This window comes from Sus scrofa, chromosome 15 (assembly GCF_000003025.6).
Source record: "Sus scrofa isolate TJ Tabasco breed Duroc chromosome 15, Sscrofa11.1, whole genome shotgun sequence".
Classification (NCBI taxonomy): Eukaryota; Metazoa; Chordata; class Mammalia; order Artiodactyla; family Suidae; genus Sus; species Sus scrofa.
The window spans coordinates 120,269,671-120,330,618 of NC_010457.5; the positions used below are offsets into that span (position 1 = coordinate 120,269,671).

A 60,948-nucleotide genomic window follows, 5' to 3' on the forward strand; every position below is an offset into this window, starting at 1 on the left:
TCTAACAAATAATGCTTGCAATATAGCCCACTTAATCATAGGAAAAAGCGAATACAATAAAAGTGAAAATCCTGCCCCCCGGGGCTAAAACAACAGAGGAGTATTTTCTCACAGTTCCGGAGACTGGAAGTCCAAGATCAGGGTGGCAGCAGGGTTGGTTCCTTCCAAGGGCTGTAAGGGAGAAACGGTTCCAGGGCTCTCCCCTAGTTTCTGGTGGTTTGCTGGCAATCTCCTTGGTTGTTCACCTCAGCCTCTGCCTTCGTCTTCACATGGTGTTCTCCTTGTGCGCTTGTGTTTGTGTCCGAATTTCCTCTTTGTATAAGCTATGTTAGATTGGGGCTCCCTGTGATGACCTCATCTTAATTAATTATATCTGCAACAACCCTATTTCCAAATAAGGTCCCGTTTTGATGGACTGGAGGTTGGGGCTTTAACATGGGAATGAGGGAGGCAGGGAGGGACACAATCCAGTCCGTAGCATCCTCTAAGCATCTCTTCCCTTGTCCCTTAGAGCTCTGCTCTGGCCACACTGGCCTCCTGGTGCTGCTCCTGCCTTAGGGCATTGCCTGTGCTCTTTACCCCTGTGGAAATGCTCTCCTGTAGATGCTCCCACAGATAACTCCCTCTCCTTCTCACTGAGGCCCGCCCTGTAACCGAGGTATAGTTGCCCCTCTCCTGGCATTGCTAGCGTTCCTTACCCTCCTTTATTTTAAATATTTTCCTCTCCCCACAGCTCTCATAACGGCCTAATTGTTTACTGTCTCTTTCCTTTCTAGAATACAAATTTCACAGAGGCAGTGATCCTTATATACTTTTTTTTTTTTTTTTTTTTTTTTTTGGTCTTTTTGCGTTTTCTTGAGCTGCTCCTGCGGTATATGGAGGTTCCCAGGCTAGGGGTCGAATTGGAGCTGTAGCCACCGGCCTACGCCAGAGCCACAGCAACGCGGGATCCAAGCCACATCTGCAACCTACACCACAGCTCACGGCAACGCCAGATCCTTGATCTACTGAGCAAGGCCAGGGATCGAACCCACAACCTCATGGTTCCTAGTCGGATTCGTTAACCACTGCACCACGACGGGAACTCCTTTTTTTTTTTTCCTTATATACTTTGATTACTGTATCCCAAGTGCCTAGGAGACAGCTTGGCCATTAGGGTGCCATAAAATACTGTTGACGAAAGAAAAGGAGCGAAAGATGGGTCATATTTCTAGAGACTGGGAGACCCGCAAGTGCCTGGCCTTCTGCTTATCTCGCCTCTGGCCTCTGGGAAATTACACTGGAGGGATGACCCCCACCTTGGCTTCAGAAAACATCAGACCCCTAATGATGCTGACAACAGCTGAGATCAAGCAAGAGCAGGAAAAAAATCATCATCATTGTCATCATCTACTCCTGGTCCAGGAGCTGTAGCTGCAAGATCTAGCCAGGAGAGGGCAGCATTACCTTCACATCAAACCAAACATTGCCAGGAGGGGGTGCCGGAGGGGCTGCCAGGCGAGGCGGCTGGGGGCAGGGGGAGTTAAAAACTCCCCCAAAAAATACCCTCCACCCACTAGAAGTTGAATTAAGCAGCCAACAGCTATAACTAATACCACCCTTTAAGGTCGGTAAACCCCTTAGCACTCATTCATTCTCCCTTTAACATCCTCCCAGGGGAAAGTTTAGAAATTGCCAGAGTGTGATGGTGGTTTCAGAGGAGCAGTTGATATTTATCATCCATGTGGCCACTATCTCAGTCAATTTGTCACAGGCTTCAAGCACTTAATCGCCCTGTCCTTGTGGCCATCCCCCTTCCTTCCGACCCACGGTTTTCCGTCCTTTGTGTGACCCCAACCTTTCAAACACATTTGGATGCACGTGGCAAAGCAATTCAAAGGTATTTTTCAAAGAACTGAAATATCCCATAGTTTTGCCATAGTTCATTTTTTAGTCCTCCAAAACTGTCTTAGCTCGGGCTGCCATCACAAATACTGTGGACTAGGTGGCTTAAACAGGTATTTGTTTCTCACAGTTTGGGAGGCTGGAAGTCTGAGGTCAGCGTGCTGGCCTGGTTGCTTTAGGGTTTTTTGGTTTTGTTTTGCTTTGCTTTCCTGAAAGGGGCAGCATATGGACGTTCCCAGGTTGGGAGTCAAATCGGAGCTGCATCCACTGCCCTACACCACAGCCACAGCAATGCCAGATCCGAGCCACATCTGCAGCCTATACCGCCACTCAAGGCAATGCCAGATCCTTAATCCATGGAGAGAGGCCAGGGATCAAACTTGCATCTTCATGGATACTAGTCAGGTTCTTAACCCACTGAGCAACAACGGGAAATACTGATTGGGCTTTGATTTTGGTTTTTAGTTTTTGGTTGGTGGTGTTGTGTGTGTGTATGCCCACCCCATATGGGGTTCCCAGGACGGGAATCAGATCCGAACCACAGCTGCAACCTAAGCTGTAGCTGCAGCAACTCCAGATCCTTAACCCTCTGTGCCAGGCCAGGGATAGAACTTGCATTCCTCCCAAGACACCTCCGATCCCATTGCACCACAGTGGGAACTCTCTGATTGGGATCTTGATGAGAGTTCTCTTCTTGTCCTTGCAGACCTTCCCTCTGTGCAGCTGTTTCTTCACAAGACAGAGAGAAAGAGCTCTGGCCTCTTCCTCTTCTTATAAGGGCACTAACCCCATCAGAGGGGCCCTCACCCTCATGACTTCATCTAAACCTAACTGCCTCCCAAAGACCCCACCTCCAAACACCATCACCTCTGAGGTTAGGACTTCAGCACATGAACTGTGATGGTCCTGGCAGATCCAGTGTCTGGGGAGGACCTCCTGATTTATACTCCAACTTGTGTTACCTTTTTCTAATTCTACTAAAACATGATGACAGGAAGTGATCGCCATTGCAGTGTTTCATTCTTCCTCTCAAAAAAATGAATTTTGGAGTTCCCATTGTGGCGCAGTGGTTAACGAATCTGACTAGGAACCATGAGGTTGCAGGTTCGATCCCTGGCCTTGCTCAGTGGGTTAAGGATCTGGCCTTGCCGTGAGCTGTGGTGTAGGTCGCAGACTCTGCTCGGATCTCGATTGCTGTGGCTGTGGCCTAGGCTGGTGGCTACAGCTCCGATTCGACCCCTAGCCTGGGAACTTCCATATGCCACAGGAGTGGCCCTAGAAAAGGCAAAAAGAGACAAAAAAAAAATGAATTTTGAGGGGGTGCAAACATTCTGTCCATGACAAGCACCATGTCCCAGGTTGAGAAAAGGATCTTCTTCCCTGGGAGCACTCTCTTGAATATTCATGAGGCAAGGTTCTAGCAAGTGCTAACGAATTTCTGTCTTTCTGCAGCCTTGCTCATTTGCTTTCACATGCAGCTAGCTGCACCCAGCTCTACCCTCTGTGGCTCCATCGGCATAATCAATATTCAGCCTGACAACCACGGCTGCCAAAGCAGTATCCTTGGTTGCGGTACAAATAAAGGGCACAAATGTTTACCTGGGGGTTGGGGGGGGGTGGAGATGGGAACTGGGCAGATGGGAGACAGGTGGGAAGAAGACTTTTCATTAATAGCTTTTAATATTCTTTTATTTTTGTAACATGTGACATGTTTCCTGTTATAAATTTTATTTTGTCTATTATAACTTTTAAATGTGAAACATAATCTTCATATGTTAAAAATGAATAACTTTTTTTTTTTTTTCAGGGCCGCACCTGCCTAGCACTTGTTAACACTTGCTAGAACCTTGCCTCATGAACATGCTCTCAGGGAAGAAGATCATTTTCCTCCCATGGAGGTTCCCAGGCTAGGGGTCAAATCGGAGCAGCACTGCCAGCCTATACCACAGCTCACAGCAGGGCAGGACCCTTAACCCACTAATCAGGGTCAGGAATGGAACCTGAGACCCCATGCATACTAGTCAGGTTCGGTACCACTGAGCCACAAAGGGAACTCCAAAAACGAATAACTTGACCACGGGAGTGGGAAGTTTGCCATGCTGGGGAAAGGCATCCTGGAAGCTCTGGCATCTGCAGTTGCAGGTTTTCTGGCTGCTTCTCACCTTCCACTCACTCTGAGACTCTGAGAGGCCTCAGCCAACTCCAGGAAGCAACTTCCCGGGCCCAGGTCTGTTGCTTTTCTTAGTCCCCGTCACTCCAGACCCCTCACCCTGGACTCTTGGTCCTTGTCTCTTTCCTGCAATGGTCTGTCTAGCTGCTTCCACTCCCCTCCACTGCAATCCGGGGTGTCTGGCCTGTCTTCGTCTCCCACTGGGCCCTCTCGATCTGTATTGCTTCTAGACACAATTCCCTAGAGCAACACCAGGGTCCTCCCCCACTGTCCCAGGCACCAAAGAAACCGCAGGTGTGGGTGTTAATCTCACCCTGGTAGTGACTTCCCACGCACTCACCTGGACTATTGAAACCCACCCCTTTGCCCTGGCAACATTCCCATTTTATTTCACTTAAAATGAGGCCCTTGGGAGTTCCCATTGTGGCTCAGCGCTTGAGAATCCAACTAGCAACCATGAGGATGAGAATTCCATCCCTGGCCTCGCTTAGTGGGTTAAGGATCCCGAATTGCCATGAGCTGTGGTGTAGGTCACAGATGAGGCTCAGATCTGCTGGCGTAGCTGTGGCTGTGGTTAGGCCAGTAGCTGTAGCTCCAATTTGACCCCTAGCCTGGGAACTTCCATATGCCACAGGTGTGGCCCTATAAAGAAAAAAATAATAATAAAATAAAAATAAAATGAAGCTCTTGACTTATATATGAATCAACATAGTATAGCCAGCTTCTCTGAAATTACCTCTCCTAGTCCCCATGCCACAGACCTGATCAGCATGCAGATGAGTTTCCTTTGTCCATTTAAATTAGTCAGGAGTTCCCATCGTGGCTCAGTGGAAACGAATCTGACTAGCATCCATGAGGACACAGGTTCTATACCTGGCCTCGCTCAGTGGGTTAAGGATCTGGTGGTGTTGCTGTGGCTATGGTATAGGCCAGCGGCTACAGCTCTGATTCGACCCCTAGCCTGGGAACCTCCATATGCTGCAGATGCAGTCCTAAAAAGAAAAAAAAAAAAAAAAAGAATGGATTTTCAGCTTACTAAAATTTAAACTTTTCCACATTAAAAAAAAAATCTGGGTTTCTATATTCTTTTCTAAAATTTGGAAGATAGGGCATTACTGAGCCCATGGCAAAAATCAGCTGAAGTTAGTATATAAAAGAGATCCTAGGAGTTCCCTGGTGGCCTAGTAGTTAGAGGATCTGGTATTGTCACTGCTGGGTCTTGAGTCACTGCAGTGGCATGGGTTTGATCCCTGGTCCCGGAACTTCCACATGCCACAGGCACAGCCAAAAAAAAAAAAAAAGAGATCCTAAAAATAGAACCACTCTCACACCCTCATTTAATCTTCAACAAAAGTGCCAAAGCAATCATATAGGGAAAGGAAAATTTCATCCACGCAATGGTGGTGGAATAACTAGATATGAAAAGTACGAACTTTGACCCCTACTTCATACACAAACATTATTTTGAGATGAATCATAGGCCTAAATGTAAAAACTAAAACAGCAAAGCTTTTAGAGGAAAACGTGGATGAATAGCATGACGTGGAGGCAAGCAAAATATTTTTTTACAAATCAAAGAATGCAATAACTTTTACAACGGTTTTTTGGTAAATTAGACTTTGCCAAAAATTAAAATATATGTTCCTCGAAAGGACACCAGGAGTTCCCAATGTGGTTCAACAAGATTGGCTGTGTCTCTGCAGATCCAGGACCAAGGTTCAATTTCTGGCCCAGCGCAGTGGGTTCAAGGATCTGGTGTTGCTGCAGCATAGGTTGCAACTGTGACCGGGATCTGATTCCTAGGAACTCTGTATCCTGCAGGGTGGCCAAAAAGAAAAAAAAAAAAAGACACCATTATAGCATCCCTGGCCTCACCCAGCAGGTGAAGTATCTGGCAATGCCGTGAGCTGTGGTGTTGGTCGCAGACATGGCTTGGATCCTGCATTGCTGTGGCTGTGGCATAGGCCGGCAGCTGCAGCTCAGGTTCCACCCCTAGCCTGGGAACCTCCAGAACCACAGGTGCTGCCCTAAAAAAAAAAAAAAAAAAAAAACTTAATGCTGAGTGAAAGAAATCATCTTATACAAGGAGTACATTCCATATGATTCTGTTTTTATAAAGTTCTAGAACAGGCAAAACTAATCTACAGTGGAAAATAATCAGAACAGTTGTTACCTCAGGGGGAGTGGAAGCAGAGACAAACTTAGGAGGAACATGAGGGGGTTTTTAGGGATCCTGGTGATGTTTTCTAGATTGGGGCTATTTCTCTATGGAATTGAGATAACAGGAGCACGTATTTGTCAAAACTTAGGGAATATACACTGAAGATCTGTGCATTTCATTGTATATAAATTTTACATCAGAAGAAAAACTATAAACAAATATCTCTAGTTAATGCTGTACATACTGATGTATTTAGGGAGATGTGTCCTGCTGTCTACAATATACTTTGAAATACATTTAAAAATAAAATAGAAGTACCGTTGTGGCTCAGTGGTAATGAACCTGACCAGTATCCATGAGGATGCAGTTTTGATCCCTGACCTCACTCAGTGGGCTAAGTATCTGGTGTTGCCATAAGCTGTGGTGTAGATCACAGATGCAGCTCAGATCCTGCGTTGCTGTGGCTGTAGTGTAGGCCGGCAACTACAGCTCCAATTCGATCCCTAGCTTGGGAACTTCTATATGCCACAGGTGCAGCCCTAAAAAACAAAAAATAAAAATAAAAAATAAAATGGATTGATGAGTATAAGGATGGCCAAAAGGATGGATATGAGATAAAGCAAGTAAAATATTCATTGCAGAATCTAGGTATTAGGTAGACAGGCATACACTGTAAAATTCTTTCAACTTTGCTCCGTGCTTGAAATTTTTCACAGTTAAATGCTGGGGAGGCAGATCAGCTGACACTCAGTCTTAGCTAACTCCCTTAAGCAGGGTATACACCCTCTATTTTGCCATACTCCTCACCCCTCCTTATTGCCTCATGCCCACACTGCTTCACCTACATACATTACCTGCGCCCCTCGGTACAGGGATGTCTTACTCTAGACAGGTATGGCATATCCTAGTGGTTACTACGTAAGTCTCAGAAAAAGCAAAGTAGTATTGTACCAATCCCGCCACTTACCAGTTTTGTGACCTTGGGCACATTAATTCACCTCTGAGCCTCAGTTTTTTCCTCCCATGGGATAAGTGAGGCGGTGAATGCCAAGTTTCTAGGACACTGCAGGTACCAGGTAAATGTTGACTATTATTACACCGTTTAATGTATTGACTTTGTAAATGTAAACAGATAGAATAATGATTGTTTCTTACAGCAAGAAACTCTGCAGAGTTTAGACTCACAGGGTAAAGAGTGGGAACACTAGTTTCTTAGAAATTGGCCTACTTTGCTTTCACTAAATATCTTCTCACAGAGGAAAATCTGTCTTTATTCAACAAATGTTTAACAAGCAACTACAACTACCACAAATATGACCTGTACCTGTGGGCTAATCATAGACTCTGCCATAGAGATTTCAGTGAGGGAACTGCAAAGGGGACAAGAAAAGCTTCAGAGAAGAGGAACATTTGAGTTGGGTCTTGCAGGATGGATAGGAGTTTTCCAGGTAAAACTGTGGAAGGTGGGAGTCTGGACAGAGTGAACAACATATGCCAGGGCACTGGACCATTTCAAAGCAATGGGATCCTCCAATGTGACAAATACTTTGTATTACTAGAGCCCATGGAAGGCACAAAATGAGACAGGGGGGCGGAGGGTAGTGACCAACTCACATCCAGTTTGTCATGTTACAGAGTTTGAGTTTTGTGCTGCAGATAAAAAGCCTCTGGTACATGTTAGGAAGATACTTGTACAGCAGAGCAGGGCTAGGTTGACAAGAGAGAGACCTGAGGCGGGGAGACCCACCAGGTACCAGTGCGGCATATTGCTTGGGAGAATTGCCTGGGACACTTGCCAAGCATACAGATTCCAGGGCCCCACCCCAGGCTTATTGACTCAGAATATAAGGGGAGGGCCTGGGAATCTGGATGATTAACAAGCACCCAGGTTTTCCAATGAGCTTGGAAAACACCACATGCAGGAGCTGGCAGCCACCATCCTCTGAAAGGGAACGAAGCTCTGAACTGATGCATTCAAGGAAGGAAAAGGGGGGCATATCACAGATGATTTCAAGGAAAGAATCCACATAACGTGGCAAGGGTTTGCATGTGGGGGTGATGACTTCCTGGCACGGCTGTGTAGATGGCTCTGCCATTTACCAAGACAGGGAAGGCAGGAAACAAGTCAAGGTTAGGGAGAGGAGATAACGAGCTCTGCTTGACCAGGATGAATCAGGATCTTGGGAACCAGCCCTGTCTTGGTGGTGGTTAAAGCCACGGCTGGTTGAGGTCACCCAGGGAGCGACTCCGTCCGGCGTGAGAAGGGAAGAGGGCGTAGCTCCCAAGCACACTTGCCTTCTCTTGTGCTTCTCACACAGATCCGTAATTTGAGTGTCTCGCATCCTCCAACCACGTTAAACTGTAGTCGGGACAACAAATTCCGTGCGTGAAGTTTGTAAATAGACAAGCCGAAAGCTAAACATTCCCTAGGTCTCCGAATCCCAGATGCGTGACAGTCAGGCTGCCTCCTGCCTTTTGACTTAAGCCAGGGACAGAACTGATGGGTGACACTGACCAGCCAAAAAGGAAACTCCATCTCTCATGTATTTACTCCTTTGTCCTCTTGATGCTATTTGGGAATAAACACTTCCCCTTTAAAGTGGTCCTCCTAAAAATAAAGAGATGAATACATTAGAATACAAAATACATTAGTTTTCAGAAAAGCTACGTTAAAGTCACATGAAGTTGAATAACTTAACCTCAGAGCTTCTTTTTCCTCTTCTGTAAAATAAGGACTATAATTGCTGCCAAGAACAAATGAGAGGAGTTCCCATCGTGGCTCAGTGGTAACCACCCCGACTAGTATCCACAAGGCCACAGGTTCAATCCCGGCCTCGCTCAGTGATTAAGGATTCCACGTTGCTCTGGTGTAGGCTGGCAGTTGCTGCTCCAATTCGACCCCTAGCCTGTTAACTTCCATGTTTTGCATGTGTGGCCCTAAAAAGACAAAAAAAAAAAAAAAAAAAAAAAAAAAAAAAAAAAAAAAAAAAAAAAAAGAACAAGAAAACACACTTTAACATACATCGAAATCTCTGCTTGGGGCACAGGTTACTTTATATCCTGTAATAACCTATAATGGAAAAGAATCTGAGAAAGAATGCATGTGTGTGTGTGTGTGTGTGTGTGTGTGTGTAAAAGAGAGACTGAATTACTTTCTGTACACTTGAAACTAACACAAAATTGTAAATTCCTTCTGTGAAAATACAAAAACTCAGGCAAGTTCCCGAGTAGTGCAGCAGGTTAAGGATCCAGTGTTGCTGCAGCTGTGGTGCAGGTTGCAACTGTGAGGCAAGTTCAGTCCCTGGCCCAGGAACTTCCACAGGCTGCAGGTGCAGCCAAAAAACAAAGCAAAACAAACAAAGAAAAAAACCTCTTCTTGGGGCTATAATGAATAGAAACCCATTCTCACTAGCTCAAGTCGAAGGAGGATTTATGGAAATAAAATAACAGGCAATCTCACCAACTCGCAAGAACAGGAAATGAAGTACAATTTGTTACTTAAGGATCGGAGCTGAGAGCTTAACATGACTGTCACTGCAGCATCTCCTGAGGCCAGATGGTGTCCCATCTCTGCTTTCTCTGCACATCCACGCGTTCCCACATGGCAGACACTGCTGCTGTCTACCCACTACCCATTCCGCTTTTCCTTCCTCACTAAGAGGACCACAGTTTGATGAGGACGGTCTAAGCCAATAACAATCTATGGTCCACTTTCCCAGCCTGCTTTATACCTACAGTGACCATATATGTGGATCTGGCAAATGAGGCTTAAGGAGAAGACTGCTGGGAACTCTGGAAAAGCTCCTCCTTTTCCTGACAAACGGCAAAGACACCACTTGGTGGCTCCTCTTCCTTTGCCTTTGTTTAGTTGTGATAGCCAGAGCATCAGCAGCCATCATGAGACCATGAGGAAAAGGCTAAAAAAATGACAAGAGGTCTTTCATATGTGGACATCACTGAGCTCCTGGACTCTTAGTGGAAAATAATAAAACCCAAAAAACAACACACACACACACAGCCCCTACCCCCATGTTTTAAGCCACCACTATGATTTAGGTTTTTGTTACTTACATCTGAGGGCTCTCTTATAATACCATCATCTAATTTAGGATTTTCCAAATTTCAATCGTCCTCAAACTATCAGTAGTATTCTTGCCATGTCTACTCAAATACAATGCTCATTAATTGATTTTCTTTTATTTTTGTCAACACCTGAGGCATAGGGAAGTGCCTGGGCCAGGGATAAACCTGTGCCACAACAGTGACCCTAGCCATAGCCGTGACAATGCTTAACCCGCTAGGCCACTAGAGAAATCCTTGATTCACTTTTGTTTCCTTAAATATCTACTTTAGCCTTGTGGTTCTCATATGTGAGTCTTATTTTTTTTTTCTAATATCCATTAAAACAAATAAATAAGTGATGAAAATTAAAGCAGGTTTCCAGGGAGTTCCCGTCGTGGCTCAGTGACTAGGAACCATGACTAAGAACCATGAGGTTCCTGGTTCCATCCCTGGCCTTGCTCAGTGGGTTAAGGATCCGCGTTGCCGTGAGCTGTGGTGTAGGTTGCAGACGTGGCTCGGATGCCAAGTTGCTGTGGCTGTGGTATAGGCTGGTGGCCACAGCTCCGATTAGACCCCTAGCCTGGGAACCTCCATATGCCACGGGTGCGGCCCTAGAAAAGACTAAATAAATAAATAAAACAGGTTTCCAGATTGCTGAATACATTCACCTGCTGTGAGGGTGGGGCACCCCAACTCCACAGGGATGATCCTGCTCTCAGGACCCTTCTAGACCTTACCTGTTCATCTCTCTGTTCATTTGTATCCTTTACAATGTAAATTAAAAACTAAAATAATTTTTAGGAGTTCCTGTTGTGGCTCAGTGGGTTAAGGACCCAACTTATAGTACCCATGAGGATGCAGATTCAATCCCTTGCTTCACTCAGTGGGTTAAGGATCAGTGTTGCCACAAGCTGTGGCATAGGCTGAAGATGTGGCTTGGATCCCAAGTTGCTGTGGCCGTGGGGTAGGCCGGCAGCTGCCAACTCAGATTCAACCCCTAGCCCAGGAACTTCCATATGCCACAGGTGGGGCTATAAAAGGGAGAAAAAAAAGAAAAAATTTTATACTAATTTTTAATTTTTAATTAATTTAATTCAAACAGACTCACCATATATCACCCCAAATCATCTCATTTTTGCCAGTGGAGCACTTTGCAAAAGCAAAAGTGCTCTCTGTCTATGATAGTCCTGTTCTAGTTTTCCAGAAGGGAATGTTATATAGATCGGGGTCTTCCCCAGAGCCACATGGTACCTACAGCCATATGTACCTCAAGTAACTCAGGGGAGATGGAAATACTGTGCAGGTCTACCACACCCTTACAGAGGAGGAGAAGGATGATGGTGATGATGATGGAGGAAGAGGAAGAGCAGGAAAAGGACGAGGAGAATGGATCTCATTTCAAAGCTGAGATTTCTGTATACATGGGGATAAAACAATTAGGGAACATTGGTCAGCCCTGTATGTCTGTGCAAAGCAAGCTACAGGCCCAGAGAAGAAATAGGAATACCAGGCCAGCTGGTACAGCTGGTACAGCAGACGCAGGAAGACCTTCACATGCTCCTAAGCACTTTACTAAGCCCATCTCCCAACATTATCAATCTAGTGTCCATTCAATTATAAAGTAACATTTCAAGTCAGTAGAGGAGAGATGGGTTATTGAACATGTGGTGTAGAGATAATTGGAAAATAATTGGGAAAAATTTAGTTATATCCCTAACTCACTCTACACACAAATTCAGATGAACTAAAGAATCCTTTTTGTTTGTTTGTTTTAAATGGCCACACCCACAGCATATGAAAGTTTCCTAGGCCAGGGATTGAACTCAAGCAGCAGCTGCAACCTATGCCACAGCTGCAGCAAGACTGAATCCTTTAACCCACCTCACCTCTGCAGCGACTCAAGCTGCTGCAATCAGATTATTAATCCATTGCACCACAGCAGGAACTCCTAAAGATTTACATATTTTAAAAATATCAGCGTTCCCATTGTGGTTGCAGGTTAAAGACCCGATATTGTCTCTGTGAGGATGTGGGTTCAATCCCTGGCCTCACCCAGTGGGTCAAGAATCTAGCACTGCTGCAATCTATAGCATAGGTCGCAGATGCGACTCGGATCTGGTATTGCTGTGCCGGGATTGTAGAACAGAGCTGCAGCTCCGATTTGACCCGTAGCCTGGGAACTTCCATATGCCACAGGTACAGCCATAAAAGGAAAAACAAAAAACAAAAAAAACAAACCACAGCTTGTGGTACATTCATACAAAAAAATATCATTCTGTTGGAAAAGAAAGAGGTCAATCAATAGGTACTGACAAGGAAATATTTAACCACTGTTAACTGAAAAAAATAAGTTATAAAAAACATATACACAATGATACATTTTATGTTGAATATGTGTGTGCACCTTCATATGAACATATGAGAGTCTGAGAGGACAGGCCTTAATCAAATAACAGTGATAACTTCTAAGAAAGTGACTAGGATGTAATCACACACGGCCCTTCTAATTAGAAATAAGCAGAAATGGATAAAATTTTAACTAAAAAGCTGTAAACTATGGAGTAATAGATAAAATAAGAATTTTTCAATAATTTTGAGATGACCATTTTCTTAGTACTATACCAATGACAGAAATCATTTTGGAAAAAAAAATATTGAGAAAATTGACATGAAAGTGTAAGCTCTCTATATAGCAAAGCTGATCAACAGCACAGCTAAAAGACAAGTAACAAAATGGAGAAGAAATATTTGTAACATGCTGGAGAAAGAGCAATATTATTTAAACCATGGATTATTTAGAAATAAATAAAAACTACAAGCCAAATGGAAAAGGAGAAAAGGCACGAAGCAGCACCCCATAAAAGAGGACTTTGCAAATGCCCCAAATTCATATTCAAGATGTCCAACCTCACTAATAATTATGGACAAGCAAATTAAAATGAGATTCCTTTTTTCACATAGAAAAACAGGATTAAAAAGATTTCTAATGGCCGGTTGTCGGCAAGAGCGTGTGGAATCAGGCACCCTGACATCCTGTTGATGGAAGTTTAAATTGGCAAAGCCCTTTGGAGGGCAATTTGCAGATGGGTATCAAATTTGAAATGTGCATAATGTGCTGCCCTCATCTAAATTTATTTTAAGAAAATAATGGTGCAGGTGCACGAAGCTGTATGGAAAAATTAGCAAAGACCTAAATGCTCATCAAAGGGTTTTTGTTAAATAAATGTGTGAGACTCAGGGGTGTTATGGATACCAAGCAGGTGTTATGAAAGATAAGGACAGTCTTTACATATTGACACAAAGGATACAATGTTAAAGTGAGAAAAACAGCTCACACAATTCCCTGTATGCAATGATCCTCTTTTGTTTAATGTGTAACCCACTGGCTGAGAAGTAGCGGCTCACCATTTATAGCTGTTATCTCCGTGAGGCAGAATTTCAAGGGAAATTTTCCACATTATTTACATCTTTTATAAGGAACAGGTCAGAGTTCCCCTTTTGGCTCAGAGGGTTAAGGATTAGATATTGTTTCTGTGAGGATGCGGGTTCAATCCCTGGCAGTGCTCAGTGGGTTAAGGATCCCGAATAGCTGCAAGCTACAGTGTAGGTTGTAGATGTGGCTCTGATCTGGTGTTGCCACGGCTGTGGCGGAGTCCTGAGCTATAGCTCCGATTAGACCCCTAGCCTGGGAACTTCCGCACACCACAGGCTTAGCCGTAAAAAAGCAAAGAAAAAAAAAGGAGCACATGTTATGATAACTAAAGTCAGTATTTTTTTTTCTTTTCTTTTCTTTTCTTTTTATTTAATTTTATTTATTTATTTATTTATTTGCTTTTTAGGGCCACACCCACAGTATTTGGAAGTTCCCAGGCTAGGGGTTGAATCAAAGCTAAAGCTGCCACCCTACACCACAGTCAAGGCAACACCAGATCCAAGCCGTGCCTGTGACCCTACACCACAGCTCACGGCAATGCCAGATCCTTAACCCACTGAGCCAGGCCAGGGATTGAACTCACATCTTCATGGATACTAGTCGGGTTCGTTCCTGCTGAGCCCACAATGGGAATTCCAATAAGTATTTCATTTTGAAAAATAAAGTCTATTTATGCTGTCCTTTAAAGGATTTTATTCACAAATATTGTTTGTTACGTAGAAAGTGATGTCTCAGGAAGGAGGGTGGAAGCAAAAGAGACTTGGACCACCTGAACCCTGGAAACTTCCCTCTACTTCCTGGCACCAAACCAGTATCATCACTGTGCCCACCCCACACCTGCCTTCTTGCTCCTGCCACAGAGGAGCTGGGCCCCTTGGCCATCTCCCTACCATTTTCTCAGTAGCCTCACACCTTTTTTTTTTTTTTTTTGGCTTTTTAAGGCTGCACCCGAGGCATATGGAGTTCCCCAAGCTAGGGGTCCAATTGGAGCTGTAGCCGCCAGCCTACACCACGGCTCATGGCAACACCGGAGCGAAGCCAGGGATCAAACCCACAACCTCATCGTTCTTAGTCGGATTCATTTCTGCTGCACCATGACAGAACTCCAGAAGCTTCACACTGTTGATGACCATTTTTGCTTTATCTTCAAGTTCTCCTTCTCGCTTGCAGCTTACTTACTTGCAAAGAAAAGTGCTCAAGTCCTTTCCATACTAATGGAAGGAAGGAAGGAGAGAGGGAGGGAAGGAAGGAAGGAAGGAAGGAAGGAGGAAGAAGGAAAGAAGGGATGGCGGAGATTTGGGAGGAGAGAGGAGGAGAGGAAAGGGGAAGAAGGAGACCTCTTGAGTGCATTCTCCACCCTTAACATTCTTAAAGAAATCTGTGAGTGTGTCTATAATAAAGGAGAAAGCCTTACAAAAGCAAGACCATGAGACTGGGAGAGAAGGCGTGGTCTTCCCCTCTGCCCTAGAGAGCTGGACCAGCCCCAGCACCTGCCTTGAGTGCTGCCCTCTCTCAACATCCGAAATTGATCTCTATGCTGGATGACTTACCTCTCTCCAGTTATCACTCAATCTCTCCTACCCTATAGCCAGACTTCTAGAAAGAACTGTAGGCCTGCCCTCCCCTTCCTTACCTCCTGTCAACTCCTAAGCCCCACCACTCCACCAAAACCAGCTCTTCCCAGGGACACCTCTCACTTCTGTCTCAGCTTCTCAGGAGCCTTTGGCACCACACTCTTGTGCCCATCCTTTCTTGGTTTTCTTTGGCAATGTTTCCTCTCCAGCCTGACCTCTCGATGTCGGGGCTCCCAGCAACCAAAGATCCTTGCCCTCCTCCCTTTACCCTCTTTCCTAGTAATCTCATCCATGGCAGTGTGTTACTCACAGTACAAACAACAGTGACCTCCAGGAGATATTGGTTCATCACTATCTCCACTTGGATGTCTCACAAACCCATTCGTCCAGCCATTCATTCATTCTGTTGAACACCTACTATGTGTCAGGAACTATACCAGGTACTGGATAAAGAGAGAAGAACAAAATAGGTATCCTTCATGCCCTTGAGCCATTTAACTTCACAGGACAACAACTGAGCTCAAGACCTGCCCTCAACCAACATGCTCCTCCATGCTCTCATCTCAAGAAATGGCACAATTTCTGTTTACCTGCTTAAAGGCAGAAATCTGAATGTTAGGGCTGGCACTTTGCTTTCCCTTATCCTACCTGGGTGACGCACTCTAAAGTGATAACCCCCCCTCCACTGAATTATGCCCTTGTACCATCCCTTCTCCTTGAGGCAGAACCTTGCTTCTAATCAGTAGAATATAGCCAAGGTGAGGGATGTCAGCCTCTTGTTTCAGTTGTGTTATGTTGCAAGGATGACAGGATGTCACTCCTATGATTACATTATAAGACTCCATCCTGCAGGCTGAAGGGAGAGAGACAGCCTCATTGGCTTTAAAGACTTAAGCTGTCACATTTGTCAAGGAACTGGGTGGGAGGAGGACTCTGACAACCAGAAAGAAGATGGGGAACTCAGTGCTACATTTGCAAAAAGGGGAATTCTGTCAACAATCTCCGGTAGCTTGGATGTGGGTCTTTCCTCAGTTGAATCTCTGCTGAGCCCACACCCCCAGTCAACACCTGGATTGAAGTCTGGTGAGACCCTGAGCAGAGGACTCAGCCAAGTTATGCCTGGATCTCTGACCCATAGAAATTGTGAGTTATCACCCATAACATGAGAATGATAGCTAGCCCACCAGAATTGCTGTAAATATTAAATAGTATATAGCAGGAGTTCCTGTTGTGGTGCAGTGGAAACGACCTGACTAGTATCCATGAGAATTCGGGTTTGACCTCTGGTCTTGCTCAGTGGATCAAGGGTCTGGCATTGCCGTGACCTGTGGTTTACGTCAGCAGCTGTAACTCCAATTTTATCCCTGGCCTGGAAATTTCCATTTGCCATGGGTGCAGCCCTACAAAGCAGATAATGAGAGAGAGAGAGAGCAATCACAGAGTGAACATAAGGTGCTCCACACTTTTTTGGTTTCTTACCCAAAACACTAGAAAACCAACCAATGTTCTGAGCTATCTATCATGACAGATCACAAATTATTTTGCAGCATCCTTACTGAATATAAGAATTTTTAAATACCTCTCTCTTCTCATTCAAAAAATCCAGTGGCTAAGGGAAGGACGGCTTAATAGATGAAACCAGGTAACGGATTAACCATTTGGAAACTAATAAATAAAATAAATGTGCGCTTTATGACGTATAACACATCAAAATAATTTTTATGGGAACCATCCATGAAGAAAATATCTACCCATGGAAAAAACCTTGTACAAATTAATGAAATAGAAGAAATTCTTACTGATAGATCTAATTATATAGCAAAAGGATTAAAAATAATTAAAATTAAATAAAGAAAAATAATTAAGCATTAAAAAAAGAAACTGTGAGCTAATAAATGGATGTTATTTGACGTTGCTAAGTTAGGTCGTCATTTTAGGTTGGTAACTCGTTACTCAGCATGGAAAACTTATGTAGCACCCATTCTATCCATCACCGGAACTTTTTGATTCCTTCCCTGAAATCACTGCCCCAAACATGCAATTCTTTCCATCTCTTCTACTCCACCCAGAGCAAGCTGTCATCATCTCCTACCCAGACAAACAGAATATTCTCCTGATCTCCCCTGTCATATTCACCCCTCCTATCAGAACTGAGCCAAGACATGAGAACATCCCCGACAAGTGAATAATTTGGCATTCCTTCAATGCAACATTTATTCAGCAGAGAGGAGACATCGTCTATTAATAAAAGTAATATGTCTCTCGTTTTATGCAAAAATAAGAGGCTTAATACATGTGATTTTCTAAAGCAGATAACTTCTTGGGAGGCACATGAAACCACTTAAAAGTTAAATAAACCACTAATTTCCCATAAATAGCACGATCAATGGCATTATTCATATTTAGACCTTCAGCTGACTATACCTAATGACAGTTCTTGGCTGACTCATCTCAGGTTTGGGAGTAAAGTTTTCATGTGTCTATCATAAGTTTTTCATCCTGATGAAGAATTTATTTTTCTTTGTGTTTTAGTGTCAAGTCTAAGAATCCATTGCCAAATCTGAGGTCATAAATATTCCACCCCTATGTTTTCTTCTAATAGTTTTACAGCTTTGGTATTTGTACTTAGATTGTTGATCCAGTTTGAATTTATTTCTGTATGTGGAGTGAGGAAGGGTTACAACTTCATTCTTTTGCATGGTTATCCTGTTGTCTCAGCACAATTTGTTAGAGACTCTTCTTGGGGAGTTCCAGTTGTGGGGCAGCAGAAACGAATCCAACTAAGAACCATAAGGTTGCAGGTTCAATCCCTGGTCTCACTCAGTGGATTAAGGATCCAGTGTTACGGTGAGTTGTGGTGTGGGTAGCAGATGCAACTTGGATCCCGTGTTGCTGTGGCTGTGGCATAGGCTGGTGGCTACAGCTCCAATTCGACCCCTAGCCTGGGATCCTCCATATGCCATGGGTGCGGCCGTAAAAAGCAAAAAAAAAAGAGAGAGAGAGAGAGAGAGAGAGAGACTCTTCTTTTCCCTTCTGAACCGTTTTGGCACACTTGTCAAAAGTCGATTGGCCATAGATATGTTTATTGCTAAACTCTCAATTCTATTCCATTGGTCTATATATGTCTGTCTTTATGTCAGTACCATACTGTTTTAGGGGTTTTTGTGGCCATGCCTACAGGATGGAGAAATTCCCAGGCCAGCCATCACACCTGTGCCGTAGCAGCGACCAGAGTCGCTGCAGTGGTGCCAGATCCTTAACCCACTTCACCACAAGAAAACTCCAGTACCACACTGTTTGCTTGAGCTAGTTTTGAAACCAGAAAGTGCAAGTCCTCCAATTTTGTTTTGTTTTTAAATGTTGTTTTGGGAGTTCCTGGCTTAACAATATTCTTTTAATTTATGAATATAGGCAGTCTTTCAATTGATTTGGGTCTTCTTTAATTTCTTTTTTAGCAATGTTTCATAGTTTTTAGTGCACAAATATTTCACACCCTTAGTTATTCTTATTCCTAGGTAGTTTATTCTTTCAGACGTTATTGGAAATAAAGTTGTTTCCTTAATTTCCTTTTCAGATTGCTTATTGCTGGTATACAGAAATGCAACTGATTTTTGTGTGTTGACACTGTATCCTAAAATTTTGATCAATTCATTTATTAGCTTTTGCAGGTGTGTGTGTGTGTGTGTGTGTGTGTGTGTGTGTGTGATCTATGAGATTTTCTTTGTCCATTTTTTTCTTCTATCTTTTTTTTTAGGGAGACACCAAGTCACATGGAAGTTCCCAGGCTACGGATCAAATCAGAGCTACAACTGCCGGCCTACCCCACAGCCATAGCAATGCAGGATCCAAGCCACATCTGCAACCCACAGCACAGCTCATGGCAATGCTGGATCCTTAACCCACTGATCAAGGCCAGGGATCGAACCTGCAACCTCACTGATACTAGTCGGGTTCATTACCACTGAGCTGTGTCAGGAACTCCCAGAGATTTTCATTTTTTTTCTTTTTTTTTCTTTTTTTAGGGCATATGAAGTTTCCTGGGCTAGGCAGTCTAATTGGAGCTACAGCTGCTGGCCTATGCCACAGCCATAGCAATAAGGGATCCGAGCCATGTCTATGACCTACACCACAGTTGATGGCAACTCCAGATCCTTAACCCACTGAGTAAAGCCAGGGATGGAACACACAACCTCATGGTTCCTAGTTGTATTTGTTTCCACTGCACCATGACGGGAACGCCCCAGAGATTTTCTTTATATAGAATCTTGCCAGAGTTCCCATCATGGATCAGTGGTTAACGAATCTGACTAGCATCCATGAGGATGCAGGTTCGATCCCTGGCTTCACTTAGTGGGTTAAGGATCTGGTGTTGCCGTGAGCTGTGGTGTAGGTTGCAGACAAGTCTTGGATCCTGTGTTGTTGTGGCTGTGGTGTAGGCCAGCAGCTACAGCTCCAATATGACCCCCAGCCTGAGAACCTCCATAGGTCACATGTGTGGTCCTAAAAAACAAAAACAAAAAAACAAACAAAGAATCATGCTGTTCACAAATAGAGATAGTTTAATTTTTGTGTTCCAGTTTGGAGATCTTTATTTTTGTTGCCTAATCACTCTGCTAGGACTTCCAGTACAACGTCAAATAGCAATCGTGAAAGCAGACATCTTTGTCTTGTCCCTGATCTTAGGGGAAAACCTTTCAGTCTTTCATAATTGTTGGGTTAGTTGTGGGTTAGTTCATGATGTTCGTTGTGGGTTTTTTTTTATAAATGCCCACTATCATGCTAAAGAAATTCCCTTCTGTTCCTAGTTTTCTGTGTATTTTTATCATTAAAAGGTGCTGTATTTTGTCAAATGCCTTTCCTGCATCTATTGAGATATTCTATATTCTTTTCCTTCATTCTCTTAATGCAATGTATCACATTGATTTTCTTTCACACACATGGCAAGTGAAAGCATAAACTGGTACAACTACTTGGAGAGAAATTGGACAACATCTGGCAAAGTTGAGGCTGTCCATAATAGACATCTCAACAGTTAAACTCCTAGGAATACACTCGAAAGAAATCTTCACACCTGTATACAGGAAATATGTAAAAGAATGTTCCAAACAGCACTGTTTGTCGTAGAAAAAATACTGGAAAGAACTCTAGGGTTCTTCAAAAGGAGAATGGATAAATACCTTGGTAACCATAACCTATAATTATACATTAGAATGCTACATTATGATTTAATTAGCTACATGTAGCAGCATGGGTAAATCTCAAAAACACATTGCTGACTAAAAAAGAAACAATTTTCAAAAGAAGACATATACTATCAACAAAAAAATTCCTTTTGTGTGTTTTAGGACCACACCCACAGCATATGGAAGTTTCTGGGCTAGGGATCAAATCTGAGCTGTGGCTGATGGCCTATGCCACAGCACAGCAAGACCAGATCTGAGGCGCATCTTCAACCTACACCACAGCTGATGGCAATGCCGGATCCTTAATCCACTGAGCAAGGCCAGGGATCGAACCCGAATCCTCATAGATACTATTTGGGTTTGTAACTGCTGAGCCATGACAGGAATTCCCACAAAATCTTAAAATCACGCAAAATATGCGACATCTCATTTATGAATACGTGCATATGTAGTGAAAGTGTCCAACTATGCATGGGGTGGATAAACACCAAAGTGATGGTTGCCTTTAGGGGAAGTGGGAGGAAGAAGAAAAAGAATAGAATTGGGTGGGAAACTTAGAAGTTTTCAATGCATTTCTTTTTTTTTTTTTTTTTTTTTTTTAGGGGTGCACCTGCAGCATATGGAAGTTCCCAGGCTAGGGGCTGAATCAAAGCTACAGCTTCCAGCCTACACCACAGCCACAGCAACATGGGATCAGAGCCATGTCTGCCACCTACACCACAGCTCACAGCAACACCAGATCCTTAACCCACTGAGTGAGGCCAGGGTTCAAACCTACATCCTCATGGATATTCGTCATATTCATTACCACTGAGCCATGACGGGAACTCCCTGCATTTCTCCTTTTTAAAGTTCAAAGCAACTGTAATTATAAAACGTTAAGATTCAAGGAAGCTGAGTAGTGAGACAAAGATATTTGTTCAATCAGACATAAGTTTAAATGAACCAAAAGCAAGATGAAGAATATAGGAAGATTGATTGGAAATCTGGTTTAAAAGCCTTTAGCATCCCAACTCCCTAAGCAGTTAAGTGATTACCTCCTTTCTCTCCTGACCTATCCCATGTCCACCCCTTCCTCCATCTCCACACCAGGGATTCCTTTTCCATAGACTTTAGCCTAGTAGAAGGCAGTGGAGGAGACATAGGGCTTATAACAGGACAGTAGAAATTGGCTGGAACTTAAAGAAGCATTCTTAAGACTCTGGGAACACTCATAACCAAGTTTATAATCCCCAAGCAACTGGAGGATTCTTCTCTGGGGATAAGACCTTCCAGTATTGACATTTGTGGGCTGTCTGTGAAATCTGGCACATCATTGGTGCACCTTATAGTGAAGCCCATTAATCCAGGGATTCTCACATCATCATGTGCATTTAAAGCACTAGTGATCTTGTTACAGTGTAGGTTATAAATCTGTAGCTTATGGTGGGGACCTGAGACTCTGTCTTGCTTGCAGATGGAGCCAATGCGGCTAGTCCCTTTTGAGTAGCGAGATACTCAACAACTCATCTTGCCCATACACTCAGTATCCACTCAGCTCTTTGGAATATCATCCCTAACTATGAACAGGCTGCTAAAATAGCCAGAGCTTTTTTAAATTAAATTTTATTAGAGTATACCTGATTTACAATATTGTGTACATATTTTAGGCATACAGCAATGTGAATCAGTTATATATATATATATATATATATATATATATATATATACACACACACACACATAGAGCCATTCTTTTCCAGATTCTTTTCTTGTACAGGTCACTACAGTGCGTTGATTTCCCTGTACTACACAGTAGATCCTTGTTACTCATCCATTCCATATATAGTAGTGTGCATATGTCAATCCTGACTTCCCATTTTATCCCTCCCTCCACTGTTTTCCCTTTGGAAACATAAATTTGGTTTCAAAATCTTTGACTCTGATTCTGTTTCGTTAACAAGTTCCCTGTAACATTCTGTTCAATTCCACATATTAGCGATTTCATAGATATTTGTCTATCTCTGTCTGACTTTATAAAGTGGCCAGACTTTTGAAGATAGCCATTAACATAAACAAGAGAGACCAAAATAAAGTAGCATTAAAACAAAACCCCAAAGAAATTGATCAAAGCAAAGAGCTGAAGAAAAACTAAAACAAGCACATTATATCTTCTCCTCAGAGAGAACATATTCCTGTCCATAAAATACAGACAGAATAACACTGGAAAGGGAGTTGGGGTGTGTGTGGGAAAGGTCTTGGGAAGGGAGTTTCCACTGTGGCTCAGTGGGTTAAGAACCTGACACAGTGTCCATGAGGATGCGGGTTCAATCCCTGGCCTCACTCATTGGATTAAGGATCCAGCGTTGCTGCAAGCTGTAGTGTAGATTGTAGATGAAGCTCAGATCCCAAGTTGCTGTGGCTATGGAGTAGACCAGCAGCTACAGCTCCAATATGACCCTTTGCCTGGGAACTTCCATATGACGCAAGTGCAGCCTTAACCCCACCCCCCCAAAAAAAAAGTCTTGGAAATTAAAAATAAGAAAGTTGAAACTTAAAATGGTGATGATAATGACAAGGCAATATCTCAGAAAAATAGAACACATACACACACACAAAAGCAAACAAACAATGAGTATAGGTTCAGTTTTGCAAAATGAAAAGAGTTTTTGGTTGCATTACAATATGAATAAACTTAACACTACTAAACTGTACTTTTAAAAATATGAGATGGGAGTTCCCGTCATGGCACAGCGGAAGTGCATCCGACTAGGAACCACGAGGTTTCTGGTTCGATCCCTGGCCTCACTCAGTGAGATAAGGATCCGGCGCTGCTGTGAGCTGTGGTGTAGGTTGCAAACACAGCTCAGATCCCGAGTTGCTGTGGCTCTGGTGTAGGCCAGCAGCTACAGCTCCAATTAGGCCCCTAGCCTGGGAACCTCCATATGCCGCGGGTGCGGCCCTAAAAAGACAAAAGACAGGAAAAAAAAAAAGGGTGAGATGATAAATTTCATGTTACGTATATTTACCACAATTAAAAATAAAAATCAAACAAACAAACCCAAAGAAACAGAAAATAGAAGAAAAAAATGAAAAGGTCAATCCAGAATTCTAACTTCTAAATAACAGACATTCCAGAAAGAACAAAGAAAATGGAAATTACAAAGGAAATAATCAAAGAAAATTTCCTCCAAAGAGTCACAACAAAGCACATCATTATAAAATTTCCAACCAATAGCCTAAAGAGAAAATCCTAATGCTTTCAGAAATGGAGAAGATATAACGTACAAAGGATCAGGAATATGAATAGGAATCAGAATTTTTACAATAGTAACCCGGGAAGGTAGAAGAAAACTAATAACACCTTTAAAATTATGATGGAAAATTATTTTCAAACTTGAATTCAAAAACCAGCCCAACTATAAATCCAACTACAAATCGTGTTAGAATAAAACTAAGATGTTTTAAAATGTACAGTGATCCAACAGCATATCCCCTATCTCTCTTCCTTACAAAGTTACTAGAGGTGCTTTAGCAAAACAAGGAAGTAAATCAAGGAAGAGGAAGGCATGGGATCCAGGAAATGGGCAAAACCAGCCCAGAACAGCAATGAAGGAAAATTCCAGAGTGGCAACTATACAGCAAGTGTAGGGAGTAGTCAGTCCGGATTGAAACAGGAGGAAGGAGGCTCTGAGACAACGATTCTAGAGAAAAAATGGAACGTATGCATTTGAGTATATGGAAAATATTGCCCAACTCTTGGACAGTCTTAGAGCACTTGCAGGGGTGGAGGCAGCTAACTGTAGATAATATAGAAAATTGACAAGTGAGGAAAAAAGGCAATAATGAACCTTTAAGAAAAATGAAGGGAGGAGTTTCCCTTTTGGTCAACAGGCTAAGAACCTGACATGGTGTCCGTGAGGTGGGTTCAATTCCTGGCCTCGCTCAGTGGGTTAAGGATCCGGCATTGACGCAACCTGCCGTATACGTTGCAGATGTGGCTCAGATCCAGAGTTGATGTGTCTGTAGTATAGGCCAGCAGCTCCAATTCGACCCCTAGCCCGGAAACATCCACATGCCTCAGATGCAGCCATAAAAAGAAAAGAAAAATAATGAAGTGGAACTATATCTAATTTCCTGGGATAAAACATAATGGAAGGAAATATTAAAAAAGAATATATATATATATATGCACATATATAACTGAGTCACTGTTGTACAGCAGAAATTAGCACAACATTGTATATCAACTAATTTTTTTTTTAATGGAAGTCTGTATAAGCTAGAAGGCATGGTTGTAGGGCACCTATTGGCTCACTGGCAAACAATGTTTGCATACATAATTTAAATGCTGATTATACATAATTTAAATATACATAATTTAATATGTATGTGTATATGCAGATTTAAATTATACATAATTTAAATGCTGGTTTGTTTGTTTTTGTTTTGCTTTTTAGGGCTGTACCCGTGGCATATGGAGGTTCCCAGGCAAGGGGTCAAATCAGAGCTGCAGACACCGGCCTAAGCCACAGCCACAGCAACACTAGATCTGAGCTGCATCTTCGACCTACACCACAGTTCACAGCAACACTGGATCCTTAACCCACTGAGCAAGGCCAGGGATCGAACCTGCAACCTCATGGTTCCTAGTCGGATTCATCCCCACTGCACTACAATGGGAACTCCCTAAATACTGATTATTGGGGGGTTTTTTGTTTTGTTTTTGTTTTTGTTTTTTTGTCTTTTTGCCTTTTCTAGGGCCGCTCCTGCGGCATATGGAGGTTCCCAGGCTGAGGGTCCAATAGTAGCTGTAGCCGCCAGCCTACGCCAGAGCCACAGCAACGTGGGATCTGAGCCGCATCTGCAGCCTACACCACAGCTCACAGCAACGCCGGATCCTTAACCCACTGAGAAAGAGCAGGGATTGAACCTGCAACCTCATGGTTCCTAGTCAGGTTCATTAACCACTGCGCCACGACAGAACTCCCTGATTATTGGTTTAACTAAAAATTGTTACATAACAGTGGAGGTGGAGAACAGAAGTGATAGTCATGTTCTTATCTATCATGATAGGAAGCCAACAAATAATCTTTAAAATTAACAAATCAAGAATTAGTAGCGTAAGCATTTATTTAGATATGTGGATCTAATCTGGATGAACATATAAAAGAGTTGAGGCTATTGCCGCTAAAGAGTAGGCCAGGGAACTCCTTCTTCCATTACAAGTCTTTATAGTATATGTAGTCTGCATATACTTTTAGTAATGTATCTGCATTATTTCGTTCAATAAACAATGTTAAAACGTTAGCATAGGCGTTTCCATTGCAGATCAGCAGATTAAGAACCCAACTAGCATCCATGAGGCTATGAGTTCAATCCCTGGCCTTACTCAGTGGGTTAAGGATCCAGTGTTGCCACAAGTGCAGCATAGGTCGCCTATGAGGCTCAGATCTGGCATTGTTGTGGCTGTAGCACAGGCAGGCAGCTGCAACTCCAATTTGCCACAGGTGTGGCCATTAAAAAAATAGAGGGAGTTCCCTTCGTGGCTCAGCGGTTAACGAACCTGACTAGGATCCATGAGGATGCAGGTTCAATCCCTGGCCCCACTCAGTGGGTTAAGATCTGATGTTGCCATGAGCTGTGGTCTAGGTCACAGACACTGCTCTTGAATCCTGAGTTGCTATGCCCATGGCGTAGGAGGGCGGCTGTAGCTCCGATTGGACCCCTAGCCTGGGAACCTCCATAAGCAGCAGGTGTGGCCCTAAAAATCAAGAAAAAAAAGAAAGAAAGAAAGAAAAAAGAAGAAGAAAAAGAGGAATGAAGGAAAGCAGAAAGGAAGCTCTATAGAAGGTCTCTACTAAGTGGATGGAAAATATGACTTGAGTCTTCTGAATTGGAAAAGAAAGCAGGAGCACCCCTAAACAGAAAAAAAGAGAGTTAGCAAATAATTTGGGGGTATTTGCAATGTCTTGAAGTTTATCCATGTCCAGTAAATAAATTCATTTTGAAGAGCTGTCTGGGCCTGATGACAAGAGCTAGTTTTTGTCAATTTTTGCCTCCCTGATACTTTCTTAAGAACACTTAGCAGAAAATAAATCAATACTCCTAAAAAGAGCTCAGCTAAATTTGTTAGATTCTCCCTGGAGAAGGAAAAGTACAAAACCAGGCACACAGGCAGACGCAACACAAAAATGAGTTCATTTTCCTCACACAGATGAGTAAAAAATTATGTCTCTGGCAGAGGTGCTGGGAGGTAAGGCAGAAAAAAATCACGTTTGGGGCACCTAGAGGCATCTCCAGGCACAGAAAGGGAGACAAGAGAGGAACCCAGGGAGGCTTATTCACTTTGGTGACGTCTCATTCCTTTCCTTCTTTGCTCTTTTAACCGATTTGTAGTTACATATCTGAAAGTTTGTTGTCTGTTTCCTTTGCCAGACTATAAGCTCCACGAGGGCGGAACCTCATCTGTTTCAGGCGTCACTGTATCCCCAGCACAGAACAGGAGCCCACTTAACATTTGCTGAGCAAATTAAGGCACGATGGTGCCACTGGACAGCCATTAGTGTGGCATGAGGAAGGATCACACCGACCACAAAGTGAGAGTAAAGACGCCGACTAGGAAATGAAAACAGTGAGCTTCTTGTCAGAAATAACAGGACCTCGTGCGTAGAAGTAAACTCTTCGGGAGTGCAGGATGCAAGCGCTGGACCGCGAGGCAGGCCTCGAGGAATGACAGCTAGCCGGGAGACACACTTTCAACAGCGGGCCGAGGGCGGGGCTGTGGGAAAGTGGAGAGTCGCGGCATCGCGCGTGCGCACGCGCGGCCTCCGCCCCTTCACCTGGTGCGCCTGCGTGCGCGCGCACGAGGGGTCGGAGCGGAAATGGCGCCGCGGGGCCTCGGGGCCGCGCGTCCGGGCGGCGAGCGGAAGTGGGTGTGAGAGCGGAAGTGGCCGGCTGGAGCCGGGGGCTGGGCGGGGACCGAGCTTGTCGGTGAGGCGGCAGCGGCGGCGGCGGCGGCGGCGGCGGCGGCTCGGCAGGCGGGTTCAGGCTTCGGGGGCCAGGTCGGTCGGGTGGGTGGGTGTCTCCACAGTCAGTGCGTGCGCGGGCTAGCACGCGCGTCTTCCCCTTTCCCCCACCCTGGTCCCTTTCCCCTTCTCCCCTAACCTTCCCCACCCAGCCCCCCTCCTCAGGGGGCAGCAGGGCCGCTCCCTCCGTCCTTTCCTCCCTTACCCACCCTCACCCGCCCTTGTTTCTCCTTCCCCTGTCCGGGGCAGCCGCCGCCATGATCCTGCTGGAGGTGAACAACCGCATCATCGAGGAGACGCTCGCGCTCAAGTTCGAGAACGCGGCCGCCGGGTGAGCGCGCGCCTAGGGCCGGTGGGTGGCGGGGGAGGCAAAGTTGACCCCTGCCAATCGTTCAGACCGTCATACGTGGAGTAGGGAGGTGGGAGACCTGGCCGGGTGCAGGGACTGCCCCGGCGGGGTAGACATGGGAGGTGGTTGGGCGCGGCGGGGTGAGGGGCAGAGATGCGTGGGGAGAGGCTCAGAGGAAGGATGCGGAAGCAGTGAGTGGACAGGAGTGCGCGTGCCAAAGAGACCTGTGGGACGTGAGGGTAGCTTGGACCGGAACTCTCGCTGGAGGATCCCATTGCCCTCTGGAGCGAGCAGGGGACCGCTTCCCACCGTATTCTCCCGTCATTGTTCAGAACCCGGAGAGAGCCCATTGGGGATTGGGTTGGAAGGAGTTTTCAGGGATTCCCAGGACTGGAAGAGTGAAGAAGATGTACCCAGAAGAGGCGCAGATCACCACCAGCCTTCTCGCTCCCCACCCCCACCTCCTCGTCTAAAGGAGCCAGAGGGAAAGCTGAAGGCAGGCCCAGTCTTGCAGCCGGAAAACCCGATCTCTCTAGTTTTCCTTCACCGAACCCTTCTGTAACAGACACTGCCTATTTTGTCACATTTCGCAAGCAAAGTTAATACCCCCCCCATCCACACCCCTTCCTTATCACTCCTCTGAGGTTCTATTCTCCTTTCTCCACCCAGTATCCTCTATCTGGTTGTTTATCTTTTTAAGTTCTTGTATCATACCCCTGGCCTGTGATTTCTTCTGTAGTAATTCTGGCCCAGATAACACACTGAAATGCCTTCAGAGCCTGTAACGTTCTTAGATAAACCTGTTTTTAACCATTGGCCCTTTTAAAAATGGGCTTTAGGAGATGTTTCTAAGGCAGCCGTCTCTGTCAAACGCAGAACCAGTAGAAAGACGACCTCCCCCCAAGTTGTTCGCTTGTCTGATACAATATTTAAAACATGAACCAAGGAATTGGTTTTAGCTCCTAATTTTGGATGGCCTGCGGCCAGTCTCTTTGCCTCATTTCCCCATCCCTTGAGGATGGGGCTTCACATCTTGGTTACACAGTGGAGGAAGTAAGTGCAAACTGTTTCTGGCGAACTGGGAACTAGGAATAGGAGAGTAAGTGCTTGAAGAGTCACAGATGGGAGAGTATTGGTGAAGGGGAAATTCTAAGTGGACAAAACGAACTTGTGGCTTGGAGGCATTTTGAAAAAAAAAATGCTTTTAACCAACTGCTTAAATTGAATATATTGTGTCTTCTAATCTCTTTTATAAAGCCATAGATTTTATCTATAAAACAAAGAACAACTTTCCTTGAAGTAACATAGGCAGTGAGCAGTAGCTACTGTTTCCTGTCAGGGGCTGCAGTTACTTATATTTTAGGTTAGCTTGCTTCTTGTCTTCAGCTTTGCTTACCAGTTCCTTTGCATTTTAAATGTTTGAGCGAATCAGCTTAGTGGCTTATTTTGGGTGATTGCTGGGTACTTTTTTGAGCAGTGTAGCACATAGGAGGAAGTTAAATTAACTTCTGCATTTTCACAGATGATCTTAAGTGAATTAATTCGCAAGTTTAAACTAGCAAAAAATGAGACCTGGATGGTTATAAGCTGATCTACAAGATATATCCCTGTGCATTTTCAAGTAGAAGCATGCCTTGTAGTGTAAGAGTATATTCACATCTACTTGTGTTTTAATATCTCGTGATTCTGAAATGTAGCCCCTTATAGAGCTTCAACTCTTTTCCCTTTTAGAATAGTTCGCTTAAAAAGATTTACTAATCATTTCAGCAGGAATAAAGTAGTCACTCAAGTCCGGAAGGGATAAGTTAGAATTTCTGGGCCTTTTTTTTTTTTAACAAAGTATATGTTGTGGCAATGTCAAATAGTGGAACAGGGCAGCAAGGTTTTGGCTTTTACTCTGGCCCATCTTCCCTTTGAGATGTGATTTTAAATAAGTGGGCTCAAAGCATGTTCTGCTGGAAAGCACTTTGAAAATCTTTCGAAAGAGACCATGATATTCAGCCTCGAAGGCAGGGCTTTCCTGGGATTGCACATGTACCTTTTAGCAGAAGCCTGCCTCTAGAAGGAATGTGAATTTCCAGGCATACCACCAGTAAGGTGAGGCGGCAGTGAAGTAGTTAAGTATTTATCAAAGCGCAGGCCTAGCCAGAACTTCCAGAGAAGGCTATCTGGTGTGATAATCATAAACATTTATGGGGTTCTGCCAGTGCTCAGCACCAGGCAGGAACAGAAAAGAGGGGCCTTTCTGAGAGAGTCTGTAAGAAAGTTACAGAGGAGTGTTGGGGTGGACATTAAAGAAAGGCAGTAGCTTGGAGGAGAAACCCTGGAGATTGGAAAGGCTTGGGAACCTGCTGGGAGAGGTCAGCCCCTCCCTGCTTTACACTTCTCAGCAAATCAGTTGGGGAAATTAGATTCACAGTGGCCTTCCCCACAGTGGACCTTCCAACTCTGTGATGTCCAGTAATGATAGCCAGCAGCTGTGTGTGGTAGTTAAGTTTAAATAAAAATTGAAGTGAATTAAAATTAAGCTCCTCAGTTACACTAGCCACAGGTCGAGGCTCAGTTGCCGTGTGTGGCTAGTAGCAGCCGTATTTGGGCAGCACAGATAGAGAGCATTTCCACTATTGCTGAAAGTCCTATTGGATAACACTGCTCCAGCTACTGAAAATGTAAGCATGAGATCGTCTTAAAAATAGTTCTGTGGTATATACTTGAGAGTACAGTTATAGTAATTTTGCTTTTGAAGTTGGTCTTTTTTTGAATGGTACCTCTCAGAGCATGGTAATGGATTTATGGTAGGTCCGTCTCTGTGGGCCTATCATAGTGTACCCATGCTAGAGTAGACTGCAGCCTCAAACCACTGCTCAGCCTCCTTACCTGTGGGCTGCGAGCACTGAAGGGAGTTTGTACAGTGTGAAAATAAGATGATGCCTCTCATCATCCTGCTGAATCTTGCCTGTGACATCCTACTAAAAGCCTAAATCTCCTTTGGGTAAAGTAGTTCTGTTATCTGAACTATTTAAGAATGCATTTGGTCATGACAGTGTTTTAATTTGGAGGCAGTTCCAACAAAGCCTTAAGTAAGATTCCAAACAAATTACTTTTATTTTTTCCTACCACACACACTTATTGGAATGATTTATATATCCTCACAAAATGATCATTATTGGTAAATTGTCTTCCCAACAGCCTCCAAGCTAGGAGAATGTGGCTAATTGAGCAATGCTCAACACTGCAGATAACCTCACGTGTAGGTCTAGTTAGTAGTGTTTGGTATTTTGGCTTTTTCATTTAGGAATTCTTACCCCAACCTCCAATTAAAGCAGAAGTAATCTGGGAAATTAATTTAATTCTTTTGTTAGTGTATACACCAAGAACTCTTACAGCTTCAAAGCTAGGCTTGTCAGCGTAGCTAGAGTTATGAGTCTACAATTGAGGAAATGCTGTCAGATTCGAATAGCTGTTGATTTTAAGTGCACACTGGCTCCTTGCCACAGCTGTGCATATTGTGGGGCGCTGTGGTTCTGTGAGGGGGAGTGAAGCTCGGTAAGCAAGCCGTGCCAGTTGGGGTGGGCGAGGACTGGAGGAGGAGAAATTTGAGAAAGGAATAAATTAAATCTTGCTGATACCTTGTTCTCATTCCCGAATATGCTGCGTATGTCCTCAGAGAGACAGACTGGTTTGAAGGGGTTTGGAATTAGGACATTGTTCAAGCATTTAGAAGAAATTGAACATAGTGGCTGACTTGCTGAGATGACCTGGTTGGTCTTTTTACAGGTCTCTGTAGTTACCCACTGCTGCCCATCCTCTGACCTCCCTGGGGCCACTTTGGGCACGAAGCCCCCTCAGAGCTACACTCCACCAAACCTTTGACTCCTTAGGGCAGGGTCTGTCATTTTAGTCATCTTTGTTTCCCCAGCGTTCTTGGTGTGTGTCTAGTCAGCTCAGTAAGTGTTCTCTTGAAGCAATGGATGAAGCCAGGTAGAATGGCTCATAGTTTCTTTAGGAGATTATCACTTTTCTGACATTGGGTGAGTCAGCTTTTGGGGAGTGGGACCACTTCTTACCTAATATGACCCATTTTTGTAGGCTTTACTCAAAAAGAATGGTAGGAGCCCTAGAGAGGACCTAAAGGAGAGTGATCAAAAACTTTATGGTGAGATAATGAGCAGAATTCAATAATTTCTCTAATTCCGATTCTGCACATGGAAGGAATAACTAGAAGAGGGACATAAATGCACAAATGGGGACCTGGATGCATTTGGGAGTAAAAACTCCAAAATCCTTAATGAGAAAAGAGGATTGGATAACAGTTGGAGTTCTTTATTGACTGATTAGTGACATTCTAGAAGCTTCCTTAGAAAAAGGATAGAAGGAATTTTTCCTAAAGGATTTTAAGAATGGCTCTTGAAACCCATCTGAATGAACTGAATATATTTTAGTGTCATATGCTGTCCAGTCAGTAACCAGCTGGCCTATTCTGGGATTCCAGACATTACAATATTCTGACACTAATAGAGTTCTGTTTCTCCTTGCTCTGCTGACCAGTACCTAATTCTGAGGGTTAGCACAATCCCAAAAGCTCTCTCAACCACTGCTTCAAAGTCTGATCTCCTCTCACTCCACCCAAAAGAAAAACTAATTCATTGATCACCTTCCAGAACCGTGCACTTTGCAGTAAGCTTTTAGTTTCACTTCCTTTCATAATGTGCCTATGTAGCAGATAGCAGTTCTGATTTACAGTTGGCAAAACTGGGACTCTTGGAAGTTGCTGAGGGAGTAGACTCTGTATGAGTGCAGGCACCCTTCCCTGCTGATTCCTGACGTTGTTTAAGATATGTCACACCCAGGCTATAATCATCTCAGTCTGGTACATCTGGGCAAGTGGTCTAGAGATCCTGCCAATGGGCTGCCCTAAGGGCTGTAGGGATTGTTATCTCAGCATATCTGTAACTTAGTCACAAGACTCTTGGGAAACTTTGCTGTCCACATAGCATCTCACTTAGTCTTCACAACAACCTTGTGTGGTAGATATTTTTAATCTCCGTTTTCTAGAAAAGGAACCTTTGGCTTGCGGACATTTGAGTACCGTTGCCTGTGGTTACTTAGCCAGAAAGTGACAGAATTTGAGGTGAAGAGTCAGCTCTGAAAGACGTGCTTTTTCTGTGATGAAACGCACTCTCAGCATCCAAAACTCCAGCAGACAGTAGAACAGAAAACCATTTACCTTTTTGGCCTATTAAATGGTATCCTTCTCTCCAGACAAGTCAGTCTTAACCCCCGCTAGCTCACAATTTTAAACCACAAAAGTAAATAACAGATACCCAGAATTATCACCGTTCCAGGTCTCGGAATTGTGATATATTTCCCACTCCATGCAGTCTCCTGGTTGGGGCACAGGCCTCTGACTTCCAGAAGACTTTCTGGGAAGACTTCTTTGGCCTGGTGCTCTCCTCAGCAGCCTGCCTCTCTCCTCTGCAACCTTTATGCAGCCATAAATAGTAAACTAAAATATTAATGGCAGTGATTTGACAAATAGTCCCAGTTCGGTCAGCAAACCACTTAGTATAGATTTTAGCGACTTCTCCCAGTGGGGATCTGTGCTCAGGGAACTTTCCTGCCTAGAGAAATTCAAATTGTCAGAGTCAAAATGTTGGAGCCCTAAGGTTATTTATCTGTAGTTGATTTTTCTCAGTCTGTTGGTGAAGTAAGAAAGTGAGGATCGTGGTCCTTCCTAGCTGAGTAAAGCCTAAAGGTTAAAAACAAAAACAAACCCCAGCTGCCTACTAAGTGATGCAACGTGGACTTTTATAAGCCTCCACCCTGCCTCTTTGGCACAGCCAACCTTACTTAGGAAAGTGTGTTCAGTGCTCCCTCCTGTCATGCAGCTTCTTAATATTTCATTCAAATGGGCCGTAGATTAATGTATGTACTTCTTTGCTCTTGTTTTCTAGAGATGAGGAATGATAGTTGGCCATCCATTGCCTTAATCTCCAGGCTACAATTTCAAATGAAAGATCAGAAATGATTTAAATTTTCATCCTATTCTTTTCATCTAAACTCACTGCTTCTCCATAAACCCACTGGATGCTTCCATTCTCAGACACCTGAAATGCTTTTCCTAAGTCATACATGGATGGCTTTGAAGAAGCAAGGTGGAACTTTGTGTGTGATTTGTATAGGTTGATTTTATAGCAGGGCTAACATATGCTTAACAGAAGCCAGTTTCCTTGAAAGCTATTGTTTAGCCCTGCAGCAGGTTTTTAACAGTCATAAACCATGTTATTTATTCTGCTATTTCCCAGCAACTCTGGAGGGTAACTCAGTCTTGGTTCCTTTTACAGTTGAGGGAATGGAGATAGTGAAAAAAAAAAAACAAAAAAAAAAACTGATATATGCTTGATTGTGAGGTCTTGAGCAAGTTAGGCAAGAATAAATGTCAAAATGTGTATATCTTGTCTGCTGGCCCATAAAACAAAGTGGAATCATTGGAGTTATAGATCATTAGCTGATAAAACCGTAGAGTCTTTCTTCGCTTCCTACCATTGGGCTTTGAGGAGAAGTGAGGAAAGTATGTGAAGTAGCTTTTCACTGGGGCTTAATTGACCATTACCGGTTATTGTTAGCTAGTATGTCATGCTTTGTAGGTAATAACTCAGCAGCATTTAGCGAATAGAAATCCATGTACTGCGCCTAGCTGGGAATTGCACAGAAAACGTTAGACTGTCGTTGCCTTTCAGTATAAGGTCTTTGTGTCTGTTCTCTTGTTTTATCTTTAGCAGTTGCATGACGTAGGTAGCACTTGCGTTCTCTCATTTTATACCTGAGTAGGTGAGAAAATGAAGGCATTCAGTGCTAGTTTGTCTGAAAAGGAGCTCTCTTTGTGGATCAAGAGTAACAAACCCAGCTAGTATCCATGAGGAGACTAGTATCCATGAGGAGTGGGTTCGATCCCTAGTCCCACTCAGTGGGTTAAGGATCCTGTGTTGCTACAGCTCCGATTTGACCCCTAGCCTGGGAACTTGCATACGCCACTGGTGTGGCCCTAAAAAGACAAAGAAGGAAAAGAGAAGGCTTTAGTTGGGAAAAAAGGTATCTTGACTGTTCTCAGTGACTTCGCATTGCTATTTTGTACTCCGCTTTCCATGGAAGTACAACATTGGAATTTAAAACCAAAACCAAAACCAAAAAAAAAAAAAAACAAAAAAAACTAGGTTAGAACCAAAGAGGGCTTCACCAAGGAGAATGGTGAGTACTTTGGTGAGAGAAAAAAGGGAAAAGGAAAGATATGTTGGAAGACTTACAAATTGTCTTTGCAGTGCAGTAGAACTGTCTGTATTATTTTTATGGCCTGAAACCATCTTTTCACTTTAAGTAAATTTAAACTTCACCATGCTGTACAGTAGGGGAAAAAAAAAATTGTATTGGGGAAATAATTTAAAAGAAAAAAATTTTTTTTTAAAAAGTAAATTTAAATTGTTCTACACTCAGTTTAAAAGTTTTCCTGCTCCATGTGCCACCTCCATCACTACTGTCCTGTGGCGGAGGTATTGACCAAAAGGGGACATTTTGTGGGTCACATTTACATACGTGCCTTTCATGGTCTTGAGGAATTGAGAATTGACATGGAGCACCAACAAGGGCAGAGATTCAAGCCGGAAAACAAAAGCTTTATCTGTCTTGCTGCCTTTTTTTATAATCTTCCACCTTAAGTCTAGAGGTTCAGAGGCATGAGAAAGTGAATTGTGTACCTGGATCAACAGTAAGCATAAGATTATTATGCAGAATGGTCTAATCTTAAATAAAGCTCAGGAACCTTTGCAAGTCCTTTTGAAGGCAAGCAGCAATATAGTTATTTTAACTAAAGGGCTTTTGTTTTGTTTTGCAGAAATAAACCAGAAGCTGTAGAAGTAACATTTGCAGGTAAGTGCCTTCATCTCACCTATTAAGAGAAGGCACAGTATAAAAGAAAACAAAATTGTTCCTAAAATAAGCTTTGAAATTTGGGGTACTATCTCTTGATTGTTGAATTTTTTTTTTTTTTTGTGGTCTTATTTTAAATGATTATTCTGTGGATTTAGTGAGCTATATAAAGTTGCCTGCTGATGTCTTAGAAGTTTGGGTTTAATATTGTGGCACAAAGGGTTTTTTTTTTTAATTTGAAAATACTGTTATTGTCTTTAACCATCATCTTAGTTTGACTAGCACTAGGGTAGTGGTGAATCACCAAAATGCTAGAGGTTCAGCAAGTCAGGGAGAGATGTTACTGTCTTCTTTTCTGTAGAAAGAATTTTGATACTGTCACTTGCCGAGTGAACTTTGAAGAGTTAGACAGTTAGTTACCCTCTATAAAATGAAGGTGCTTGACTAAATGATCCTGGAAGACTTTTTGCAGCTCTGAAACTTGGAGGCTCTGTGACTTGGAGGCCAGGAACCATCCCCACCTGCCTCTTACTAACTGGCAAAGCCAGATCTCCCTAAAGAAATGGCACCCAGCGCCTGGTCCGAAGGACTGCACAGGATAAGTCCTCTATGTCCTGCAGGAAGATAGAAGCCAAAGAGAGCGGAGGCCTGTAGACTAAGAGATAACCAGAGGCACTGTGGTGGGCCTTGTTTGGATCTTAATTCAAATAAGACAACAGTTTTTTGTTTTTTGGGTTTTTTTAATTTTTACGACAGTATTTCAGTGCTTGACTGGATATTTGATATTAAGATTTTATTTTTTTTAATTTAGTCATGATAGTAGTATTGGAGCTATGTTTTTGTTTTTCAACTGTCTTCTTCACCTTTTAGAGATATATTCTGAGGTATTTATGGATGAAGTGTTGTGATGTGTAGGGTTTTTTCAGAATAAATCATCGGGATTGGGTGTGTCTTAAGTGAGGCAAGACTGGCCATATGTTGATAATTGTTGAGACCATGATGAGAATAGGGGTTCGTTATACATTATATTTTCTATGTGTTTAAAGTATATCACAGCGAGTTCCCGTTGTGGTGCAGTGGAAACGAATCTGACTCATATCCATGAGGATGCGGGTTCAATCCCCAGCCTTGCTCAGTAGGTCAAAGATACAGTGTTGCAGTGAGCTGTGGTATTGGTAACAGACGTGGCTCAAATCTTGCTTTACTATGGCGTAGGCTGGCACCCTTAGCCTGGGAACTTCCATATGCTGCACCTGCAGCCATAAGAAGCAAAAAAAATAAAGTGTATCACAATTGGAGTTCCCGTTGTGGCGCAGTGGTTAACGAATCCGACTAGGTACCATGAGGTTGCGGGTTCGGTCCCTGCCCTTGCTCAGTGGGTTAAAGGATCTGGTGTTGCCGTAAGCTGTGGTGTAGGTTGCAGACGCAGCTCGGATCCCGTGTTGCTGTGGCTCTGGCGTAGGCCAGAGGCTACAGCTCTGATTCAACCCCTAGCCTGGGAACCTCCATATGCCGCAGGAGCGGCCCAAGAAATAGCAAATAGACAAAAAAAAAAAAAAGTGTATCACAATAAAAGTTATTTTTTAAAAGTTATTTCAACACCAAGCTGTGATTAAAATAAAAATAGCTTTGTAATTTTAGAAAAGGGCAAAGAGATAAGTACTGTACTATTTTATCTCAGTATTTCTGCTGACTTTCCACATGGATTTAATAAATGCCATTGGGAGTTTCCACTGTAGCTTGGCAGTAATGAACCTGACTAGTATCCATGAGGATGCAGGTTCAATCCCTGTCCCTGCTCAGATGGTTAAGGATCTGGTGTTGGCTGTGAGCTGTGGTGTAGGTCACAAACAGAGCTCGAATCCTGCATTGCTGTGGCTGTGGCGTAGGCTGGCAGCTACAGCTCCAGTTCAACCCCTAGCCTGGGAACTTCCATATGCCACGGGTGTGGCCCTAAAATGACAAAAAATAAATAAATTAGGTAAATGCCATTTTACTTAAATGCCTACTTGCAAAGTAGACTTCCTCGTGCTCTGCAACAGGTAGGTGGGCACTTTAAGAGATTATTCCCAAGTTAAGCAATCTTACTTGCTTTCCTCGCAGATTTTGATGGAGTCCTCTATCATATTTCAAATCCTAATGGAGACAAAACGAAAGTAATGGTCAGTATTTCTTTGAAATTCTACAAGGAACTTCAGGCACATGGTGCTGATGAGGTAAGTTCCACATTGCTTTTCCTTGGGACTCTTGTTTCTGCCTCACCTTTTCTTGGCAGCTTGCCAGTCCTAGAAGCTCCATGGCCCTGAGTCATTTCCACTGGCAGCACTGGCCACTCTGGATAGCTTGCTCACCTGACCAGGAGCTCTTGATTCTGTTTTCCCATAGTCCTATTTTAAAAAAGGGTGTGTCCCCCAAAAGATCTTGGCTCTTTGTTTGCCTGCTTTTTGTTCTGGAGAAATAAAGATGTTCTCTAACCAATGAAAACAAAAACAATTTTAGTTCTCAAAAAATGTAGCAAAGAGGACTTTGACCAATACAAAGATAGCTATCGCAAGACTGAGATGGGTTCTGTTCTGTTTCTGTAATGTTATGAAGCAGATATATAAATTCTGGCCTGTTTAAAGTTTATAATCTTAATTTCTCATTCTGAAAATAGAGACACAAATCTGCCGTTTAAATTTTTCAATGTTCTTTAGAGCTGGCCTCTTTAAGTATCCCTTCTTCCCTACGACTACTTTAGGGGAAATAAGAAAGGGTGTCCATGCATTATGAAACTTTCGATGGCCATGCTTTATTCACTGGTTTCCTTCAATAGCTAAAGTAGCAGGTTTGGTTCCTGTTGAACTGTATTTGCTCTGGGGAGCGCCATTTATGGAAGAAAGAAAATGCTATTACACCAGTGTGTGCACGTTGTGGTTGGGACTCAAAGCAGGAAGTATGACTCAGTTCCTGAATCAGTTTTCAAATATCTTTTAGTTTTAACAAAGTATGTTCTCCTTAATCTGGTGAAGGAAGATATAGCCATTTCTTTTTTTCTTTCTGACTAAGAGAAGTAGCTTTTGACTTATTTAAAATTGAGGTAATGAAAAGGCTGTTCACAAAAGAATGTGATTAAAATCTCAATAAATTTTTGGTCTAAAAACTAAAATTGACTTTAACCAAACAGAATACCAAGAGCCATAGGCAATTATTTCCTTTAACTTCTTCGTATGTAATTGTTTTGTGCCATAAATTCAAGGGAAGAAGAATGGTTTAGAGAATTTGTATTCAGGCTTATATTACCTGAAAAGCTTGGGAAGGAAGACCTACTTTTTTAAGTAGTTGAAGGATTATTATATAAATGATACTGGGTCACTCTTCTCTTTACCAGATGAAGATCAAGAAGAAATAAGTGGCAGTTAAGGTGGTCCTGCTTTAGATTAACTGTAAGACAGCTACCCGGAAAGCACCGTTGAACATTTGAAGACACAACTAAAAAATTGTGTGATCATTCTCCCTAGACAGTCCTCTCCCTTTCAAGATCTAGGTGCAGTTCCTGTTGTGGCTTGGGGAGTTCCTTTTGTGGCTCAGCGGGTTATAAACCCAACTAGTATCCATGAGGACACGGGTTCAATCCCCACCCTCACTCATTGAGTTGAGGATCCAGAGTTGCCATAGGGTAACTTCTGTATGCCCCAGGTGGGGCCCTAAAAAAAAAAAAAAAAAAAAAAACTCCTTGGGAGGGAGAGAAAGTGTAAGGTAGTGCAGTCTGTGCTTTCCCTACAATGTAACTCCAGAGCACATTGCTATTCTTGTAGCTACTGCATGGGTCAAAGAACCAGCCCCACCCACTCAAGTGGGTGGAGTGTGTAACATTCATTCTCAGAGTGCACAGTACCTGGCTCCCTGGGTTGGTTAAACAGTGACTAGCCTTTGGTAATCACAGGAAGCTTGTTACTTTGTCACAAGCCCTTTTTCAAAGCAGAAAAGGGAAGGTCTTTCTGAAGTGGGAAGGTCTGATCTCCTGGTGTCAGGTTAGAAGAAGGGGGCACAAATTGAAAACCGGATGGTTAAAAGTGCAGATGAAGTAAACGGGGAAGCGTTGGCTGGTTTTGCCAAGAGGCAGAAGCAGAGGAGTTGTACGTGGTACGGTTTTGCCTCTAAGAACCTCTTGGATCTCAGAATATTAATCTAGTGATTTGGTATTAAACTAAATCTTAGGGGCTATGGTTTCTCCCACCTCTTTTTCTTTCCTCTAAGTGCACACAGTACGGAATTGTAGCTCAGAGGTAGCATGCTAGTTAAAATTCTCAATGGGGTATACATGTTACTTTTTTTCCCTGCCAAACTCTAGGAGAAGTGGTATATGGGGCACCTGAAGGCCAAATCTCTGTGCCACCAACTCTATGACCTTGAGCCTCTCCCTTCAGTTCCTCTTCTGTGAAAGAGATATCTTACATGGCCGTATGGTCACCACATAGGAAGTGGCATTACTTATCTGCTGCTTTATACAAACAAGTGTGATCATTGATTCATACTATGAGGTCCACCCTGTTATCCAAGTCTTAGAGATAGATGGAGAGTTTCTTCCAGCTGTAGGATAATGGTTAAATAAATATGTGGAATACTAAAGAATATTTCAGAATGAAGGGAAAGAACCTCACCATGTGGTAGTTTTTTCAATGTGGGACATGAGATAAATAGTGTAATCCAGGTTGTATGGTTTGTTTATGTTTTAAATACTTAGAGAATACATTTTGAAAATAAGATTTGAAGTTGTGGCACAGCAGAAACAAATCCAACTAGGAACCATGAGGTTGTGGGTTCGATCCCTGTCGTTGCTCAGTGTTAAGGATCTGGTGTTGTTGTGAGCTGTGTGTAGGTTGTAGGCATGACTCGGATCCCAAGTTCCAGTGGCTGTGCTGTAGGCTGGCAGCTGTAGCTCTGATTCGACCCCTAGCCTGAGAACCTCCGTATGCCAAAGGTGCAGCCCTAAAAAGCAAAAAAAAAAAAAAAAAAGATTAGAGGAAAAGCATTGACATTCACTCAGATCTGTTGGTATTGTCTGAGTCCCGACATGCAGGAATGCAGAAGGAAGTGGGCCCTGAGGTGACGGCAGTGAACAAGACAGGGCCCTGTTTCTCTGACAAACGGGATGCTATAAAACACACATACCACTTTTAAAATTAAAAGAAAACTTTGTGCTTTTGTTCACTTTTAATTTGGTAACTTGTCTTAGATTAAGCACCCCTTTTTTTTGGAATCCCAGAAAATGCAAGAGAATCATTAGTGCATTTGTGGTGACATTTGTGGATGCCTAGAGACCAAATCCTGTGGCCTGAGGGTTACTATCTTGGCCTGAGTCCTACCTTCCTATGGAATAGTGATGACACCTTCCCTTCCTAAGGATGAGTTTTTACTAAGAGTTAGTAATAAGCCCTGCCTGTGGTTTTGCCTCTTTTTTTTTTTGGCCATGCCTGAGACATGCAGAAGTTCCAGGGTCAGGAATCAAACCCATGCCACAGCAGTGACAAGGCTAAATCCTTAACCCACTGAGCCACCAGGCAGCTCCTGTGTTTGGCCTCTTAAACATAATAAAGACTATTAAATACTGAGAAGTTATTAAGTTCTAATGGCTTTAATATTTTATTTTTCTCTCTCCAAATAACTGCCTTTCTACTGCTTAATGTGTCCCATATGACATTTAAGTCATATCTATTCTTTCCAAAATAAAATCTTCCGTTTCTTAAACCATGTCGGCCTAGGAGCAGTTTCTACCAGGTAGAAAATCACTCTGGCAGAAAAGAAGTAGAAAGGTGTAAAGGGCCTCTTGTTTTATCATTTACTTCAGAAAGCTGGAAAGTAGCTAGCTGTAAGGATTGGTTTTGAAAAAAAGACATTTAGAAATACAACTTTTTGTGGACCCAACAGTATAAATAACTGGCTAAGATTCATTCAAATAACTGGCCAAAACATCCATTCTTTTGCCTTTAAAAAAGCTGGTGATGAGCTAAATAATTTTAAAGCCGACAGGCTAAGCAGGCTAACTGGGATGGGTTCCTAATAGTTCTGGTTTTCTCTCTTCATTCACCTGGGTTAGAAGTTTGGCCTGTGCTGAGTAGGTAACTAACATAATTTACTCTCACTTGAGTTGGGCATCCTTCTGCTCTCTTGAGAGAAAACGGTGATTATGTGCAATGTGTGATCTGGGGGTGAACAAAGACCATATAAAGGGTGTGACCCAAAAAATTAAAAATGAAAGGCGTGACCAAATTCTCAAAGAGTAAAGGATGAACCTTGATTGAAAAATAGATCCTAGACTGACCGTTTGGATTGAATCTCAGTTCTGTGGATGCCTTGCTTGGTAACTCAGATAAATCTGCTTCCCTTGGTGTATCTACTTTCCATTCACCATTTGAAAATCAAGAAGCATGCTGGCTTAGGAAAAGCTTGTCAAGCACAGTGCTTGAAGAATAATGAAATTATCATGGCATTCGAATTAACATATTTGGGGTTTTGTTTTGTTTTTTTCTAGTTATTAAAGAGAGTGTACGGGAGCTTCTTGGTTACTCCAGAATCAGGTATGTAGTAATGTGAGCAGCTGTGGAATGACATGGAAAGAGACCTGTCCTGTACTATGCTTTTTTTTTTCTTAAGCCAAAGTATATTGCTTAAATACTCATTTTACAGATATTTCTGCATGAGTTCAGTTCCCGCTTCAACTCTCTCCTTAAAAATAGCTTTTAAGGGGCTTGCCTCATCCAGTAATGGTATACATTATTGTTGTATTCACATATGGAATCAATGTATACCATTTTGGTTTGTTTGTTTGTTGAGTGTTTTGGTTTTGTTTTCTTTTCTTTTGTCTTTTTAGGGCTGCACACATGGCATATGGAAGTTCCCAGACTAGGGGTCGAGTTGGAGCTGTAGCCACTGGCCTACGTACACCACAGCTACAGCAACGTGGGATCCGAGCCAATCTACACCACATCTTATGGCAACACCAGATCCTTAAACCACTAAGCAAAGCCAGGGATCAAACCTGCATCCTTGTGGATATAGTTGGGTTTGTTAATCCCTGAGCCACGACGGGAACTCCATATGTATGCCATTTTTAACATTTACTGGATAGGGCCTAGTGACTCTTTCTTAGTGTTTGAGCCAGAGGGCCACGTTTGTTTGCCGACGGTGATTAGAATGCCTTTTGAGAAGACTAAGCAAACCATTGTTTCTCCTTCCCAATCCCTAGTTAACACCTTTGTCTATACACTGCACAGTTGGACAAGGAAAAGGAATATTCACAATTCTTCTCACATTTTCACCTAACAAAAATTTCAGCACCTTCTTTAATCTGTTCTTCTAATCAGTAATCTCTTCCTTCTTTGTGGCCAAAGAAATTGGAAAGCACCAAGATCATCCTTGGTTAGAACACTGTGGTAGCACAGCTTTGAAGGAAGTCTAAAGTGGGGGAAAACTGAACAGTATTTTCATTCCTGTAATTAAGTGGTAGTTTCAGTTTCTGAGGCACTTAGCCAGGTCCCATAGTGACGACCAAGTAGTAAGACTGTTTGAATATATTTATTACCCAAATCCTGTCGCTGAGATAGCTTGATTAACAAATCCTTCCAAAAAGGAAGGTGTGTCTGTCTCTTTAACCGTGGTTACATTTTTTTTTAAACATGACACCACCTCACCACTCCTATTAGAAAACCTTCGCATGACTTTCATATGCTGCTCTGGAAACACAATATCGAATAAAGAAAAGCGCCTTTGGATGTAGCTTGTCATCAGGAGTATTTGTGGATGAGAGTTTTGCCTGCCTGCCATAGAGAACACTGAACTGTTACCACATTTCATCCTCAAATTGATGGTACAAACATACCTTAGAAATAAAGCCAAAAGATAACACTGTTGGCTTTAAGAGGAATCAAGGAATTTCAGAAAGAAAGAAAAAAAAGAACTAGAGCAGAAAAAAGAATTCTTGGACATGGTTGTCCCAGCTCAGATCCTAAAACCGTCAGAACAAGCAGAGTATGACCTAGAGAGCTTATGTTTCTGTCGCTGGGCCTTCTCTTCCACTTCCTATGCTTAAGCACACACTGCCAGATGGCAGACCTTGGGTTCACACAAGTGCAAATTATAAAAACGTGAAAGTAACGTCTGTCTTCCTCTTTTTCTGTGGGTTTATCCAGGCAGATTTGGAAAACTCAGCAGGCCGTGCTAGATTTCTCCTTTCCTTCATTCTCATCATGTAGGAAGTCGTACTTAAGTTTGACTGCACTTACAGTTTTACTTAGTTAGTATTTGGCTACTTAAACTAGCAAACCTCAACTATAATTTTTTTTTTTTTTTTTTTTTTTTTTTTTTTGCTTTGTAGGGCCACACCCAAGGCATATGGAGGTTCCTAGGCTAGGGGGTCTAATCAAAGCTACACCTGCCAGCCTACACCACAGCTCATGCTAATGCCAGATCCTTAACCCACGAGTGAGGCCAGGGATCAAGCCTGCAACCTCATGGTTCCTAGTCGGATTCATTTCCACTGCACCCCATTGGAAACGCCTAAATATTTTCTTATTTAACCTAATCTTGTGGTCTCTTTGCTTATCTGGTTTTCAGGTACCCAGAATGGAATGGTGATACATTATTTAATGTTTGAGTGCCAAAAATGTACTAAGCACGAGCTACAACAGAGATTTAGATAGCCAGCCAATGTTCTCAGGATAGACCCAACAAAAACTCAGACCTCAGGAATACTCTGGGGAAAAAGTTAAATAGTAACAAAGTGTAAAGGTCTGAAATACTAGGAAATGAGAAATCCATGCAGGTTCTGCTAAAATTATTCTCATCAGTTGTGTGCAATGTGAAATGGTCCTCAGTGATGCACAGATATTCTTGCAAAATCATCTGCAGGCTTTTAGACAGATAATAATTTTTCAGTTCTATAATAAATTGTCTCCAGCCCTGTTGGAATTTGTACTCAGCGCTTAGTAAGAGGCAGCATAGTGTAGTCATCAGCTGACTTGGATTTCAGTCCCTGTTCTGCCCTGTTTATTATGACCCCCCATGTTCAAGCTTTTTTTTTTTTTTTTTTTTTTTTTTTTTTGGCTTTTTGCTTTTTAGGGCCGCGCTCAGGGCATATGGAAGTTCCCAGGCTAGGGGTTGAATTAGAGCTACAGCTGCCAGCCTACACCACAGCCACAGCAATGCAGGATTTGAATCAAACCTGTGACCTGCCACAGCTCACAGCAAGGCCAGATCCCCAGTCCACTGAGCGAGGCCAGGAATCAAACCCACATCATCATGGTAATAGATTCGATTCCGCTGTACCACAACAGGAGGTCCTCCAGGCACTTTAAATACTGTACATTCTTATACTTCTCCCAATAGCCTTCTCCAACTAGAGGTTAGGCAGTTTGTCCATGGTCACAAGTGGCAAGGCCAGGGTTTGAACCAAGTTTCATTCAGCTCCAAAGAGTGTTGCCTCTACCTCCATATCATGCTGCATTTTGCTTCTTTGAACCTCATTTTCCCTCTAAAATGAGAATAACTATATCTGGCATGCCAACTTCAAAGAATTCTTAATGGAGATCAAAGGAAATACAATATTTTAAAACACTTTGAGACTTTTACAGTGTACACAAAAGCCATTGGGGAGGAATATGTACATGTTTTTTTCCCAGGACTTGCCTCCATCCTCAGGGTTTGTAATGGCATGTAAATGGGTATGTTTTATTATCAAAAAAGCAGCCCAGCTGCTGACCTTGTTGGCACTTGGCATGTTCAACTATCAGAGAAAAATATGTAACTCACATCTAGCTTGATAGAGTATTCAAGCTATCAACTGTGCCTGAAATACTAAATTTCTAATCAGAGTTCCCTGATTATAAGTTCCTCCCATTCCATATTTGTAATTGGTCATCTTTAATATTGATTCACATTTTTGCATAGCATTCGTTAGTTTATTTCTGTGTGCATGTGTGTAGTAATTTTACAAGAATTAAGGTTTTATTTCACCCCCTTTGCACTGTGAGGTAGATAGGAATGGAAGGCATTCTACCTGGGTTAAAGTACAGACACTGAAAAGTTCCTTTATGGCACAGCAGGTTAAGAATCCAGTGTTGTCACTTCAGCAGCTTCGGTCGCTGCTATGGCGTGAGTTCAGTCCCTGGCCCAGTAACTTCCACATACCATAGGTGCAGGAAAAAAAAAGTACAGACACTGAGACAAAGTAAAATGTTTATAGAGCCTAAAAGGTTTTTTTCCCTCCCAGGCTATAATGTCTCTTTGCTCTACGACCTTGAAAATCTTCCTGCGTCCAAGGATTCCATCGTGCATCAGGCTGGCATGTTGAAACGAAACTGTTTTGCCTCTGTCTTCGAGAAATACTTCCAATTCCAAGAAGAGGGCAAGGAAGGAGAGAACAGAGCAGTTATCCATTATAGGGATGATGAGACCATGTGAGTATAGAATTTGGTCCTGAAGCCTGGGTGTGGCTGTCACATGCCGAAAGATTCAGCTAAGTCAGACCTTAAACTCTATTGTGTGAATCCTCCCATGTATCTTTCCATAAAATTCTTTAAGCCAAGATGTAAGAGGTAGCGGGGCATGAAAAGGCCACTTCTCCTAAAGTTCCAGATACTGAAAAGTTGGCAAAAGATGAAAAGGGAATCCACTGCTGTCCTTAAAGGTACACCATTTTGAGTCCCTCCAGTAATACAGCAGATAGTCAGCAAGCAGAGGGTGACTGTGTTGTTGCAGCTCTTAGGTTATCTACATACTGTAAATCTCATAGTATATAAAGGAATACATTTTGGAATTCCCTCGTGGCTCTGCAGGTTGGGGATCTAGCATTGTCACTTCTGTGGTGTGGGTTCGACCCCTAGTTTAGGAACTTGTGTATGCCACAGGCGCAGCCAAATAAGTAAAACTGAGCTTTTGGAGTTCCCATTGTGACTCAGCGGGTCTAGAGCCCAACTAGTATCCATGAGGATATGGGTTCGATCCCTGGCCTTGCTCAGTGGGTTAAGGATCCGGCGTCGCCTTGAACTGTGGGTAGGTCACAGGCACAGTTCAGATTCTTAGTTGTGGCTGTGGCTTGGACCAGCAGCTGTAGATCCGATTCGACCCTAGCCTGGGAACTTCCATATGCCTCGGTTATGGCCCTAAAAAGCAAAAAGTAAATAAATAAAGTAGAATTCTGAGAATTATTAATTCAAGATTTCATGTCATACTGTATAGACTAGTTAATCATAACATTGACTTTGGGTGATTTTCATCTGCTTCTCCTTGGGCATGCATTTATTATACTGACTTACCAGCCTTAAATACTTAGTGTCACTGGTACATCTTATTTTATGAATTTAGACATTTATAACTTTACTCTCTGGCTTCGGTTGTAGGTCAAGCTTGACAAAACCTTGTTCTGATTCTGTACTTAACTCATGGGTTTTGTTCCCCTCAGGTATGTTGAGTCTAAAAAGGACAGAGTCACAGTAGTCTTCAGCACAGTGTTTAAGGATGACGACGATGTGGTCATTGGAAAGGTGTTCATGCAGGTATGGAGCAGACATCTTGGGGGGGAACCATGGCTGATGACCTGTACCTTGGCACCAAAGCATACCATAAGCATAGAAAAGAACTGGCAGCTCTAATGATGCTGAAACTTATTCAAGACTTCATTAAACAGTTCCCATCAAATTCACTGATTTTTTTTCTTCTTAGTGGCTTTAGCCTTTTGCAAGACTGGACTAGAGGACGAATTGAATATTAAACATACTAACAAAGTGACAAAATATTAAGCATCCTTTTTGCCATGAGGTCTTTGATTTAAAGTTTGGCCACACTTTCTACCCTCTTCAAGTTTCTAGCAAGGTCTGTTCTTGTCTTGGTTTAGTCCTAAAGTCTTTTCGAAATGGAGTCTAGAGAACATTCTTAAGTACTAGGTAACACATTAGTAGGGTAGAGTTGTTGACCTAAAAGTGAAGAGAATGGGCCTGAGTTTGACCGAGGTCACCGTGGAGTATCTCCCTCTGAAGAAGCTCATCCACGAAGGAGAGTAATGGCGTTTAGCAGGACATTTTGTAATTAGATTTCTGGTGCCCTTGGGCTCAAGTCAGAGATAATGCACCACTGTTACTTTGTTGTGCTGTCTGCTAACCAGTTGTTGGCTTTTGGACATGAGACCTCATTGGTGAAGTGGTATCCTGGCTGGTTTCTTTTGAGATGGCTCAGCATTCAAATCTAGTACAGTGGTTAAATTTTCCAAAAACCTTGTACATTCATTTTGTTCCTTGGCAGAGTGAAGAGATTTAAGAACTCCAGGACAGGAGTTCCCATCATGGCTCAGTGGTTAACAAATCTGACTAGGAACCATGAGGTTGTGGGTTCAATCCCTGGCCTCACTCAGTGGGTTAAGGATCTGATGTTGCTGTGAGCTGTGGTGTAGGTCGCAGGCACAGCTCAGATCCTGCATTGCTGTGGCTATGGTGTAGGCCGGCAGCTATAGCTCTGATTAGACCCCTGGCCTGGGAACCTCCACATGCCGCAGGTGCTGCCCTAGAAAAGACAGAAAGACAAAAAATTAAAAATCAATTTTTTTTTTTTTTTAATTCCAGGACAGAATCTTTTTTGCCAAATAGAGTTGAAAGATAGTTTTGCTTAAATACAGTGAGGTTACTTTATATGTAGCCATTCTGAGTGGCTGAGGGAATCTTTAAAAGTAACTTCTTCATTTTGATCCAACTATAGTTGCTTTTTGCGTCTCGGCAAATTAACCAGAAACTCTAATTTTGTACGTCTTTGTGCAGAAAAGTTAGAATATTGATACAGCATTTGAGAGTATTAAACTTACCAGAGAGAGAGAGAGAGCTTGTGTGTGTGTGTGTGTATATACATGTATATAGAATATAGATATGTACATCTTGGGTACTAAATGTAAGCCTCAGACAGGCATTTCGTATGTTTTTAGGCAGAATCGACAGGGAATTAAATGCAGTAGCTCAGAAATTGGGATAAATCCAGACTGACGAGCTAATTTTAAAAGCTATGAAGTATATATTTAGATTTGGCTGGTTTTTTACCAGTCTTGTTCCATTTTATTCCAGGCAACGTCTTAACTTATGTTTGTACTTTAAACAGATCTTATCTTGGAGCGTGTACTTGAGATTTGCTCCTTAGGAGAATTTTGCATATTCTTTTTGCACATGCATTTAAGTTCTCCCTCAAGGTGCATGTGGTAAGGCCTTGTCTAAAAAGGGAAAAGAGGGAGTTCCCACTGTGGACAGTGGGTTAAGAATGCAGCTACAGCTGGAGACGTGGATTTGATCTCCGGCCTGGCACAGTGGGTTAAAGGATCCAGCATTGCCACACCTGCAGCACATGTTGCAGCTAAGGCTTGGATTTAATTCTTGGCCCAAGAACTTGCATATACTGAGGGTGTGGCCATAAATAATAATAGTAGTCAATTAAAAATAAATAAACAAAAGGGAAAAGAAAATCTTCATTTTTGCACTGACAGTGTCTCCAGTGAGTGACAGGCCTGGCACCACGTGAAAATGCTGTGCTCGGGAAGCCATCTGCCTTGCCTCCTTCTCCAAACTCAAAGGCTGGAGTAATTTATTTCAAATGATTGTAGAAACCTGGACTTATTTTGCTGGATTTTCTCTCCAAAATAAATCATCTGAGCATTGTCCTGGGCCTCCTTCTAGGAGAAAGGAGAACAGTGGATGCCTAGCACAGAATGTTGGGCTCGGGGACACCATCTGACGTTCCTTATGGTCACCAGTCTGATTGCCGTGGGTCTTGGTTTTCCCATGTCAGTGTACACCTCCAGCCTGGTCAGAACCCATGATCCTTGCTTTGACCATTTGGTAGGCAGACTCTGAGGAATCCTTACTGCCTTCAGGAAAAAGACAATTTCCATTCCCCACACACATGAGTGTCCTAGTGCTCAGCCTTGGGGCATTATCTTTGTCGCTTATAAGCTGAGCTCTAGAGAAAATCTAGTAGATGTCATCGTTTCAGTGCTTTATTTCTTAAAAAGGAGTAGGGACAGTATTTACCCTTTCGAAGATTAGTGTATGGTGAACAGGAATTTTTTTTTTCTTGTATTATTAGATTTTTTTTCTTTTTTTTTTTTTTTTTTTTTTTTTTTTTTTTTCAGCTTTTTAGGGCCACACTTGCAGCATATGGAGGTTCCCAGGCTAGGGATCAAATCGGAGCTTTAGCTGCCAGCCACAGCCACAGCAATACCAGATCCTTAACCCACCGTGCGAGGCCAGGGATGGAACCTGCATCCTCACAGATGCTAGTCCGCTTCATTTCCGCTGAGCCACAATGGGAACTCCCTTGTATGGCTTTTAGATTTTGAGTCTTAGTTAGAAACTCCTTCCCTCCTGCAAGGTTATAAAGAAATTTACCTGTATGATTTTCCTGGTGCTTTTATAGTTTCATATTTTACACATAAATCTTATTATCTGTTTGGGGTTTCTCTTGGTATATGATATGAAAGATGGATCCATGTTTTTTTCTAAGTGGCTACCCTATGGTCCCAGTAGCAATCAGTTATTTAAAAGCCCATGTTTACACTACTGATTTGAGATGCTACTACCTTTATCATATACTAAATGTCTGTATACATTTGGGTTTATCCTGAACTTCTGTGGTAAATTTTGCTTTGCTGGAAGAGAGAAATAGTATTGTGATGCTGAAAAGACATCCTGCTTGTGATGGAACATGATGGAGGATAATATGAGAAAAAGAATGTATATGTGTGTATTACTGGGTCCCTTTGTAGCAGAAATTGACAGAGCATTGTAAAGATGGCTAGCTGGAGGGAGAAGAAAGAGGCAGTGTTGCTAATATGTATATGACAGAGACACTAAGGAAAACAGAGGGCTGCTGGGCTGGTGGGTTGGTTGGCTTTTCAGTGCCATGTAAGAGGAAACCAAGGAGAAGCAAAGACATGAGATTGCCTAAAGGATAGCCCAGAATCAGAAGCATATTGTTCACCAAATCTGAACTGTATCACTTTCCATATACAGAACTGATGAAATGCTGCCAAGACACCACAGGTTTACAAATACCCCATCTGGTTGTGAACATCACATGTACCAAGGAACTGGAGCCTTCAAGGAGCTTACTAAACACAAGAAAATGCTGGCAGACAGTTACTATCTGTTCTGTTTTCTTCCCCAGGGCTAAAGAGGAAAACTGATAGAAGTTAGAAAACCTCCCACCCCACTTTAGAATGAAAGGTATTTTCCAGAGAAGGGCAATCTCAGAAGCTTTTCTGCTTTAAGAATTTCCGTTTTGGGAGTTCCCGTCGTGGCGCAGTGGTTAACGAATCCGACTAGGAACCATGAGGTTGCGGGTTCGGTCCCTGCCCTTGCTCAGTGGGTTAACGATCCGGCGTTGCCGTGAGCTGTGGTGTAGGTTGCAGACGCGGCTCGGATCCCGCGTTGCTGTGGCTCTGGCGTAGGCCGGTGGCTACAGCTCCGATTCAACCCCTAGCCTGGGAACCTCCATATGCCGCGGGATCGGCCCAAGAAATAGCAACAACAACAACAACAAAAAAAAAGAATTTCCGTTTTGAATGATCTTGGCTCCATTGCTACCTCTCCAAATATTTTTTCCTTTGGGGAGCAAAATTCAAAAGGGAGCTAACCTTAACCCAGTGATGTTAATCTGTTTCCCACCAACCTTTAGAAGCCACACAGTGGGCTCAGAAGGCGGCAGGGTGGTGAAACAGGTAAGATTCCAGACTCCTGAGCATTCGACCTGCTCATGTCTCATCCTTCCTTTGCCCCTTGAGAGCTTGCTGATGAGTGTGTATTCTTTGACCAGCAAATGGAAAAATAGTCCCTACCCTTCCTAAGTCAGCTAGGGTAGAGGTGCTTTCTTTCATTCGGCAAGCCATGTGCTAGCAGCCTCTCTGAAGGGCAGAGGACTAGATACCGAGATGAATAAAAGCAGGATCCTTGGCTTGAGAAACTCAACCTGGTAGGGACACCAGATGCATTAACGAATAGTAAAGTATTGCGGTAGAGGTTTGTAGAAAAGACATGAGAACCCCAATGGGAAAGCTGCCAGCTGCCCTCAGGCTCCTGGAGAAGGTGTTATAGAAGAGGTCTTGTCTGAGCAGCAGTAGAAGAGCACTGCAGACCAAACAGCTGTGTGGCATGCTCTCAGTACTCTTAAAACTTGGAGACCTTGGAAAGCCCTTGGTTCCGTCCTTCTGCCATCACTCCGAATCATCCGGTTCTACTGGCATTGCTGGCAAATCTAGTTCTGTACTTGCAGAGCTGGGTTGAGACAGGGTTGCCTTGTGTCACTTGTCTGCATACATAGGAATGTATGGATTGGGAAAGCTTGAGATTTGGAGATTGGAACACTGGGAGTGGCTTGGTTTTTACATCCTGGGGCATTTTTCTGTAATTTGGTGAGGGTATACACTATTGTCTGTCTTCTGCCCTCAGGAAGGGCTGCAATTTGGTCTCCAGTTCTGATTGATGAATTCTAAGCAGTAACAGGGTCTAAGCTACCTCAGTGAAGCAAGATGCGAGCAAATGCTTAGAGCCCAGAGCAAGCATGGTATTCATGAAACTGAACAAAGTGGAGGTGGGATGAGAGGAGTGACAAAAATTGGTCAGCTCATAAGGGGTTTTGTGTGCAAAGATTAAATGAGTTAAAAGTTTCAACTTGAAGTCTTAACCATGCTAAAGCCTGGGTTTCACTCACTCTGAAATTTTAAAGATTTCCTGAAAAATAGAACCCTTTTCACATTAAATCAAAAGAAACCGGGAGTTCCCGTCGTGGCGCAGTGGTTAACGAATCCGACTAGGAACCATGAGGTTGCGGGTTCGGTCCCTGCCCTTGCTCAGTGGGTTAACGATCCGGCGTTGCCGTGAGCTGTGGTGTAGGTTGCAGACGCGGCTCGGATCCCGCGTTGCTGTGGCTCTGGCGTAGGCCGGTGGCTACAGCTCCAATTCAACCCCTAGCCTGGGAAGCGGCCCAAGAAATAGCAACAACAACAACAAAAGACAAAAAGACAAAAGACAAAAAAAAAAAAAGAAAGAAACCAATAAGCAATAGTCCTTATCCTGAAGGTAATCTGGTTCTCCCAGTGCTTTGCAGTTTGCTGTCTGTGGTCTCCAAAGTGTTTATCACCTCTGTTCTTCCGAAACAAAGACAAAACAAGAGAAAAGGATGGGGATTAACGGTCCTTTTCCTCACTTAGTGAAGATTGAGTACTATGTTATCTCTCCTCTTGGAGTCTGAAGTGCATGGGTGGCAGCCCGCAGTTGTAATATTTCCCATTAAGTGTGGTTTCTTTTTAGCTTCTACTGCTCAGAGGGCTCAGCAGTCATACCCATAGGGCGAACCCCAAAGCCTAAGTTGCTATTCATCTCACACCCCATTCTCTTCTGGTTCCTTTTTGCTTCATCCTGGCAGGAGTTCAAAGAAGGCCGCAGAGCCAGCCACACAGCCCCACAGGTCCTTTTTAGCCACAGGGAACCGCCTCTGGAGCTAAAAGACACTGATGCCGCCGTGGGCGACAACATCGGCTACATTACCTTCGGTGAGTGGCGGGCTTGCACCTTGGTGCCTTTATACTGCAGCTGAAGGGGTGAGGGGGGGCCAGGCATACCAAAGTGTACCTATTGCCGTGACTGTAGCAGGTGAGTCACGGAACACAAACACAGTTTGTGTGCTGTTTTTACACAGTAAGTATTGTCCTTTTCTCCCTGTTTTTCTTAGATCCTAAGTTGGAAAAGGAGGTAGCGATGTCCAGTGTGAGGAGTTAGGGCTGAGCATTGCTCAGCAGCTGGATGGGAACTCTGTCTTTTGGCATTTCTTGTGGTTTTTGCTCATTAGGCCAGATCTCCAGCCCTGATTCACTTACTCCACTTTCCCTGTAAGAGTCACATCTTCTCTTACGGTTGCCCCAGCTTAGCGAGCTGGCTCATCAGGATAACTGACAGGCTAGAATCTCAGCACCTTCACACGCTGCACCTGAGGCCACTAAAATGTCTCCTTCTGTGACGTTTTCTTTAGTTCACCTCTGTGCTGAAGGTGCATCAAGTTTATCAGAGATGAGCAGATTGATTTACCAAATTTCATTAAATCTAAGCTACATATTTTTTTCCCATTACTCCCTTGGACGGTGGGACACAGCTTATAGTTCACAGCCTGTCGCAGTTTAATTGGCAGCATCTCTTTATGGTACGTACACTGATGGTGAATTTACAGTCATTAGCATCTCAGAACCTCCACAGTGTAGTTATATCCTAGTCTGGTGCTCTTTTCTCTTCAGGGTGGTTCACATAGGGGTCCCATCCTTTCTTAGGAGGCATTCCTTTCCATTTCAGCAAAACTGTGCTCAAGGATTTTGCTGATGGTGAGACCACTGAGTAGAGTAGGTGCAGAAAATAGAAGGGATTCCAAGAAGCCAGAGGGCAGGGGTGAAGGTCTGCTTAGGTGCGGGGCTGAGTGACTACATAGAACTTTGGGGGGTTGGGGTGGCGGGAGGGGCTTTTCTCAGCCCCCAGCCCAAGCAGCGTCTCCTGCCCACCCTCATCACGGAGAGCTCAGATCCTTCTCCCTTCATGTATTGCTTTCACCAGAGGCTACGTGATCATCCCTGAGACCTAGTTTCTGTGAAGGTTTTTACTCTGCTTCAGCACCAAGGACCCAGGAAGACAGGCAGGCTTGGTTCTCCAATCCTGACTACTCCATGGTCCATGCAGCTAGCCGGTAGTGTCGTCTTCCAAGAGACTCTGAGCTGCAGAGGCGGGAGCTAGTAGGTGTGTGGCAGACAGAGTAGACTTTAGAACACACACAGCCCCAGGCTCCAGGCCTGCCGCAAACACCAGCACCAACCAAGCCCTGTCCCTGGGAGCCCTGGTTTCCGGCCACGGCCTCATTGGTACTCCCTGCCAGCTGCCTGGTTGTGAGGTTATCCCTCCCTCATCTCAAGGAGCAAACCCTGACAGCTTGGGCACCGGGAAACGAGTAGATGGTCCTTAAGCGGGGAGAGACTATAGGTTCCTGGTCTTCCTGCCCTTTGGCGTTGGTGTTAGACGCTGTTGCCTTGTCTGTGCCCCACCCAGTGCTGTTCCCTCGCCACACCAATGCCAGTGCTCGGGACAATACCATCAACCTGATCCACACGTTCCGGGACTACCTGCACTACCACATCAAGTGCTCGAAGGTGAGTGAGAGCTCCCACAGCACCTCGGCGCCTTTGTTCTGGTCATTGTCTCCACCAGAGCTGATAATGTAAAAAGTCATCTCTGTAGTCTGGGCTGCTGCTGTGAGTTCTACATAGGTGTTTCAAGAGGCTTTGGGAAATCTGTTGGAGTTTCCGTTGTCGCCCAGCAGTAATGAAGCCGACTATTTCCATGAGGTTTCAGGTTCAATCCCTGGCCTCTCTCAGTGGGTTAAGGATCCTGCATTGCCATGAGCTGTGGTATACGCCACAGATGAGGTTCATATCTGGCACTGCTGTCGCCGTGGTGTAGTCTGGCAGCTGTAGCTCCAGTTTGACCCCTGGCCTGGGAACTTCAGGTGCCACAGGTGTGGCCCTAAAAAGAAAAAAAAAAAAAGATACCTTTCTTCATCTCTCCTTCCTCCCCTCCCGTAGCAGAGAGATGAATATATGCTTCCTTGCATGGTCCTGTGTCAGCCCCCAGGGTGGATGTTCCCAGACCTTCCTGATAATTTCTGCCAATGAGAGAAAAGCTCTTTCTAGAACATGATTCTGCTTCAGTAAACTGTTGTGTTTGCCCCCAGGCCTATATTCACACACGTATGCGGGCAAAAACATCTGACTTCCTCAAGGTGCTGAACCGTGCACGCCCAGATGCCGAGAAAAAAGAAATGAAAACAATCACGTGAGTAATGCCATCCTCCAGCGGGACCACCTTCCTTCCTCAGCTCTCCCAGCAGGAGGTAGCGGGTGTCAGTGGCCCAGGTGTCTGGGCAGGAGCTGTGTGGGAGGTAGGCAGGGTTGGGCCTGTAGCTCCTGGCCGACTGAAGAGGGGACGAGCAGGTTTTCACTTCTGAATGGGTTTCCTTGTTTCCATATCTTTGTGAGCAAGGAGAATGGCAGCTAAGAAAAACACAGGGGGACCTTTTTACCAAGATAACCTGCGTTTTCGTTGGGCCTGAGTTGAGAGGTGTTCTTTTTCTTGGTATTTCTTGGAAGGGTTTTTGTTTTCATTTTTGTTTTTTTGTCTTTTAGGGCTGCACCTACAACATATGGAGGTTCCCAGGCTAGGGGTCAAATCGGAACTGTAGCACAGCAGCTCAGGATCCAAGCCGTGTCTGCGATCTACATCACAGCTCATGGCAGCACTGGATCCTTAACCCACTCACTGAGCAAGGCCAGGGATCGATTCTGCGTCCTCATGGATGCTAATCAGGTTCGCTAAGCACTGAGCCACGACAGAAGTCCTTGGCAGGAATTTTTCATGGACAGAAAGTTGCCTTTATCACGGATGGAGGTGATGAGGGGAGCTCTAAAGGCTGTGAGGTTTTGCATGGGGGAGGCCCATGTGATCTAGGGCCTGGATTTTTTTTTTTTTTTTTTTTTTGCCTTTTTTTTCTAGGGCCACTCCCGTGGCATATGGATGTTCCCAGGCTAGGGATCCATTCAGAGCTGTAGCTGTCGGCCTACACCACAGCCATAGCATTGCAAGATCCGAGCTGCATCTGCAACCTGCACCACAGCTCACGGCAATACTGGATCCTTAACCCACTGAGCAAGGCCAGGGATTGAACCCTCAACCTCATGGTTCCTAGTCAGATTCGTTACCACTGAGCCATGACGGGAACTCCTAGGGCCTGGGATTTAGGTCTGTGCCAGGTGCCAGATCTTGGGTCTCCCTCTGGTGAAGTTAGACAGTCCTGTTCTCCAGATAGAGTAATAGGTGCTGAACTGCTATCTTTGGTGCCCATTGAATTAAAAGCCTTGAAGTGAACTAAGCCTCCCTTGACCCCTCACAGCAGTGCACTTGCCAGCACTCAGGGAACCTTTGGTGGATGTGGTGTGCCTAGGGCTTATGGCCCCTCCCCTGGCCTGTGAGGCCTCTCCTGCCAAGCTAGTTTCTCTGCCATCGAACAAGATGGGCGAGTTATCTGACTCTTGGTTGCTTGAGCAGAGGGTTTTCAATCTCAGAAACATTAACATTTAAGTCACCTTCTTTGGGCTTTAGAGACTGCCTCTTTCTCCTTAGGAAGTTGGTACCAGAGACCTTTCTCTGTAGCAACACTGACCCCTGCCCAGAGCCAATGGCATGTTCAGCCCATAACTTGAGCCTCTGCTTAGAGAGAGGTGTCCACGAGCCATGGCAACGCAGTGGCAGCATCATTCCTTCTACTGTGCAGCTTCGTGGCATAGCCTATAATGTGTGGACCTCCCAAGATAGGGAGGCAGGGGACGGTGTGTGCCCTGGGTGACACATGCTCTTGGCTGCCCCTGCAGGACCTTGCCTCCTTCTTGGGGTTTTCAGATTCCCCTTTCCACGCTTGCGTCTCTCACCCATACCACTCTGGTGACATTGAGTGTGAGGCAGCTAATTTAATGCCATTTTCAGGGCCCAGTGGAGAGGCAGGCCATTCAGTAGAGGCCTGGAAGTCAGCCAGCAGCCAGCTACAGCAGAAGGCAGCCTGACCTGGCCAGCCTGTCTCCCTCTGCACAGGAAGGCTGGCCATCATCCGTAATCACGGGCTGTCCATGTCCCCTTCAGCCCTGTAACCGCCCGTCCATTCAGGAGAAGAGCCCACCCGGCAGCAACTGCCATTGCCTGCCAGTGGGCTTCTCCTCTGCCCTGTTCCGCAGCCAGCAGGTGGTCTCGGGGGTCAGTGCAAGGCGAGTGCCATGGATGGGAGATAGGAGAATATGAGTCCTTGGAGTGAGCAGATCACCATAGCCCTCCTCCCTGACACCTAGGGAGAGCACTGTGCCCTTTTCTGTCCTCTGACCTCTCTTTGGCAGAGGTGGGCCCCAGAAAGGAGACGGGGGAGCAGACACCCTGAAAACCAGCTCACGTTCCCAGAGGCTTCTTTACCAAAGGCACACCCTCCGTCTTTGGAACAAGCCTGTTCTCAGAGTTGGCCCTTTTGGGGAAATGCTGGGTGGGACAAGACACCACAACTCAGGAGCCCAAAGTCAGGCAAGCGTCCTGTTATTGAGCACAGTTACCACGTACAACATGGAGCACTGAGAACCTTAGAGGCTTGGAGGGTTGCTTCTTTGAACATCCTACTTTGTGGTGAAAGATCTAAGGAACTGCTGTCCACTAGCCCAGAAAGGTATCAGCTGTATAGAAGGACCTGGAATTCTTGACTGGGAAGAAGGTTGAGCCCAGTCTGAAACCGAGTAGATCTAGGCACCCAGACGCTCTGAGCAAGTGACTCTCCTGTCTAGCTGAGTGCATTTACTGTCCTCCTTGGGCTTAGCACAGCCAGCACCTGGTACCCTTAGGTATTCAGTAGGGAGGAAGAGCTGATGGTCCGTTGCAGTGAAAGCTGGATCTTAGCCTGTGCCTGCAGTTCCTACATGCCTCTGCCTGAGGAACTTCTGCGCCCTCGTGTTTGCTGTCTCTTCAGGATCCCATCCCCAGCCCAAGTGTGGGGTGGAAGGAAGGGTGAGCAGAGACTGGTGTTCACACTTCCTGTCTGCTTTCGCAGGGGGAAGACGTTTTCATCCCGCTAACTCTTGGGAACGGGAAGAGGAAGCGACCGGCGGCTGAAGGCTGGAAGACTTGCTACTGGATAATCGTAGCTTTTAATGTTGCACCTCTTCAGGTTCTTAAGGGATTCTCCGTTTTGGTTCCATTTTGTACACGTTTGGAAAATAATCTGCAAAAACGAGCTGTGCTTGCAAGGACTTCATGGTTCCCAAGAATTAAGAGGAAAAAAAGGAATTCCACTTGATCAACTTAATTCCTTTTCTTTATCTTCCCTCCCTCACTCCCCCTACCCTCCCCCCTCTTTTCCAAGCTGTTTTGCTTTGCAATATGTTACTGGTAATGAGTTGCAGGTTAATGCAATCTTAACTTGTTTTCTCCTAAGTATTTGAGTTCAAAACTCCTGTATCTAAAGAAATACGGTTGGGGTCATTAATAAAGAAAATCTTTCTATCTTACATGAGAATTCACTGGGTTTCTAGACTGTGAGTCTGCAAACCTGCACCAGAAAAGCTGAGGTTCAGGACACCCCCTACCCCGCCCCACCCCCACCAGCCTCCCCATAGAAAGAATGGCTTGCTGTGAGCTCTTAGTTGGCATTTCTGAGTAAACTTGAACATGCTCACATTAGAGCTTGGTTTGCTAAGTCTGTCCAGCTGTGACTGAGAAGCTCCCAGGACAGTGATACGCGCTTTTAAAGTGTTCTATGGGAGTTCCCATTGTGGCGCAGCAGAACAAATCTGACTAGGAACCATGAGGTTTTGGGTTCGATCCCTGGCCTCGCTCAGTGGGTTAAGGATCTGGCGTTGCCGTGAGCTGTGGTGTAGGTTGCAGATGTGGCTCGGATCCTGCATAGCTATGGCTCTGGCGTTGGCCTGCAGCTGTAGCTCCAATTGGACCCCTAGCCTGGGAACCTCCATGTGCTGCCACTGTGGCCCTAAAAAGGGAAAAAAATAATAAAGTGTTTTCTGGCTTATTCTTTTATCATGAGTAATGTTTAGCATTTCCCCAAATGTGTTCCACGGTGTTTATGTTTCTGCAGAAAATTTAGGTCTAACGCACACAACTGGCTGCAGTTCCTTCCTCACACAATAGCCCGAAACACTGGCACTACGCAAAATGCACTTTGCAAGAGAAGCTCACCTCATAAACAGGACAGAGCCTAGCAAGATATGCTGCCCCCACTGATCCTTGCAATACAGTTGGTTCAGGAGGCTTGCCTGGTAAAGAGTTAGGAGAACTTCAGGGGCACCTGAAATGGTTGAGGGTGACCCTAGTGGGTTCTACCTGCTTTCTTTCCCTTGTAATTTGTCTCCATCAACCTCAGTGTGTTTCAGACTGATTTGTGACCTGTTAATGAAGTCTCCTGACATTTTTATTTCCTCAGATGTTGAGATAATTGTAGGTTTACTGCAGCTCTTAAGAAATGATGCAGAAATCCTGTGTACCCTTCCCCCAGTGGTAATATCTTGCAAAACTGTAGTACAGTGTCACAGCCAGGAAGTTGACCTTGAAACAGTCCCAACCTTGCTCAGGTTTCTCCACCTTCAAATGCACTCCTGTATGTGTGTTTGTGTGTGTGTGTGTGCTGTTTTCTGTGCATTGAAGTCACATGTGTAACTAAATAGAGTAAAGACTAATCAGAGTGCCTCATACCTATTAAGGGTAAGTACTGATTTTGAAATACGTCTTTTGTTGTGATAAAGAAAAAATCACAACAGAAATGTTGCTTTGTTGAAAAAAAAAGAAATACATCTTTAGTTAAAGACACATATTGATTAGACTGTTAAAACGTTTTTTGTTGTTGCTTTACAGTGGCATATGGAAGTTCCCAGGCTAGGGGTCAAATCAGAGATGCAGCTGCCAGCCTACACCACAGCCACAGCAACATGGGATCGGAGCCATGTCTGCAGCCTACACCACAGCTCATGGCAACGCCAGATCCTTAACCCACCGAGTGAGGCCAGGGATCAAACCCGCATCCTCATGGATATTAGTCGCATCAGGATAAAAGCAACAGGTCACGTACTCATCCAGGCTTCATCGTACTCTGTTAAAACAAGCTCTTGGAGAGTTCAGGACACAGCTACTTCCCATCCCCTCAACAGACATGCCCTGGAAAGAGCTGCCTGCGGGCTGAGGGGGCTGATCTTGGCCTCCAGGGGAGAGAATTCACCACACCAAGTCTGCCCAGTTTTCCTGGGACGTAGCCCTTCATCACCTACTTTTGGTGGATGGAAAACCAGACTAAATTAGATGTACTAGAGATGGTGACGTATGCGTTCTGTGGCCCAGGAGCTATTTAAAGCTAATTTGGGCTGGAAGCTGGTTTTGCTCTCCTCCGGACTGTAGGACATAACTCCTTGATCAGTTGGAACTCACTGTATTTTGCCAATAGTGGGGATCAGATTTCTGAAAAGTGCCATAAATGACGAAACCAAAGTTGCTTAAAAAACATGAAGTTATGGAGTTCCCACCGTGGCTCAGCGGAAACAAATCTAACTCGGATCCGTGAGGATGCAGGTTGGATCC

General features: G+C 43.9%; 1 protein-coding gene across 1 annotated transcript; it reads left to right on the plus strand.

Annotated features, from left to right (window-relative positions):
• Positions 27,452-59,125, plus strand: ARPC2 (actin related protein 2/3 complex subunit 2). The gene is given in 11 exon segments (NM_001190239.1): positions 27,452-27,510; positions 27,724-27,805; positions 35,712-35,746; positions 37,850-37,962; positions 42,261-42,306; positions 45,996-46,182; positions 47,187-47,280; positions 53,177-53,303; positions 54,835-54,935; positions 55,517-55,617; positions 58,418-59,125. Coding segments are annotated over 10 exon segments (903 nt in total). The 5' UTR covers positions 27,452-27,510; positions 27,724-27,731; the 3' UTR covers positions 58,443-59,125.